Source organism: Saccopteryx bilineata, chromosome 5 (assembly GCF_036850765.1).
Source record: "Saccopteryx bilineata isolate mSacBil1 chromosome 5, mSacBil1_pri_phased_curated, whole genome shotgun sequence".
Lineage (NCBI taxonomy): Eukaryota > Metazoa > Chordata > Mammalia > Chiroptera > Emballonuridae > Saccopteryx > Saccopteryx bilineata.
The window spans coordinates 93,625,822-93,697,910 of NC_089494.1; the positions used below are offsets into that span (position 1 = coordinate 93,625,822).

Sequence of the window (72,089 nt, forward strand, 5' to 3'; positions counted from 1 at the left end):
ACTATACATGCATGGTGCTGCCCCAGTACAAGTGAGCAAACCTAAAACACACTTGTTACAAACTTGTTTGCACAACATTCCACTCCTTTAGGATTGCTCCCTTCATAATCTACACCACAGTTATCCCTGTGTGAGGAATGAGGTACATTATATTTATATAAACAAACAAATTATAGCAACAGCACAAGTTATACAATTGCAACAATTACAAAGTACCTTTCTCTGGAAGCCCATCTCTAGCCCCCTACTCCATGGGTAGGTGGAAGGCTGTGTCCAAGGAAACCATAAGTATCCTTGGTGCATCTCTGCAACTCGATGAGAGCAGCTTCCTGGTTCAGAATGGCCTCCACTAGAGTTCCCCCCCTCATCAGGTTCTCTCATGCAGTCCAAAGGCAGCATATTCATCCAACAAGGGAGCTCGTGCCCCCCTCTGGTTGCAGTCCAAGAGTCTATTACACCACTCAAAAATCAGTCCATGATAGACAGCCCAGCTGTTTGTGCAAATCACCAAGGTAAAGGTCCATTTCAGGCAACAAGGTTCACATAGAGCCTCAGGTTTCTTCCCCCATTCCTGCCATCATGGCAGCTCTGAAGACTCTTCCCCAAGGAGGAGAGTGTAACAATGGTGGCTAACCTCTTCATCTCTGCTTGAAGAGCATGAGGCCATTTACCCCCGTATGTCCCACAATCTCAGTAACCAGATTACCAGGGGCTCAATGAGTTTCTGCCTGAATTGTGTCTCCAACTCCATCAACTTTGCCTGGGTGTAGGGCCAGACCACAGAGTGCTCCATTACCCAGGGAAGAGGTTGTGGCTGCCCCTGAGGGACTCTTTGCTACTGGGTTTTTGCCTTCTGGGTGACCACTGGTTGGGCTTTGAGTCTGTAGACAACACCTTCAGTCAAAGCCTCCTCATCCTCAGAAGAGGAGCTGGAAACACCTGCTACCACTGATTCAGAGCTACTCTGCTGGCACAGCTCCACCTTTAGCTCCTGCAGCTGCTGGCTCTTGGCCTGAAGCTGAACCCTCAGTGTTCCTCCAACATCTGCCACTGCCAACATTCATGTTGTAGGCACTGCAACTTACAAACTTGTTCAGCTTCCTTCTCCAGAGATTGTTTCAGTTCCAGGTGCCACTGGTGCTCAGCCTGCATCTGCAGCTCTTTAACCTAGTCAGCCTCCTTCTCCAGTTCAAGCAGCTGCTGCCACTGGGTCTGCAGCTCATTCTAAAGCTTTTGACATCAGGCAGTCTCTCACAGGGCTGTAGAAAACAGCCATCCCACAGTCCCCAAAGGACAGCCACGGGGATCCATACAGTAGGGAGCAACAACCAGTCCCCTACCCCACTTCTCAAGGTTGTCTGCAGCTTCATACCAATCTGACTTGCATCCTGCTGGCTACATCAGATGTAGGGTCAGAGGCCATGGGCATGTAGGTTCTCATTGGATTTGGGCCAATGGTAAAGAAATTGTGGAGCCAGAAAATGGTGTGCCGTTTCATTTATTAGAGTCTTGTAACAGTGGATGAGCAAACAGGCAGGTTAAGATTACTTCTCCTTCCTTCAGGCTCCCAAGCCCCTCAGCACTCCAGACTCACCAGACTCACAGGCCTCTACCAGCCTCAGCACTTCCCAGCCAAACAGGCCAGGTGGAAACACCCCCTCTCTGGCAAACAATAGCAAACAATCACCCCTCCTTGTGGAGGAAGGCAATCTGCAACTTGCAGTCTGCCATCCTGAGAACAAGCACCCGCAGCCTTCCATAGACTATACGCACATGGTGCTGCCCCAGTACAAATGAGAAATTCTAAAAAATACTTGGTACAAACTAGTTTGACTAACAACTGGTATGTGAAAGTTCACAGCAGTGCTATTCACAAGAGCAAAAGCATAGAAACAGCCCAAATGTCCATCAGTGGCTGAAGGGATAAACAAACTATGGTGTAGCTATACAATGGAATATTACTCAGCTATAAAATGAAACAAATACTCATGTGTGCTACCACATGGATAAACCTCAAAAATAAGTGAAAAGAGCCTGACCTGTGGTGGCACAGTGGATAAAGCATCGACCTGGAAATGCTGAGGTCGCTGGTTCGAAACCCTGGGCTTGCCTGGTCAAGGCACGTATGGGAGTTGATGCTTCCAGCTCCTCCCCCTGTCTCTCTCTCTGTCTCTCCCTCTCTCTCTCCTCTCTAAAAATGAATAAAATAAAATATTTAAAAAAAAAATAAGTGAAAAGAAATCAGACACAAAATGTCACATATAATATTATTTAATTTATATAAAATCCCAGAACAGGTAAATCCATTAAGATTGACATCAGGTTAGTGGTTACCAGAGGTGAGGGGTGTGGAGGGTATAGAGTATATCTACTTAATGGGTACTAGGTTTCCTTTTGGGGTGGTGAAGTAATTTAGGAACTAGGTAGTTAAGAATGTTGTTACACAATTTGAATGTACTAAAAGCTACTGAATTGTATACTTAAAATGGCTAATGTTATGTTACACATATTTACCTTAATTAGAAAACAATTCACATTGTCAGCTTAGGCTTCACATTAGACAGAAAGCCATTACTGACCTTAATTTTATTTGAAAGGCCCCAATTAGTTCCAAGAAAACCATAGCCCTTTCTTTTAAGAGACATTTTGTATTACACTCTAATTCTTAATTTTCTTGTGTTTTATCCCAATTCCAGTCAAATTGAAAATTTAGTTCTTGTGTTCTTATCTTTGTTTTCTTAAAATTTATTTGGTTGAGTTTATACACTAAAAAGTAAATCATCTTCCTAACCTGAAATAACTTAATGATAGATCTGAATCTGTTTTATCAATGAATAATTTGTTTAATCATATTTAATTAATATGTTTGAAAATATGATACTTTTAAAGATCTGTAGTATAGTAGTAGGTGTTTATGTATTTATATATTTTGACTTTTGAGTACAGATGGTTGATATATTTGACATGGTAGTTCAAAAATAAAATGAATAGGTACTTCTGGTGTACTTATAGAGTACTCTGCATCAAGTTGATCAATTTACATATGTTCTCTACTGGCTAATTTACCTTGCCCCATTGATAGTAACTCTACATAATTAAAATCTCTGCTCAAATATCAACCTCAGAGAGGTCTTTCCAAAAAATCTTATGTGAAAGGGCCCCAACTGAATTGTTGGGAAAATTTGCTATTTGTCAATGACAATAAATTAAGCAGAATAGCTAGCTAACAAAGTCAAAGTGAAAGATATCACCTCACACCTGTAAGATGGCTGTCATCAACAAGACAAGGAATAACAAGTGTTGGAGATCTTGCAAAGAAAAGGGCACCCTCACTGACTGCGATGTAAACTGGTATAGTCACTAGAGTAAATAGTTTGGAGAGTCCTCAAAAAATTAAGAATAGAATTGCCATATTACCCAGCAATCCCTCTTCTGGATACATATCCCAAAATATGAAAAAAAAATGTTCTTAGAGACGTATGTACCCTCATGTCTATTATAGCATAATTAATGGAGGCCAAGACATGGAAAAAACTAAAGTGTCCTTCAGTAGATGTTTGGATAAAGTATGTGTGGTTCATACATACAATGGAATACTATTCAGCCACAAGAAAAAATGAAATACTGCCATTTTGTGACATGTTTGGATCTTGAGAACATTATGCTAAGTAAAATAAGTCAGACAGAAAAACTTAATTAAGCACCATATGATTTCATTCAAAGGTGAGATATATTATAAATTTGAAAGCAACAAATGAACACACAGGAGAAACAAACAAAAACTCATAGACACAGATGATACTGTGTTGGTTACCAGAGAAAAGAGTATGAGGACTAGTATAGGGGTCAAATACATGGTAATAGAAGAGATTTGACCTTGGATAGTAGGCATACAATGCAATATACAATGTATCACAGAATTGCACAGTTGAAACCCATATAATTCTATTAATCAATGTTATATCAATAAATTTAGATTAAAAAACCCTCCAAAGGGAAAAATAATAAAAATAATAATAAATCTAAGCTTGATTAATTCCTATATTCAAGGTAATACAATTAAGGTAAGGTATGGATATCCCCTCTACTCCCATTCCATCTAGTAACGACCATATTGTTGGTATCTATTACTTTTTGTTTGTTTGTTTTTACTGTTTGTTCATTTGTTGCTTTCAGTTTTATATCCCACATATGAGTGAAACCATATGGTTCTTAACTTCTTTTTGTCTGATTTATTTTGCTTAGCATGATGTACTCAAGGCCCATCCATTTTATTGCAAATAGTAGTATTTTATCTTTTCTGATGTCTGAGTAGTATTCCATTCCATATGTGTACCTCATTTCTTTATCCAATCATCTATTCAAGGACATGTTAGATGTTTATGTGACTTGGCCACTATGGATAATGCTTCAATGAACACAGAGGTGCATGTATTTCTGTCAAAAAAATGTTTTTAATTTTTTTTCTGTACCTATACAGAAGAGGGGTTGCTGGGTCACATGATAACCCTAATCTTAATTTTTTTGAGGAACCTTCATACTGTTTTCCATAGAGACTGTACCTATTCTTTTTAAGATAGTCAAACCTGGGTTGTATGCAGCTCATCATAGAGAAGTCAAACCATCAGGCAAGTTTCGATGTTCCTGAGTTCTTTAATTTCCATATTTCTCTTTTTTTTCAGCTTCTTGCTTGGAAAGCCTTTCAGTTAAACTCACTCAAGTTATTACAAGCAGAAGTATATCTGACTCACTAAGACTATAGTAAGAATGATGAAATAAGATTGATGTAAATACCTTAGAAATTCAAGGTTAATGATATTAAATTGAAGTTGTAAGGATTCAATTAGACACTTGGAAATACTTCCTGATTATTATAGTTTGAGATATCGGTAAGTGATTTAAAGAAAAGCAATTAAAATATAGACTACTTTATTAGTGGAATGACTTTAATGAAATATTGCCAAGATATATTGGCTACATCAGGTGAACATTTGTTCACCTGTAGTTTAAAGAAAGAAAAAAAATGCCACTTATAATATTTCTACCCTGAGTAGGAAGACTATTTTTAAAATAAATTATACTATAAAACAAAAAGTCTCTGTCATTATTCCTGATCAAATGAGAGATATGAATTGTCTTTAAGTTTAATTTCTGGATTGACATTTATTAATAGAGTCTCCTGCCACCTCTATAAAATTTCCTTAAAATATTTACCCCTAGTTTATCCAGGTGGAAAAATTTCAGCTAAAATGTAGATCAAACTTTCTTGGCTTATGTTAGCTGTTAGGTGAGGCTAAAACCTAAATCCCCAAACCTTTCTTATAACCTTACTTATTTACGTGGCAACCCAAGTTTCCTTTTCTTCTCTTTGTCCCTCATCTCATACCCTTTTCTCTTCTCTGTTGAGAATTGCAATGAACTCAAGTTACAAAAATAAATGTGAAACTAAAGGAATGCCATACCATAATCCACCGGCCCAAAATGAATGGCCAAGAAAACATGATTTCATTATTTTAAATAATTGAGAAGAGAATTACCTGTGAAATTTTTGTATTTCCTCCCTCTGAGAACATAAAGGTTTATGAAGGGTTAAAATAATATAAACTCAGCTTTTATTTTTAATGCTTTTTAAATGTAAAGTTAAGCAGATATAAGAGCAGTCACAATGTATCTATCACCTAGCTTTAACAATGAACTCAGAACCACTTTCTTTCTCCTGTAATAGTTTGAAGCAAATCACAGTCATCATAACATTTCATTTTTTTATTAGTATTGGCAAATGTTATTTATAATAAGGAGAAAATAAGCATTACTGTGCCAGACCCAATGGACTTCCCTTTGCCAGTTAAAATTCAAGGCTGAATTACTGCATTTTTTGGTACCTGCAAAGAACTCTGAATATAACATTCTGTCATTCTTTGAAATAGCAAATGGAAGTCATTTAAACCAGATGAGCGACAGGCTGGGGAACTGGCAAACCTACAGCGCAGGGTACACAGCTCCACGCACCTATTGCAAGGGAATGAAGAGTGGGTGGCCGGAAGAAAGAAACTCTTTTCCCCATTTAACCTGTAATTTGACAACATCTGTGAAGAATTATCCCCAGCATTGGCATCGTAATTGTTGTATCTAACATCAATCACCAGGGAGGGGAGATTGCTTGAAATAAATGTTAACGGCATTATAGTTTAACAACATGAAAGCCAAAAATGAGAGGAATGAGATCTTTTAAGATGGTACCCAGATTAATCAAGGGGCTAGGGAGAAACAAAATTGTTTAATATGAGTTCAGGTACTATATTTGCTTATATAAGAAGAGCTTAATCTAGAGACAATTATCTAGTCTGTATTCTAGATATTAAAATTTTGAGTATTTTTAAACTTTGTATAATGATGAACTTGTGGTTTAAAAGGTTTTTTTTGCATTATTGCTTCAGTATTAAGGGCAATATCAATATAAAAATTGTATATAGAAATTGAAAAGAGCAACGCACACACAGATCCTCTTCCAAATAAATATTATTGATAAAATAATGTATTCACAGTTTTCAAGGAAACTGAACTTTCAGTAAGCCTGAATACACAAGACTGTCTCAAATATGGTAGCTAACAAGTGGGTAGCATCAAAGTACCTCTACTTAATATATTGAGAAAATATTTGCTTATTGTTTTACTGCTTTATAGCCAAATAAATACTTATTCAAAATAGTAGGTTGCCAAATTTACAGTTTGAAAAATATTTTGTATGTTACTAACTTAAAAAAAAAGTTTCTCCTCAAAACATTTTTTTAACTGTCTTCTAAGACATAACTCTCTCTTTGTTTTTCTTTGAACTTTTAGCCTGTTCCTTTTTAGTTGTTTCTTTAAAAAAATTTTTTTATTGATTTTAGTGAGAGTGGAAGGGAGGTAGAGAGAGAGAGAGAGAGAGAGAGAGAGAGAGGAACATTGATCTGTTCCTGTATGTGCCCTTACCAGGGATTGAACTAACAACTCTTGTGCTTTGGGACAGTGCTCTAACCAACCAAGCTGCCCAGGCACAGCCAGAGTTGTTTCTTGTTTGTCTGCATCCTTCAACTCTTTCATGCAGTAATGGACAAATGTGTGTTTTCAGTTTGGACGTTTCTGTCTCCTGAACTCTAGATTTATGTATTCAGCTGCTAATGTCACCTTCACTTGGACATCCAAGAACAACCTCAAGCTTAGCCTGCCCAAACTTTGTTCCTTGCCTTTTATCAAAGCTCAACTTTCTCCTTTTGCAGTCTTCCCACTGTCAGAAATGGCATCACCACCTTTCCAATTACTCAATCCAAAAACACTGAAGTCATCCCTGATTCCTTTTTCACTCACACTCTCCAGGATATTCTGGCAGATCTACCTTCAGAATCCATCCGGAGTCTGAGTACTTTTCAGAAGTTCCATAGCTACCATCATATTCTCCCCCATAATCTCTTGTCTGAATTATTACACTAGCCTTCAAACTGATCTTCCCACTTCTGTCCTTGTATTTCTTAAGTCTCTTCTTAGAAGAGCAGCAATACATGTGATCCTTTTAAAACAAAATCAGATCCTGTTACCCCTCGGCTCCAAATTGCTTTTCATCTTATTATGAGTGAAAAACAAAAACCCTGATAATGACTTAAAATAATTTGCCATATACATACTATCTCTCTTCCCTCCACTGTACTATTTTTTGAACTCACAGGCATGTGCCCCCAACAAAGGTCTTTTCACTTATTTTTTTTTTCTGGGGCATTCTTCCTTTTGATATCTGCAAAGACTCCTGTCTTACTTTCTTTATGTCAGTACCAAAATGGCATATTCTTTGGGTAACCATCCTCACTACCTAAATTTCTACCATGCTAACAATTCCTCTATCTTTTCTCTATTTAATTTTCTTGTTGTAGAACTCATCATCAGCAATCATCACCACACAGTCACCATACAATCATCACTGTGCAATCATATTTATACTCATTTATTTTATTTACTCTGTTTCTCTTTATATTGTTATAACTTTAATTTTATAACTAGATGATTTACAAGGACTTAGAGAATTTGGTTAGAAAAGATTCAAGGTGAATTATCATGTGATTTCCCATAGTTAAAATAGTAAACACTATTCCTTTGTGTTTTAAAAGCATTATTTCAAAAAATGAATAAGAAGAAAAATTCCTAGGTCCTCAAGTGCATGCAACATAGAATCCTAAATTTATATGAAGTCTCTTAGATATGAATGGGATTTGATAAAAATGTATGAGGATAATCCCTTTTTTCGATTTCATATTTATCTCATTCTATTTACTTGTATGTGATTGCTTGACAATTTACATTGGTGAAGTAAGCAACATAGATTATTACCACAAGTTTTTTATCAATCTCATAGCCAACATTTTATTTTTTTAAATCAAATGATAGGCAGGGAGGCAAAGAGACAGATTCCTGCATGTGCCCTGAGCAGGATCCGACACCTCTCTTGGGCTAATGTTCTGCCCATCTGAGGCAACTGCTCTGTTGCTTGGCCACCAGCTCTTTTAGTGTCTGAGGCGAGGCTATGGAGCCATCCTTAGCGTGCAGAGCCAACTTACTTATTCGAGCCATGGCTACAAGAGGAGAAGATAGGATGGGGGAGAGGCAGATGGTCGCTTCTTCTGTGTGCCCTGACCAGGAATTGAACCCAGGACTTCCACATGCCATGCCAATGCTCTACCACTGAGCAAATTGGCCAGAATTGCCAACATTTTTTTTTTTTGTATTTTTCTGAAGCTGGAAACTGGGAGAGACAGTCAGACTCCCGCATGCGCCCGACCGGGATCCACCTGGCACGCCCACCAGGGGTGATGCTCTGCCCACCAGGGGTGATGCTCTGCCCACCAGGGAGCGATGCTCTGCCCCTCCTGGGCGTCGCTCTGCCGCAACCAGAGCCACTCTAGCGCCTGGGGCAGAGGCCAAGGAGTCATCCCCAGCACCCGGGCCATCTTTGCTCCAATGGAGCCTTGGCTGCGGGAGGGGAAGAGAGAGACAGAGAGGAAGGGGGGTTGGAAAAGCAAATGGGCGCTTCTCCTATGTGCCCTGACCGGGAATCGAACCTGGGTCCCCTGCATGCCAGGCCGACGCTCTACCGCTGAGCCAACCAGTCAGGGCCACCAACATTTCTTAACATAAGAACAATTACCCAAACTATTTTATAATAGTTGAATACAATTTAATTTATGTAGGGTATTTTTAGTAGATACACTGTTTTAGGCTAGTGAATTTTGAAGTTGACTACCAATATCTCCTTCTTACTTCAAAATAGAGTGTTTATTTCCTGAGCTGCCAGAAGTGTTGGCCAATGATGGCTCAAAGCTGAGCCTCTTCCTGGGAATTTTTCATAGTAGAGGAGGCTGCCCACCTACATTCATATTTCATCCCTACGTTCATATTCATTCGCAGCTTAAATCCAGTGATGCTACAATGGAGAAACTACAAAGATTCACAATTTTGCCCTTCTATTTCTGACAACTCTGCAGCAATATCCTAGCTCTAGGATGCCTCTTAAGATTGACTGAGGCTTTTATTGCAGGTGCACTACCATTCAACTTTTTCCTCTGTTTGCTGATCTTTTCTTCATCTTCCTGCTTTGTTAATTCTGAAGACACTTATAAATAAACATCCTGCACACAAATCTCCAATTTAGTCTGTTTCCTGGGAACCTGACCTAAGGCAGTTGGTGGCAGAAGTGGACCAAGAAACCAGAGTCTAAAGAGGGATTTGTATCTGCGATACCATTGTGGTATGGAGCCAAAGTTAAAACTTTCGCCAGGGCAACGCTGATACGGAATATCTGTGTCAAAGAATGACGATGGGTTCAGTAATTTTGGTGATTGCCAAGTTCAAAGAATGTAGTAATTATAAAAACCTGTAGGATCAGAAAATTATTGCTGGGGGTTATCAATGCATTGGAAGAATTGGAAGAAAAATAAGGGAATGAGGGTGATTAATCACAAGTTTAAGAGTAACTTTGAAAACCAGAAGACCTTTGAGTGTAAAGAGGTTCTAATTTGTTGGAGTCAGAATAACAACAAAAAAGCTAAAGATCACATGTTGGACTTGATTATCAGAACAGCAGAGCTTCAGAGAAAGTTGAATTCTCAATGCTGACATGTTTGACATATCAAACTCAGAGCTCTCATTGGCTAAGAGACTTAATATCAGAACATCTGGATGGATACAGTCAATAGTCTTGAATCCTCAGATTCCCTTTGGATGAGAACAAGTAGACGCTTTGTGTTTCTGTCCTGCAAGAAAACATATGACCACTTAGAATGTATCCATGTATCCCTGATTACAGGACCAATAGTTAGGGTTAAGTCATAAAATAATCCAACTAGGGACATGCTAGGCTGCTAAAAGATGTGTGAGACCTTAAAAGAGTTGCATGATCTATTCAATACAAACAAGCAAGAACAAGGAGAGTATGCCTGAGACTGGATTTTTAGGACACTGAATAAAGGATAGTAAAACATAGTTGAATAAGAAAGAGTTTGTCAGTATGGTAGCACTTCATGATCATAATACAGAGTTTACACCTTGACTGCTACACTGCCATAGTAAACCTTAGAAATTTGGAGAAGTAACATCCCAGAGTAAGTGTAATAGAAAATACCAGAACAGCTACAGAAGATAGGTGAAAGAGTCAAAAAGTTCAATGAAATAAGCATAATTGAGTGGACTGTGTCAGGTTAGAAAAACAGCATCAAATCACATTGCATGGGAGGGATTGAATCTATTTTAAAAAGCAATAAATAACGCACTGGTAGAAGCGGTACCAGCATCTCTAAGGAACTCGATGGTAGGTGTCCTTTCTAAACTAGAGATAATAATAGAAAATGCATTTATAGTATTTTGTTTCCTATAGCAATTAGGATGGTAGTATCCTGAAATAATAGAGGCAATTGGGTAATAACTGACAGAAAAGCAAGTATGTGCAATTTTAATATAAGCAGTAATGTCAAAATAATAACTAGGGGTCATAAGAGCTATGAACGTATTCAATGGTACCCTAGATGCAAGACAGATATACAGTCTACACAGGTTTTGTTTAATTTGTTCAATCAGTTGCCATCAAAGATGGAAGATTAAATTGAGAGTAACCATTCCAATATAATATTATTATGCTGCACTTGGTTTTCAGAGTTGAACCAATTTTTAGACATGGAAACTTTGACTACCCAAAAGATGGCTTCCCAGAAAGAACCCTACACTAGCACAATTAGATATGATAGTTATTTATCCAATATTTCATGAAAATAAACCTTGACTATTTATTTTAAAAACTATATACTGATAAAAGGAGACTACCTAGACTTTCCTGGATTGCTGGACAAAGGTCTGAGTTGATGTGGAAACCCAGAGACCTGTTTACATAAAGATATATATAAGGCAGATAATAAAAGGAGTCCTGGTCTAGATCCAGCTCACTCTTTGAGTGAAGAGATACACCTAGTCATCATATAATCAGACTCTGGAAGTATAATTAAAATAGATATAACTGGTAGTTGGCAGACCCTCCCCTTGTTTCCTTAGTGGGGCAGCAATTCATTAAGATTAAAATCAATACTTATCCTGAATATGGCTGAGGTTTTGGCCAGCACTGCTACTGAGGGCTTTCAGACTGGGAGACTCATATACAAAGGATCCCACACAGCACTACATCAGACCAAGGAAACCACTGTACTGCAAAGAAGTTACACTGTGAATCCATGGTCATGGAATTAGCTAATTCTGCCATATACTATACAACCCAGAAACTGTCTGCCTGTGAGAATAATGGAACAACCTTCAGATGGTGCAGCTAAAAATGTTGTTTGAGATAATGACCTGAAAGGATGTGGTACCATACTCTAGGATACACATATATCTTAAAACAATATTTATCATAGGATGATATATCCATAGTACATGAATGCATGGGGCCAGGCACCAGAGAGAAGTAGGTATGACTTTATTTGTTATCACTCCAGTAACCTACTTGGAGAATCTATGCTTCCTCTTTATATAACCCTTGGATTTGTAGGTTTAGAGCAGGGGTAGTCAACCTTTTTATACCTATCGCCCACTTCTGTATTTCTGTTAGTAGTAAAATTTTCTAACCCCTCACTGGTTCCACAGTAATGGTGATTTATAAAGTAGGGAAGTAACTTTACTTTATAAAATTTATAAAGCAGGGTTACAGCAAGTTAAAGCATATAATAATAATTACTTACCAAGTACTTTATGTCCAATTTTTGCTAAGTTTGGCGGAATAAATCTTTATAAAACAACTTACTATAGTTAAATCTATCTTTTCATTTATACTTTGGTTGCTCCACTACCGCCCACCATGAAAGCTGGAATGCGCACTAGTGGGTGGTAGGGACCAGGTTGACTACCACTGGTTTAGAGATACCGTTTCTCAGAAGAGGAATGCTTCCACTAAGGGACAAAGCAAATGTCCAATATACTTAATCTTTGTCCACTATCCAGTTACTTTGGGCTCCTCATTCCAACACACAAGGAATTAAGAAAAGAAATCACCATTTTAGCAAGGGTGACTAAATCACCTAATGACTAGAATCATTAGATGGAGATAGAGCAGGCATTGCTCCATGGAGTCAGGGAAATACTGTATCGATTTTTCACTTAGTGATCTACTGTGTCATTTATTTTGACCAAAAATAATGGAAGTGTAGTAGTCATGGTGTAATAATTGTGTAATTATCAGGGGTTCAGCCCTCTCAAGATGAGGGTCTCAATCACTCCAATATTTAGATCTTGGAGCCAGGTTGAGTGGGATCTAGAATAGATTGCTTAGCAGAATGATGGTGAATATCATTGCAAGTCTGAGGCCAGATGCATTAATGAGGATTGTATTTCATGCCACCAACCTTATATTTTTGTAAATTTTCACAGAAAAAAAATACAAGCTAGAATCCTGATAGAGCTAGTCTCAGGTAAGATGACTTTATTATAATAAGAAGCAAGGTGGTTTGAGTGATGCAAAAAGTAAACTGTAGTGGATACTATGGTGCAATGCCCAGATAAATCTTTGAAAATTGAAGTATTTATCCTCTCAATTCCGGCAGTATTGGTTTCTGGTGGCCCACAGTGGAGTTCCTCTCTGAGGATTACCCTAGGTTGAAAAAAACTGTCCCACCCAGGGTCAGCAGCCCTCCTTGGAAACAAGGTCACATTCAATGACTAAGGGATAATGGGACACAGAGGTCTAGTCTCTTCTTTAATTTGAAATAATGCTGCAAGGCTATTGAAACTCCGAGTGCCAAGCCCTTTGTTGTGGCAGCATCATAATTTATCTTCTCCTGCTCAGGTCTCTTTCTTTACTTCCTTACAAATATTTATCCATAGAATCTTCATGCAAGAAAAGTTTTGTCTCAAAGTCTGTTTCCTTGACAACCTGACCTAAGAAAGATGGCAATGAGGGGTATCAATTTTTGTTATAGACACTTATATTAATGCTCATTAGAAATTTTGACTATATATACCCTAAAATACATATATGTACATTTGTGTATTCATGCACATGCACATTTATTTGTATATAAGCTTTGGATATAGACTTTGTCAATATTGGCATAAATTTTTATAGTACTCTTGGAAATAGATGGCAGTCATCTTTTTCACCTTCATACAATCATCCCCATCTAAATCCTCCTGTCACAGTCAGAATGATTCTTATTTCAAAAAGTATGATATGATCACTACCTTACATAATATTAACTAATGTTTACTCTTTGATTTTTGCACATTCAGCAGTCCATTGATTGGTGGCACTTAGGAACTCAGGAAAATCCCTGCTCATACAGACCATTTTGAAAGAAAACATGGCTCTGACACTACAAATTACATTTATGTATAGCTCAGAAAACATACACATACCCTGGGGTCCTATTGCAATATAATAGTTGTAAAGTAAAACAAATTCAAATTTGATATTATTGATTTAGTATCAAAAATGTTTATTCTTGAAAAATATAGCAAATACAAAATTCAAGCTCCATTTACTTGTGAGTTAATCAATTGCATAAAGAAATGCAAAGTCTTAGAAACATGAAATCTAAAGCCAAAATATTATGTGATCAGGTAAAAATATTTTGATGTAAAGATACATATTCTCAGGAAGATCAATAGTCTGTTCTATAAGCCTAGAAAGGGAAGTGAAGGAAAAGGCTAAAGAGCCCCAAAATAAAGATCTGAGGAGTCCTCTGCTAGAACTCTAGAAGTGAGATTGGTTGTGTTGCATTGGTGGTCTCTACAACAAGTTTTAATTAAATTGAGTAATAAAAAAGTACTGCCCTTTACGGTGAGAAAGAACTTATAAAATTTTTGTACAAGTGCCAGGTAATGTTTTCATTAGTGTCCATAAGGGGTTTAGTTTTTGCTGTTTTCAACTCTATAAAAGTTCTACCAAAGAAAATAATGAAGATCCTAGTCTTTCTTAAATATTTTGTGAATCAAGACTACTTCACAATTCTGCTGATGGTAATTTTGGTAATCGAAGTCCATCACATATTAATAAGAAAACAAGAGGTTAGTTACAAAAACTCATACTATCTTGTTATTTATTCCCTGAGATAAACTACATTAAAAATTTAGTTGATTAGGGATATTCCAATCAAATTTCTGTTTCATAAATAATACAGTCTAAGAAAATTTACCCCCTAGAAATTTTTTTATCTGTCCCTTCAAAATATTTGTCATCTCTCCATTCAGACATGTCCTTCACCAGACATCCAAGTTATTTCTCTGGAAACCAAATTTGATCGTGGTGCTATCTTACATAAAAATAGTTCAGGGATTCCACAACCTTAGGCTGAAGTACAATCTGTGTTTTTATTTTTATCATCTACCTCTCCTCCATGTTTCTCACTATTTCAGTCAGAAAGAATTATTTAGTCCATCTGGCATCCTGTTTGTGTATTGTGTCAGAGAGTCAAGGGCACAAGCTTTGGATTTAAAAAGATGTCGCTTAAAGCCTCAATGTGCTAGAAATGTGACCTTGAAAAAAATTTAATCTTTTTTAGCCATTGTATTTTAATTTATAAAATGGTGATTAAAAACTACCTAATAGCTCTGTAATAATTGATAAAGTATTTAATACATGAAGACTTTCTGTTGTATCTTAAACATAATATGTGCTCAAAAACAGTAGCTATTACTGTTTTCATCATAAAAATGATAGCCCCTCTGCAAAAACTTTTCTGATTTACCCAGTATCCCACCATCATCTTGGAGTTTCATTAGAACTGTGTATAAACGTCTATCATAAAACTTAGAATGGCATGCAAAAATTATTATAATTTTTCTTTGTAGCAAGTTTCTTGAGTTTAGAATTTGTAGAAACCTTTAAATAAGTTTTTTCTCCTTGCTTTCAGTCTATGTTTGATATAATTATTTATTAAATAATCAAAGAATAATACAATCATGTTTTTACATTCTGTTTGTCCCAAATTGTTAAGGACTTTGGGATAAAACTTATAGAAGAGACCGGGAAGTGATTGCTAAATGCTTTTCCTCTTATACCTTTGACTGTATTTCCCAGTGTCATCTACTGTTAAGTATGGCTGTAGTATTGTGATTCCTGCTAAAACATTGTAAACTGAATTAATGTGTATCATATATCCAGGCCTAGTAAAAAAAATACATATATCCTCATATACTATACGCTATGCTGTTGTTCTTTCAGCATGTTGCAAATAAGCACATCAACTATGGGCCACCATTTAAGATGGCCCCTGAGACAAGAAATAGAGGAGTTGTGGGTTCCTGAGTCACTACTTTGAGGAGAGACACTTATGTAACAAGGACAACTACTTTATAAATAATAAAAATAAACTTATATTACATTAGGCCAGGGATCAGGGATCTGTTAGCGGCTAGATAGTAAATAGTTCAGCTTATGTTCACTCTTTGTGGCAACTACTCAAATCTGATTGTAGAGCAGAAACAACTAAAGACAATACATAAATGAATGGATGAGGTCTGTTTTAATAAAACTTTGTTTATGGCACTGAATCTTGAACTTCATATAATTTTCAGTTAGCATGAAATAGTACCCTTGTTTTAATTTTTTAAAAACCATTTAAAAGGGAAACAATCATTTTTAGCTCAATGGGCATAAAACCCAAGCAAGGACCCTTGAACTATTATGTACTCACACCTGTTGGGCAACTGAAATTTCAGAATTTATTATTTATAGAAATAATTGTTTGCTTACAAATATAAGAGTTGTAATTATTCATTCTGTGTATTCTCAGGGACATAGTAGGCAGTCAATAAACTGCACAATAAGTGAATAAATGAATGGATGACTCTACTTTTGTCTTAGAGAATCATTCAAAGCAGATAACATGGTTAAACTAAATGACAAAAATCTCATAGTTTCTTAATGCTGTGTCAAGTACTCTGAATATTTTAGATAAATAATTGAGAATAATAAAATCATATTTAAATTTCAACATATTTATGGAAAAATAAGATTCAAAAACATAAGGGCAAAAGTACTTCATGAGTCAATATGAAAACCATAGTGATAAAAATGACTTTCTTCTAATAACTATGTACTATCATCATAAAAATTCAACATCATAAATATTCTATCATCATAAAATTACATCATCAGTGCTGATTTAACATTATCTTAAAAATCAGAGACTTCACAGAAAGTAAGATAGATCCAGTGAAGAATTATTTGCTCTTGTGCTATCCTGGCCCTTTTTTCTAGCATTACCTTGATTGTAATACATTCGTTGTTACTTATTTCTGCATGCTTCCTAATTAGATTTTAAGCCATTTGGTGTCAGGACTGTGCCTATTTTAATTCTATATTCTCAGCTATAATCTAGTTGTTGGCACTTATAGACACTAAATATATATTTGTGAAGTGAATAGATGAACCATACATATGATTCTGTTTAATTTAACTAATTAATTAAAGAAGAATAGTTGGAAAAATATGTGCCATGAAACACTTGAAAGTTTTATAAAAGTCAAGTGTACTTTACTTGGCATGGTACCAAGTAGCTCCCAGAAGAAAATAGCCACTTTTTAAATTCAGAGATTATATATATACTCTTTTTTTCTCCAAAACAAAGAATGGTCCTCACCTCTTTTGTTTTGAATAGTAGTAATGGGATTCTTTGTGAGAAGCAACTGTGTCCTTTTTATTATATATAAGAGAAAGAAAAACAGCTGTTGTTGAAATAGGCTGAAGGAAGTCTGAAGCCTTATAACAAATGTAGTGGTCACATTAGTTTTCTCCGTGAGTTTAGTATGCCAGGTCGATAGAAGACATCAGAGGAACTTCAAAAGCTTGAATCACCTAATCAGGCTGGCAAAGAATGCCATTTTTAGTCACCTTGGGTCGATTTATGAGCCTGGAACTCGCTCAAACATCTAGCAATTCCCTGAGCTTAATTCAGGTACATAGAGTTCCAAGCTCATAAGATTTTAGTCTTGGTGCTGTAGAATCAGAACAGAAAATGAAAATACTGCCTTATAAACAAGGCGTAGTGTTTCAGCCACACATCTCCCTTTTAAGAGAGTATATGGGGACATAGAGAAGGAGAACAATTCTCAGATATATAGCCCACCTAGGTAAAGCACTTTCAAATGTACTTCATTTATTTATTTTAGGCCATTTTTGGCTCAAAATCATGCAAAATTACTGTCTCTAGTTTCATTCTGCTCTTTTGAAATAGTCCAGATTATGCGCTAAGAGTTTAAAGCCACAGCAAAGAGCCAGGCCAAGAGGGAAAGCTTTTGAAGAGTTCTCACAGCTGTGAAAACACAGGCCTCAGGCTGTGTGTAGAGTTACTTCAAACAGCTGCTTCAGGTGACTAAACACCTTGAGTCTCATTCATCAAGTGTTGTTTATACTGGCTGACAGAACAGACTTGGAGAATTAACTCAGAGAAAAAAGATGTACTACATACCAAGTATGGGAAAAGAACCTAGTTCTTTAAGTGTGCAGCAAATATATATATTCTGAGTAAATTTAAAATAAAGCAGAACAGAACTAATTTGGTTTTATGTTAATACTTCTTCTTACAATACCCTTTGCATCTTTACAATCAGATGTGAAACAATACTGATGGCTTGCTACTTTTTTGATCCTACAAATAAAAATGACTGACAATTTCTGCATGCATGGAAACACCTCAAATAAATGGTCACAAAACTTCTCATTAATTATCAGTGTTCCCAATATTGAAAGAGTTAGTATAAATAATACATTTTCATTATTTTTAAAAAAGGAAAATATGGCTTTTTTCATTTTTACTGCAAACATTGTCTCATCAAGGGTTGGCCATGGGGTTCATCACCCAGTATTTAAGAATTCTTTCATCTAATCTATTCAAAAAGGTGACATGATAATATATTTTAAACCATGTAACTATTTGCATGGATCAAAAGAAGACTGAAATAAAATGACATGAGTCAGTGTTAGGCGAAGTGTTTCTAGTTAAAAAAGCTTTAAATATTAAAAGCCAGTGTTAATATTTCCTTTTAATCTAGAAATATGTCACTTGGTAATTTTTTCTTTATAATATCAGGGTGGTTACGAACAACATTTTCCATGGCTTCATTCAGCACTAAGCAGAAAATTCTACCCTACCCTCTCCTTGTCATGGCAGACGATGTAGATGGTCACATTAGCATTAATTTATTATTTACATTATGGCATGTTTTAAAACTAATATCTCTTCTGAGTCCCCCATTCACAAGTTTATAAATGATGTTTAAAGATTGCCTCTATTTTTTTGTTCTTTTCTCCAGTTCAAAATGCCTTTCAATTCTTTTAATTAGTATGTTTTAAATCAGTTCTCAAGCTCTCCAGTGCAAAGAAATGACCTGGGGATCTTGTGGAAATGCCAATTCTGATTCTCCAGGTCTAGGTGAGGCCTGAGAGTCAGCACTTCTAACAAGTCCCCTTGTGAATACTCATGCTAATGATCCAGGGACCACAGTTTAAACAGAAGGGCACTAAAGAATATCAGTCTTGAAGAGCAAAGGGGGAAATATTTTATTTTTGTTTTACAGGCTAATTGTTTTCTTTCCCCACTACATGAGAACAGAGACAATCATTTGTTGTCCAATCATTAGGCAAAATAATGATAAAAAAACAAGGTTATGAAGTCAGTATGTTCTACTATTTAAAGTAGAAAATTGAAGATGAAAGATCTATATTTCAATACATTCAATGTCAACTCACCCAAAGAGGTCAGGAACATTAGTGTAAATAGAACCCAAATGTGAAAAATCACTTTTCATCTTCCGATATTGTCGTTCATGAGATAATGGTAGGCGAGACCCTCGGGGGTAAACGTCCGGGAGGGAGTGTGTGCCACAGCTGAGCAGTTACAATGCAGTTAAATAGAAGAAAACATAGTTTTCATTAGCAAAGAAATGAAAGACTCAAGCAAAAACCACAAGCAGGAACCAGCAAGGCAAAAGAAGTTAGGGAACGTATCAAGAAGGAGTATTTACTGAGTTTCTACTATTTTACAAATAAGAATTCTATAAGGCAACTTATCATATCCACTTTATAAAAGAAGGCAGCGAGTCCCCACGGAATTAATCAGCGTATTTAGGTAAACACAAGTAATAGGTAGAAAAGATTTCAACCCAATTCTATCTGACCTTAATGTCTGCCCCTCTGTCTACTACAATTCTGACTCTTAAAAATAGGACAGACAAAAGGACAACAATGTAGGAGTTAAAGAAGCATCTGATAGCAACAGTGCTCTAAGAAAAACTGAGTAATCAAGAAATGTAAGAGTTCTGAGAAGTGTTACAAAAAGCCCACTTCGGAAGTGTAGTAGGAAATTAAGTTGAACATGGAATGTACATGTAATGAGTATAGGAAAAGGGTGAAGAAGAATGACTAAGTGTTCTGGAAGAAAGGATAACACATCGGTTACTGAGAATTAATGATACAAGGTTAAGCACTGGCTTTTCAGATTTGGGCCATTAGGTATGTTCCCATTTAATCTCAGCTGCATTATATAAAATATCAGACCAGTCAATTCAAATTATTGAGTAATTACTATCTACTAGTTACTGTATCAGGAATTGAGTTAATGATATTTTATATGGTTCATCAAAATATATTTCTATGAAAAAAAAAGGTTGGCAAAGGGATTCTTGCTGATATTTAAATAGCTACAGAAAGAAGGCTTTGAAGATAAAGTAATTGAATTATTCTTTCAGATCAGTTTAAGTAGAGAGAGTGGTTCTGGATCACAAATAAATCAATATTATTCTTGCCCTGACTTGTGAGACAAAGGCATAAATTTTATGTACAATACAGAAATATGATTCAGGGAATTGAATTGTAGAAGGAAACCAATGCAAATTTAAGAATGACTAAGATATCCTACATGAAAATTTGTCTCCACGGACAAATCTCTTTCTGCCTAGTTACAGATATGAATAAAGCAATAAGGTGCTAAATAATCAGAGGTAATCAGTGTAATGTCAGTGGCCGAGGCCAGGCAGGTTCATGTTGGATTTGGGCAGACGGTAGAAAAACTGCGGAAGTGGAAGGGGTTGGGCCATTCCATTTAACAAAGTCTCACAACCACAACGGCGGACAAGCACACAGGCAGGGAAAACTGCTTCTCAGGCAAGCAAACAGCAAAATGGCCCCTCACAGTGGTGGGCAGGCAATTTATGCATCCACAACCCCCCTGAGCACAAGCACCCATAGCCTTACATAGGCCATACACACATGGCACAGCCACACGCTCACACACTAATTAGGCATAGGGCTTGCAGCCAGTAAACCAGCAAGCAAGCCTAACACAGCTGCCCCACATTCCATCCCTTTAGGGTTACTCACTTCACAATCTACATGACAGGAAACAGAGACTATAGCAACAAGTTATAGCAAAAGTTACACAATAATTACAAAGGAGCCCTTCACAATGTCTCCCTGAGACTTGCCCAGGGTGTCACCTGGAGGCCCACCTCTAACTTCCTACTCCATGGTAGGTGGGAGGGCCTGTATAGTCCAGGGCTGTGTCCATGAAACCAAAAAGTGCCCTTGGTGCATCTCTGCAACTGGGTGAGAGCAGCTTCCCTGTTCAGGAAGGCTTCCACAGGTGCCATGCTCCCCGCCCCCCATCAAAGTCCTTCATAGTCACAGTCTAAGATCAGTCCATGATAGTCAGCCAGCTATCTGTGCAAATTGCCAAGGCAAAGGTTCATTACAGGCAACTCGTTTCACATAGGGGCTCAGCTCTCCCACCTCATCCCTGACATCATGGCAGCTCTGAAGACGCTGACTCAAAGCAGAGTGCATGGCAACGTTGGCCAGCCTCTCCACCTCTGCTCCAGAGAGCATGATGCCATTCACCCCTGTGCTCCAAAGTCACAGCAAGCCTCCCAGGGGCACAGTGGGTACTTTGCTGCTGGGTTTTAACCTTCTGTATGACCTCTGGCCAAGCTCTGAGTGTGCGGATGGCAGCTTCAGCCGCCTGAGCCTCCACATCCTAAGAGGAGCTGGAAACGCCTGCTCCCACAGGCTCAAGGCCACTCCACGGGCACAGCTCCATCTTTGGCTCCTGAGGCTGCTGGCTCTCAGCCTAAAGCTGAACCCACAGTTGTTCCTCCAACTGCTGCTGTCAACATTCAACTTCCAGGGCAACTGCAACTCATGAACTTGCTTGGCCTCCTTCTCCAGTGCTTGCTCTAGTCCAAACCATTGCTGCTGTTGTGTTTGAAGCTCATTCTGGACTCTTGACCTTGGGTGGCTATTGTATGGCTGTAAAAACAGCCAGCCTATGGTCCCCAAGAGGACAGCCATAGGGAGCCATAACAATGACCAGTCCTCTACCCTACCCTTCAGGGGTCGTTGTGGCTCCATACCCATCAGCTCCGAATCCTGCCCCCTACACCAGATGTAATGCCAGTGGCTGAAGCCAGGCAGGTTCATATTGGATTCGAGCAGAAGGTAGAAAAACTTCAGCAGAAAGGGATTGGGCCATTCCATTTAACAAAGTCTCACAACCACAATGGCGGACAAGCACACAGGCAGGAAAACCGCCTCTCAGGCAAACAAACAGCAAAATGGCCCCTCACAGTGGTGGGCAGGCAATTCATGCATCCACAATCCCCCCTGAACACAAGCACCCATAGCCTTACATAGGCCATACACACATGGCACAGCCACACGCTCACACACTAATCAGGCATAGGGCTTGCAGCCAGTAAACCAGCAAGCAAGCCTAACACAGCTGCCCCACAATCAGCTATGATTATTTCACTGTATAAAGTTGAGGGGAGGGCACAACACCAAAACCGAACAACTAGGCAGCCAATCAAACTACTACTCAGTATGGCATCGCAGTAAGTGTGGAATAACACTGCTGAATGAAAAATGTTAGCAGAGGGTGCTGCTCACAGCCACCACCATGTGGGTCAGTGGTGTATACCTCCGGAAGCAGTCTCTGCATTTCTGTATTAGCAACATCACAGTAACTCATATATTTTGGTTCCTTTTGCCAGATGGCAGAAAAGGAAAATAAAAACCTGAGTTGTACTGTATCTAATTTATTTCTCTAAGCTTTGGGTTGATATATATGTGTGTGTATATATATATATATATACACACACACATATATATATGTATATATATACATATATATATATATATCTTTTACAATAATAAGATTTGTTTTACAAAGTAAAAATGTAACCTGGGAAAGGAGGGCTTTGCAAAATCCTCTAGGGTAGAGTCCCTAAAGATCAGACAGTGCTCAGTGTCACCCACTTTTATGTACTCCTCTTTCAGTTCATCAAAGGATTTTTCTTCTGCTCTCCTAACCTCTATATGTGTGTTAGGAGGCAAATTTGGAGCCTTATATTTTCCTCCTTTCCTATTTAAATTCTTGCCAAACGTTAATTTGCTTGGAGAACAAATACTCCATATGAGAGCTTGTCTCATGAGGAGCTATTACAATCATCTGTCACAGGAATTTTCAGGAATTTCAGAGTAAATAGGGACGGATATTTGTGAAAGCAAGAAAGATTTATTTCCATGAGTTACCCACCTAAAAATTAATTTACTTTATGAAATTGATGTAACTTTATGAAAAGTTGGGCTCTAATTTGCATGCAAAATTTATAGAACTTCTCTGTTTCTTTCTATTCTTTTTTCTGCCTATGTACCTAAGAATGCCCCCAGAGTACCACCAAGTAAAACCTCTACAGCTGCTGTGTGTATCCATAGTCACTGACTCACAAACAGACTGGCAGCCAGTAGCTTACATGTGCTTTTGATTATGTTAATGAATTAGAGGTCAGGCCCTTTGACTCTTCAGTTAAAGCAATCTGAATTCAGTTAAAGGTAAAATTAAACTAAAAAGAGTTTTTGGTTACCTCATAATGTCACCAAAAATAGCTCGTTTAATATACAACGAAATCTGGCATAAATGAAAGTCTTTTCTTTGATCTATGTACAACAAAGCTAGAAAACATAATTTCCTCGACTTTAAGAATGATAATAAAATATATATTTTACTCACTGAAGTGAATGCAATTACTCATATTTTCCACCTAACGCATAGCGGTAAATTCCATCACAACTTCACAAGGTGAAAATGGTCAAATATGAACAAACTTGGCTCCAAGTTTCAATCTGCTCCTTTGAAAGCCCAGAAAGACAGCTGCCTAGCATTCTGGCCACCTCAGTTTAGCACGTATGAATAAAGTGTGGGGTAGAGTACTACTCTCTAGAATGGGATTTTCTGGGACAAGCAGAGTTCACTCACACATCAAGAAATCAACACTTAGGAGCTATTGGTGGTTCCCAGATTCAATGGAAATATTTATATGTGAATATACTTGAGTTCAACATGGGGAAAAAGGAAAAGAAAATACAGTCTTAAAAAAAGAAAATATAGTCTTTAAAAGCTTTAAACAGTTATATATGCATGGGCCCCTCTAACATTTCTCAGGACCAGACTAATTTGTCCAAATTAAAGAGATAAAGAAAGAGAAGAGGATTATAAATACCTTAATTTTGGTCATGGACATGAAGGTTAAAGCAGCTGGCAAGGCCAGGTTCTTTAATAAAATTGGTTCAGGAAAAATAATTCTCATATGAAAAGAAATGATAAGGTGTGGTATCAAAATAAATATTCATATCCAATGTAGCATTTTCCTTTGAAGATCAGAATATCTTTAAAAAGATAGCACAGATTAATTTTCCTAATCATGAGGACTTTGCTGAAATATTGTACAACTACTTATTATTCAAGTGATTATAGCAAAATCATACCAATTTTGTGGTATGTTAGTCAAGAATTCTTAGTCCTGGCCAAGTAGCTCAGGTGGTTAGAGCATCATTCCAATATCCGAAGGTTGTGGGTTCAATCCCTGATCAAGGCACATAGAAGAATCAACCAATAAATGTGTAAATACGTGAAATAACAAATTGATGTTTCTCTCTCTCTCTCTCTTTTCTCCCTCTCTAAAATAAATAAATAAATTTAAAAAATGAGTAAGCACAGCATTTATCTATATACTTTATATTTTTTAAATACTGCCCACATCTAATAAGGCAGTTATTATTGTCCCCATTTCACAGAAGAGAAAGCTGAAGCAGGAAGGTTTGTTAACTTCTCCCACGGAGTATAACTGGTAGGAAGAAGAGCCATAGTTTAACCCTAGGCTAATTCCTGAGTCATCGTACTGAATCATTAAACACATTCTGGCTTTTGAACATTATACTGACCTGCATAATTTCTTCACAATTTGGGTTAATATATTACTACATGTGTAAGGAAGAATGGGATCTTTAAATTAGAAGAAATTAGATCTTGAAATTAGTTGGTGACCTTGTCCTGACACTGCTAAATTTGGGCAGCAGGTAAGTCTTAAACAATGAGCAGGTCACCAAGATTAGGCACAAAAGACTCCATTATAGCAGAGCCTCCATAGTCAGGAGAATAAGAGCACTTACAGAAATAAAACTTAAGCACTTCCCAAGTTAACGTTTAGCCATAAGAAACTTATTGAAACCATTTCTAGTTTTTTTTATTCAGTATTAGCTTAGCTTAGCTAGACTTAATTTCCAAGAATTCCTTTTTCTATAGGGGCCTGGCTGGCTACAGGATAAATTGATATGAAACTTGGAAGGTAGAAGTGAAGGAGCAGGCATTTTTTATGGTCTAAGTTTTGTAGGTGTAATGCTGGTGTCCAAGGCTGGGCAGGTTCACACTGGATTCAGAGAGACAGTGGAGAGGAATGGTGGAGCCAGAGAGTGGTTGGCCATTCCCATTTACTAGAGTCTCCCAATGGCAGAAAAGCAAACGGTCAGGAAAACTGCTTCTCAGGGCAGCAGGCACACCAACAGGAAAACCGCCCCTCTCCTGGCAGGCCAGTGATCTGCCAAACACCACCCCGAAGGAAAGCACCCCATATCCTTACATAGGCTATATACACATGGCTCTACCACGTGCTCATACACTAACCATGCAAAGTACAAGTGAGCAAGCCTAAAACAGCTGTTTTCCCAACAGTAGGGAAGGTTTTGTTCCCACTCATATGATTGCTGATGTTCTTTCTCGTCTTGTCAGTGTAGGCAGCAGCCAGGCTATGGTATCTTCCCAGAACCCTGGGCTAGTCACGTGTGCAGAAGGGGTGCCAGGTTACCCTGTGGATCAGCTGCATTATTGTTTCTAGATGCAGTAGAAAACAGGTGTGGGTCCAATTTGCCCTCACAAGTTTTGTTATTCCTCGGTCCCCCAACTTTATGTGCATCTGCCCTTCCCAGATGAGGCACCTGCTAATGTTAAACCCATCACCACATATAGGGATGGCAGGCTTATATAGATTGCTCACCAGAATTATGTCAAGTTTAATCACTTACTAAATTCCATATTCTACATCACTCCTAGTAGATCTGCTCCTGTGATTGAACCCTAACCAGAACATCATTTGTTTCTTGAGAACTGTACTTAACAATTTTGTGCCACAGATGCTATCTAAGGTATCCTATCATGGCAGAAAAAGCAAAAGTGAGAGAAATTTAGCATTGCTATAAAATCAGAATAAGAAAAAAAACTTATTTGGAACAAAGAGGATAAAATATACAAACAATTAAATTAAATATATGATACAGCACTTATCAAGTGAGTTTTATTTCTCCCATTCTCTCTATCACACATGTCATATGGTTTAAGCATTCATAGTTTTGTCATAGCAACATGGAATTCCTGAGGCTGAAATTGTCTTGCTTATAAAAAAATAGAGATAACTATAAATATCATTTATTTGGTTATTTGAATCTGGCAACAGACCCAGCCTCCATGTGGGTATACCTACATATTGAATAATAGAAGCAAGAAATTAAATTTGATGTCATAAAACTAGCAAAATTCCATCTGCAAGGACCCTCAGGAAAAAGAAAATTCTCTCTAACACCACCTACCACAGAAATGAATAGAGTCTGCCTAAGGCAGTTATGTCCATTTTAGCTGCCAGAATCGAACTATATGTGATGTCTAACTAGTTGTGAAGAAAAAAAAGAACTTGAAAAAATTAAGAAACTTAATATAATAAGCATTTTCAACTTTAAAAGTAAATTCATATTAAATTTCAGTACAGCTAGATTAGAAATATAGCCTGGTTTGCCCAGTCACTGATCTATACTTGTTTTACCAGAATAAACTTTCACAGACCTCTTTTTCATTCTCAAATATGTCCCAGTTTTGACAAAATTATCTTGTTACCCCAGCAATAATCCAATCACATGGATATTGAAGATAAGACAAAATGATAAAATAGCTAACTTGTATGGACTACTAGTATATACCAGACATTGGCCTTTGAATGTAATGTACTATTTTCTCTTCTCATAGGAAACCCCCTCCCACCACGAGGAAAGTATCATTAGCAGCACTTTCTTTAGTAAGGAGCCTGAGCCATGTAGGAAGTAGTAAATGGTCAAAGCCCACATGATTGCTAAATGGCAGAGCAAAGTAGTTGAAAAGCAGAGGCCTTAATCGCTATGACAATCTATCTTAAGAGTCTAAGGACAGTGGATCAAGGCCCCCTGGGCTTTTGCCTAAAGAGTATTATCTATAGTTTCTTCCACTCCAAGGTGCTTCAGATTCCATACACTTTAAGTAGTGTTCTACACCAAAACAGGTAATGGTTAGTTTTACATGTCTACTTGGCCCATCTACGGTATGCAGTTGTTGGGTTAAGCATTACTGTTTATGTTGCTGTTGTGGACAAAAAAGGAGCCACATGCTGAACCTGACAAACTCAGGGAAGGCCTGCATGGTGGCCTTGCAAACTCAGAGACCTAAGAAAACCACGCAGGATGGACTGAAATTGAAACTTTCTAACTAAAAGCAGTTCATGATGGGTAGTCATGTCCTAGGAAGTTATTTTTCTCTAACACAGGTTAATGCTTACCTTAGGACTGTCTGTTGTCTTTTGCATCTACACTAATGTACCTGATAACATGCCTTCCACACAGTAGGGTAATCTTTTCTTGCCCTCTCAGGGCAAGCATTCCACCAGAGCAGGAACCAACAAACTCCTTATTGTTGTTTTGTTATTATCATATTAATTAAATATTAACTATCTTATTCCTGCCTATGTAAAAGAAGTTTCAGTATATATATTTTTATTTTTTATCCAATCCCAGAGATTCCCCTGCCCCCACTTTGCTGTCTCCCGCCTCCCTAATCTATTACTAATTAATTTCATGTAACTCCCTTGTCTTTCCCTTTGAGTCTAATGTGCAAAATAAGTAGTAAAACTGCCATTTTCAGGAGCATTTTCTCAATTCATCGAGACTCTGCTTCCCAGCAATTGCTGACAGTTTGGCTCAAATAAACTCACAAAAAATTCTTACATGTTTGGCAGTTTCTTATATTGACACTGTGAAGGTATTCTGTAGATGTAATTAACATTCATAATAAACTGGCTTTAAGTAAATGAGATTACCCTTCATAATATGGGTGGGCCTTATTTTATTGTTGAATAAAATAAGTTTTGCTTATTTTAGGAAAATAAAATAAGAGCAAAAACTGAGATATCCCAGATAGAAAGGAATTCTGCCTCAAGGTTATACCATAAACATTCAGTCTGAGTTTCGCGTTCTCTGGACTGCCCTATAGTGTTGGTACTCAACACTGTGACTCCATTTCTTTGTCGAGTTTCCAGTCAATGAGTGTCTTAGATATTTTGGACTTACCAGCCTGCACAATAATTTCTCGCCCTCATATATACTATTACTTTCTCCACTTTACAGATAAGAAAACTGGTATGTTGGCAATATTGAGTAACTTTCCCAATCAGTGTTCGAGAACTAGAAAGTGGGAGAAATGAAATATTAATTCAAATCTATCTAATCACAGAGACTTCATGCTTAGTCACTAAACTATATTGCAACTCAAGCCCCAAAGTCAACAAAATAGGGTGAGAAAAGTCATGGCCTTGACATCAAGACTTCTAAACTTTAAATGAAGTTTTAAAAGCTACCAACAAAATACCCTTAAGCAAGTCACTTCTCCCTTTTAACTACATATTCTCTATCTATGAATAGAAAAAAGAACTATAAATAATCTTGATACACACATAAATATATATCAACATATGAACATTAAAGCATCATTTTTATTTAGTTATTTTTCAGTAAAGAATTTCTATTATGGGCTTCCTTCCACTGACCCTAAAATGTCCTGGGATAGTAAGTTAAAACAACAATTATCAGGAGACCTTAGATAAAATACTCAATGCTAACACAATCCCTTTACATTTTCTGATATTAACACAAAGACCCCAGAACATTTTATCGGCATAGCAGCTTTGGGATAACACTAACACTGTTCATTTAGATTATTTTATATATATAAAGATATTGTGTATCTTTATTTTATATATATTATATCTATATCTATATCATCTATATCTATATCTATATAGCATGTCTGTGTGGATGCATATTCATTTAATATGTTAAAAATTAGGGATCTGAAAGTGTAAAAAAGATATGAAAAGGAAAAATAAGGGTATAAATGGGTAAAGCAATTAAATGCAAAACAAAACTTGAAAAAGCAATACATTTTATGAACTGATAAAAGTGTTAGTATTTAGTAAAAGAAAGAACCAATCAGCAAACAAACAAATTACAGTATTATGTCAGTCACAGTAGTAGAGTTCAGAAATCTTACCAAATTAGGCAATATCCAGGCCGCTTTAAGAGAAAATTTGCCAAGTGACGTTTCCACAACAAAACCCTTCACAATGCACTTATTGTGTTCATAAAAATTTTAGCACATATACAAGTATATGATTATGATACTGCATTTCCATTATTTCTTAAAATAAAAATGCAATAGCATTGTTAGCTTTGCTTTTATTTCTTTCTTTAATTGAGCAGCAGTACAGCCTTACACTGTGCTTCCACTCAGCGAGAAGAAAGGTAAGAATCCAGAAGCAAGAAGGAGGATAAGAGAAAGAAATAGACAAGTCAAAGGAAAATGCAGGGGAAGGCAAAAGAAAGGAGAGAAGACAATTTATGTTAGCAATATAGTTAACTGTGGGGGGGGGGGGAATGACTCTCTAATATGGCAACTTACGGAGACCAATCCAAGTGAGCTTACTGAGTGATTTTATGTGAAAGTTAAAACATAACTTTAATAAATTTAAAGTACTTATGTCCAGTTGACATATCAGTTCTGTGCGGCAAATAAAATTGTCCATTTTGTTTCCACAGGGTCAAGATACTTAGGAGAAGCTTAGGTAAATGGCCCCATAGACCAAAGGGGTTGTTAATGCTTTTATTGGTACATTGAGCCATTGCAGTTAATTATGTAGATTCAGACTATAGACTCCTTCTATATACCCTTATATCATTGATGTTAATAAGAAAAGGGTATGTAAAAGAGATAGATGGGAGTTAAGCTGGGAAAGAAATTCAACTTTGTGTCTTTGTTCTCAGGACAGGATAGGATGATATACTAACTAGTTTCCTCAGCTCATTCTGCAGTAATGTTTTTCAGACCTCAGCTCTTTCCTCCCTTTTCTACTACAAAGAGAGCATATGGTGCCACAGCCTTGCACAAAGAAAGGAAAACATGGTAGTAAATTATCTTAAATACACCTGAACTTATGATATCCAGAGTCAAGCTTTTCCTAGATTTTTTTTCACATGATTCTAGATTTATTTTGCCATTTAAAAGTTTATTTTGGCTAGGGTTGAAATTTAATTTGTTCTTCAAAGAAATCTAACAATGGAAATACAAAAGGGAAGCCTTGGTTCACTTGCTGGGAGTTCTGAAAAGTAATAATTTTTAAATGATAAGGTTCTAAATGAAAATGCCACTTGGAAAGTTTGAAGTTGACAGTCACACAGACCTATGAGGAGTGAAAAAAGTCACATTATGTTCATGAACATAAATATAGCCAGATGATGTAATTTTATATCTTTTGAGTATTTATTATATAAATGTTTCAGAAATTTGAAATACAGCTCTTTCTAAAAATAAATTATCTTTAGAAGCTTTCAAAAATGATACCTTTTTAAAGGTATCATAACTTACTATCATAAGACACCATTATTATTATCAGAGAATTAATAGTAAATGGATAAGATAACGTAAACTAAAAAAATTGAGACACACAGATACACACACATTGAATCTGAGAATAAAACATTAATCATTTCAGATATTTTCACTTATTTAAAGTCATGCCATGCAGTTGGTACTGCACAGGTTGATTTGATCTCAGCCACTGCACCATGATTCCACAGGTCCCTTGGGAATACATACAGAAACACACACATACCTCTACTCACACAACCCATACCATACAAGTATGTACAACAACCACCATATAAACACAAGATTAGCATTTGAACAAATAATTTTATAATTATGCAGGTTGATTAGGGATTAGGAGCCAAATTTTGCCAAAGACTATATGTCCAGAGTGTCTTTACAATGATACTTTCTGTGTGATGAAATTAAGCAAGGTTCAGGACAATGTCTAACTTATACAGATATTTTTCAACTTTATTTTTCTAGCTTTCTAAAACATGTGTCTCTTGAAATTTATATGTTAGAAGAATGAATGGTCCAATCACCTACCACATATGCATGCTTATATGCATAAACAGACATATATACACAAAGATGCGTGTCTTAGAAACTAACTGTCCCATCTGCCTACACTTATGACTGCCACCAAAATTCCTCTGAAGAAGTTTTGTAAATTTCATGGTGTTAATTTTATATGGAAGCAGCAGGAAGCCTGGCTTCCTAATTCTATCACTGTCTTTAAAGTTGTCATTTAATATATCTGTATTTCATAACTAACACAGGGATGTTTCTCCTGTCTGAGGTTACCTAATAGATTCCTTTATATCACAAACAGACTCACGTTTCTATATATACAAATCTCTATGGTTTCTTTTATATGGATATATAGCCTTTGACAAATACCTATGTCAACTGCTCCAATTTGTGACCCTAAGCATTTGTTAGTTGCTCTTTAAGATGAGAAATCTAGTTAACATTAATTGAAATTAACTACAGACTTTGAGAAGCATTGAGAGGAAATGTCTTGAGGGCAAAGTTCTTCATGATCTTTGAAAGAAAAGACCAGTTAAGGTAACATGAAGAAAGTGTTCCATTGTGGTTGCATGAAAACCCCTAAAATTTAGGACTTAAACAAGAGAATTTTTTATTCTGAATGATGTCTGCAGAAATTACACACTATTGTTTTAAGAAGAAATAAAATTCTTTAACCCTGTGGACAATTAACTGAATTTTTCATATTATATAATTTTAAATTTTAAGCAAAGATCTGTGATCACATATAGAATCCAGTGAAAGTAGAGAAGTATAAGCAGAAATAGCACATGATTTTTATCATATATTTTCAATATATTTTGATATTGACTCTAGATTTACCCCCAAATCAATTGTTCTGATCTCTTTTTATGTCAATGTACCAAATAACCAACATCCATTGGTTCAATTATAGTCAATATTTTGCTTTGTCATGTATTACATCTTTTATATAGATTTGTTTGAGAAAAATTTTTTAAGCTCATATATAATGTATTTTATTTTTTTTAAAAATATAAGTTTTCTTTTTTTTAGATAATTTAGCATCTTAGATATTTAATACTGAGAGGCGCCTCAGCAGTCATCTCATAGTACTGCCCCTGTTCATCCATGGAAAAACTGATGACAGAAAATTTGAAGTGATTTCTTTATCTTTACAGCTAACTAATGACAAGACAGACCCAGAAGCTTGGTTTCTGTTTCCTAATTCAAAGTTCTTTACATTGGCCAATACTTCCTGAGTTATTTTATTTTTGCACCCAGTACAAATTAGAAACATTCAGGATGTGAGAAAACAGTGGATAAATAAGTTGTCTTTAATTTTTTTTCTTTTTTTTAATTTGGTGAGAGGAGGGGAAGCAGAGACAGACTTCCTCACACACCTGGAACCAGGATCTATCCAGCAAACCCACTAGGGGGCAATGCTCTGCCCATCTAGGGCCATTGCTCTATTGCAACCGGAAACATTTTTTAGTGCCTGAGGCAGAGGCCATGGAGCCATCCTCAGCACCTTGGGCCAACACACTCCAATCGAGCTATGGCTGAAGGAGGGAGAAGGGAGAGAGGGAGGGGTGGAAGAGCAGATGGATGCTTCTTCTGTATTCCCTGACTGGAAATTGAAACTGGGACATCCACACATCAGGCTGACGTTCTACCACTGAGCCAACCAGCCAGGGACAATTTTTTTCTTAATGTCTGGTTTCCACTCAGCTCTCTATGCATGCTGTTTAAGTGATATTGGGCTATTAATTTATGTCTCTGTTTCTTTTTTGTTCATCTCTAGAATGATTATAATAAGCATTCATAGGTTTTATACAAGAATCAAATCATATGGTGCATTTAGACCAATTAACTTAGTGCCTGGCAAATGTAGGCCATTAGTACAACCCAGGTTTAAAAAACTTGTTTTTGTGAAAGGCATGGTTGTAGATATTTTAAACTATTTAGTCATTGTAGGGTGAAAGCATCCAGGGACAATATGCAAATGATTGGCTCTGTTCTAATAAGACCATAGTTATAGAAAACAACAACACTGATTTAGCCCTGACTGGTTGGCTCGTGGTAGAGTGTTGGCCTGGCATGTAAAAGTCCTGGGTTCAATTCTCAGCCAAGGCACAAAGAAGAAGCAACCATCTGCTTCTCTACCCTTCCCCCTCTCTTTTCTTTCTATCTCTCTCTTCCCCTCCTGCAGCCAAGGCTCCATTGGAGTAAAGTTGGCCTGGTAGCTGAGGGTGGCTCTATGACCTCTGCCTCAGGTGCTAGAATGGCTTCAGTTGCAACAGAACAATGCCACAGATGGGCAGAGCATCACCCCCGAGTGGGCATGCCACATGGATCCCAGTTGGGCTCATGCAGGAGTCTGTCTCTGCATCCCCACTTCTCACTCCAGAAAAATACAAATAATAATAATAATAATAATAATAATAATAAATAAACTGATTTGATCCATGAGCCATAGTTGTCAATATCTTGTATAATCCATAACTATCATATCAGGCTTTGTTGGTCACAGAGATAGCATAGATAGATGCAAAACTGGCACATGTTCTGAGGACTGGTTGGTGTTGTCTCTGTTTCTCTTGTGTCTATGTGTCTATCATGGTATGAAAGAAAAATGAAAGGAAGGATGGTCAAAAATTTCACCCTGCAACTGTAAGCCACTTGTAACAATCAACTCCCCAATCTTTATACCAAAGCACTTAGATAAAATACTTAAAGAACTCTAAGAAAAATTTATTGAACTGTCCAGTATACATCTGTAAGGCTGGTGGCCATGGCTATGCAGGTTTCCATTGGATTCAGGCAGATGGTAAAGGAACTGTGGAGCCAAAAACTGGTGGGCCATTCCATTTCTTAGAATCTCACAATGACAGATGAGCAAACAGGCAGGGAAAAAGTGCTTCTTTCTCTCTCTCCGGACTCTCCAGTCAAAAACAGGCAGTGAGAGGACCCCTTCCCTGGCAAATAATAGCCAACAATGGCCTCTCCCAATGGCAGCTGGCAATCTGCTACTTGCAATCTGCCACCCTGAGGGCAAGCACCCACATGCAGCCTTCCACAGACCACACACACATGGCGCTGCCCCGTGCTCAGGCACCAATTAGGCAAAGTGCAAATAAGCAAACGAAACACACTTGTAACACTCTGGTTTGCTCAACAACATCCAACCTTCTTTTGGCAGAAGACATCACTAAATATCCTTTAGGAAGCTGATTCTTGACTACTCTTACTCATACAGTATGTGTAGAATTAGAACCTTGATTGGCTTAATCTAATTACTAAGATACATTCCTCTAGCCACAGGCATTGGTTCAGATATGTGTAGGCTGCAGTTCAAGAGATTTAGACCCAGTGAGAAGTTCCCTGAGATGCTTAGGAGGGAAGCAGGTGTCTTTCTTCCTAAACAGATATAGGGGATGAAACTGCTGCCACTATCGTCCCTTAGTATAATGTGGAAATCATGAAAGTCAGTGGTTGTCACCCTGGGTTCAAGCAGTCAGATATGTAATGTATGCACAGATTTAAATTAATATTGATATTTACTTTTAAAAGTGACTTTTATAATCACAATTTACTGTCAGTTCTAAACAATGTCAGTGATAGTCTCCCTGGCCTGGCCGGTTGGTTCAGTGGTAGAGTATTGACCCGGCATGTGGAAATCCTGAATTTGATTCTCTGTCAGGGCACACAAGAGAAGCAACTATCTGCTTCCCTCCTCACCCCTCCTATTCTCTCTCTCTCTCTCTCTCTCTCTCTCTCTCTCTCTCTTCTCCTCCCACCGCCATGGCTTGATTGATTTGAGTGTGATAGCCCTGGCGCTAAGGATGGCTCCATGGAGTATCTGTTTCAGGCATTAAAAAATAGCTGGGTTGAGAGAATCAGCCCCAGATAGGCAGAACATTGGCCACAGATGGGGTTTGCCAAGTGGATTCCAGTCGGGACACATACAAAAATCTGTCTATTTCTCCTCCTCTTACTTAAAAAAATATTTTAAAAAGAAAAAAATAGTCTTCCAATTGAGGGTAGACTACTCTACTTGCCCTCCCCACCTCCAACATATACACAGATACACTTTCTTTGTACCCACTGTTACACATAGCTTGAGATTTCCAGACAGAGGCAGTGAGTAAACCAACTCTGTTCATGACAACCAAGCCCTGTCTCTGGACATTGGATTGCATGAGAATGAAAATTTCCTTTCTGCTTAAGCCAGTTGGGGTACTTGTTTTTAAATACCTGAATCCAGAGGGTTTTCTTTTTGTTTGTTTCTTATTTTAAATAAAAACTTTGAGGTGTTACACTTATTGATATATTATACATTTTAATAATTGTTGACACTTATAACCTCATTTTAGATTGTTTATGTATAGCAGTTACTGAAAAAATTACATTCCAAACATAGAACACACATTTATGCCTTTTTTAAAAAATGTCTTTATCAGCTATTATTTGAAACATAGTTCTTATATTTCAGGGTTCCTTTAGTCTTAAAAAAATAAATAAATAAATAGTTATTTTAACCCACTTATCCTATTGAACAACAAATTGTTCTGAAACAAATAAGGACTCATACATTCAACTAATCATATTATACACACACACAAATACATGCTTCTGACTTTTGATCAGAGTCCATATACTTTTATAAAACCACTATAGACTTTCCTCTAAGATAGACACGATTAATAGTACCCTTCACACATAATTTTGTTATGTTCTTGTTTTGTCTAGGCATCAAGTATAAAAGTATGCTCCATTCTGATTGTTGGCTTAAATTTTGTGGATATCATTGGGGAAAAATATGTAACAATTCTCTGCAACCTCTAAAGTGTACTCTTAGTGACCTACCCTGAGTAGAAGAGGAAGAGTGAGAGATGGTCTGTTCTTCCCACCCCACTGATAGCATCAGTCCTCTGATTGTTATCTGCATCCTAAGCAAGCTTGGTTTTAAGTTTCCCTTTGAATCCTGGCTGATGAATGACTTTCAGCCTATACCCTTTGCCCAATATTTTACTTTCTTAGAAATATATACACCAACAATTAATAACCTTCTCAAAATGCTATGGAATTATCTTTCTGATTACATGATTTAATTGCTACAATGGTCAGACCAGGTCATGAGTACTGCATCTTCACAGGACAATCTGATATAATGTGTTGAAGGAAATAGTGAGGATAAATGGGAAAGTGGCAATCTCAACTAGAAAGAGGTAATCTTCATTTTTACAAAGCCTGAAATGAACACAGTGATTTCACATATATTCTAATATTTTGTGGCTTGATAGGTATTTGCCAGATTGTACAATAAAGATGGTAAGTCAGAAACGACATTTTTATTCAGAATTATAAAAACAAACCTTATATAATACTCCTTATGTGCCAACAACTATTCTAAGCACTTTTATATATAAACTAAGAAACTCGCTGACAGAAAGATACTAGTTTTATCATTGTTACCTTTTAAAAAATTAGAAGAACCCATGCCTATATAGTCAATTAATAGTTGATGAAGGAGGCAATAACCTACAATGGGCTAAAGACAGTCTATTCAATATATGGTGTTGAGAAAATTGGAGAGATGTGCAAAAAAAAAAAGATGAAACTAGACCACCTTCTCACACCATACACAGAGATACACTTAAAATGAACTAAAGACTTAACTATTAGACTGGAAGCTATAAAAATCTTAAAGGAAAACATAGACAATATAATTTCAGATATTTCTCATAGCAAGGGGGAAAAAAAGCAAATGAGACTACATAACTAAAAAAAATTTGCACGGAAAGAAAACCATAAAAAAATTGAAAAGACAACCCACTGAATGGGAGAACACAGTTGCTGCTACATCGATAAGGAATTAATATACAACATTTGTAAAGAAATTATACAACTCAATACCAAAACAAACAAACACCCAGAATCTAATTTAGAAATGGGCAAATAAAAAAAGTGTACCTGAATATACACTTTTCTAAAGAAGACAAACAGCCAATAGACATATGAAAAAATGCTTGTCACTAATCATCAGAGAAATGCAAATTAAAACTACAGTGAGATATCATCTCACAGGTGCCAGAATGGATATTGCCAATAAATCTAGAAATGACAAGTGTTGGTGAGAATGTGAAGAAATAGAAACCCCTGTGCACTGTCGGTGGGAATGAAGATTGGTATAGTCAATGTGGAAAGCAGTATGGAGTTACCTCAAAAAATTTAAAATGGAACTGCCTTATGACTCAGCAATTCCATTTCTGGAAATTTATCTGAAGAAACACAAAATATTATTTCAAAAGAATATATGCATCCCTATGCTCATTGTAGCATTATTTACAATAGCCAAAATTTGGAAGCAGTCCAAGTACCTATGGATAAAATGCTATGGTACATTTATACAATGAAATGGTGTGCATCCAGAATAAAGAAGGAAATCTTACCTTTTGCAACAGCATGGATGAACCTGGAGAGCATTATGCTAAGAGAATTAAGCCAGTCAGAGAAAATCAAGTAGAATATGAGTTTATTCATATGTAAAATCTAATGAACTAATAAGCAAAATAGAAACAGAGTCATACATAGAGAATAGGCTGACAGCTGGCATTGGCAGGTTGGGTGAGGTGGGGAGGGCTTGAAAAACAGACAAAAGAAATTCATGGACATGGACAACAGAAGGGTGATTGCTAGAGGTTAGGGGTAGTGGAGGAGGGATAGATGTTGATGGATGAAACCTAGACTTGAGAATGGGGTGAATACTCAGTATGGTGTACAGCAATGTGTTGTAGAACTGGACACCTGTGTAATTATGTTCACCAGTATTATACCAATAAAATAAATTTTAACAAAAAATGAGAAGAAAATCATAGAGTTCAAATATTCTGTATGTGGTCTACAGCTAATAAGTAATAGAGTTAACATTTGAACTAAGGCAGTCTGCCTTAGAAACTAATGTACGTGAAATTCATTCTGCTGTCCCAGGAAATATTTAAAGAATGTACTGTGACAAAATTGGATTAAAGAAGAGTCTATTGGGGTTATTTTTCCAGGTAATGTAGTGTAAGCAACTCTCCATGACAGAGAATAGAACTATAAAGCCTGCATACATGTATAGAACTACTATTTGATAACTCTAAAAAGTTATCAAGGCAGATGGGGAGGGGGTGGATAAAACATCAATGATCTGATGGTGAGCTTACAATTTCCATTTTCTTCTGGCATTTTCTTATCCAATCTTAATTTAACCCAAAGTCAGAGGTGAGCACTAGATTCTAGACAGAACTTTAGGAGGAGGTTTCTAGTTCTGATTTGAAGAGTAGGAAATAAAATGCCTAGCACTTGTGCCACTATTTCTTATTATTTTTGTTTTATTTTGTTTTGCCTTTCTTCCACTAAAAAAAATTAGCAAACTATTGTAACTAGCTGTCAAGCAATCCAGTGACAGCAGTAACTGTTGTAACAATGGAAGCCCAGTGGGGTCACAACTAAAGAGAGAATCTTCCTCTGATTAAGGGAGTTTTGATTCCCAGGAAGTAACAAACCTCTGATACTTTCAACCTCTTTCACTGTCTCTCTGGGCCCAGAGGTAGGCCCATCCCCAAAGGGCACAGCAGAGTAGGGCAACCAAATTCCCAGATTATTGATCAGAAAACCAAAGAGGGGAACACCAGAGGCCTACAAAGTACTGGGGAGAGGATGAGGGAGGAGCTCAGGAAAGCAAATTTATAAAGTTGTTTATAATCTTCTGAGCTCACTTCTAAACTGTGCACAAATGGATCTGATTCTAGTCAGCATAACAAAATATGTGAGAAGTCAGCTAACAGACCATACCCAGGCCACAGATTGACCACTGGCTGAGAGAAGCAATTCAATACCTACATGCAACCCTTTTAACTCAGTAAGAAGATATAACAATTCTAAATGTGCTTATACATAATTACAGACTTTTGAAACAACTGAGAGAAGATATATAAAAATCTACAATTATAGTTAGAAATATTAGTATTTATATAATATTTTTCTAGGGCTACCATAGCAAAGTAACATAAAATGTATGACTGAAACAATAGAAATTTACTGTCTAACACTTCTAGAGTCTAGAAGTCTGATATTGGCAGGTTGGTTCTTCCCATTGGCTATGAAAGAAAACCTGTTGGATGTTTCTCCCCTAACTTCTGGCCATTTGCTGGCAGACATTGGAATTCCTTGGCATCAGTCTCTTAATATGGGATTCTCCCTTTGTGTGTCTCTGATCAAATTTCCTTTTTCATAAACATACCAGTCACATTGGGTTAGGGGCCCATCCCATCCAGTATTACCTCACCCTAATAATTACATCTGCAATGGTCCTATTTCTGAATAACATCACATTCTGTGGCACCAGGAGTTAGGACTTTAACATATCATTTTGGAGGGACACATTTAAACTCATATCATATGAGATATCTTAAACAATCTCAGTTTCAGAAATAGATAGAAATAATAAAATAGAAACTCAGCAAAAGATATATAAAAATGGAATTCACCAACTGGTCCTAATTAATATTCATAAAATATTCTCTCCACCAACTGAAAAATATGTAACTATTTTTACAAATATATAAAAATAGACTTTATCTTGGGTCATTAAGAAAGTTTTAAATAATTCATGGTGTCAAGAGAAATCTAAAGAAAATTAAAACTATTTTAAACTAAAAAAATATGAAAATAAAACAAAGAAAAATTTTATGATGCTGGTAAAGCAGAGTTTAGAGGAAAATTTATAGTAGTAAATATTTTCTTTAAAAAGAACACTAATCTCATGTCAATAATCTGAGTCAAAAATCATACTCAGATTTTTTACTGCATGGGGATTTGCAGTCATAACCCCAGAGCTGCTCAAGAGTCAACTGTACTGTTTCCAGCAGCCCAGGGATTGTGGCTGCTTGGGTAGATCTTCAGCTTGCACAGTGCCAGGCTTAAGCAGCAAAGGATAAATGAAACTCTGGGAGATGTGCTGTGTTTGAGAAACAATATCATCTTTAATCAAGCCTCTCCCCTCTTAAGGTTCAAAACTTCAGGAGAAAATCCCATCTGTTTTGCTGGTGTGATTTTGCTGAGTACCTGTAATCACTATAGGATTAACCCCACACATGACTTTGGGCCAAACATCTAATTAAATCACAAGAACCCAAGAAGAAGGGAAAAGTAGTAGTGATACCAATTAACTTGGGGACAGATTACGAATATGGGGCATACAACATGACCCTGGCAGAAAGTTATGTTCAATATGTTCACTATCTCTGTAACCATCTCTCCATTAAAGTTGAGGAAAATTATATGATTCCTACCAAAACCACGAAAGTGCTGTGGTTGCAGGACCAGGGCAGCAAAATGTCCCTGGACTCAGTTCTTACCCCTGATGAGGCCATGTTTCAGATCAGTAACTTGAGTGATACACGTAAAGAGATTTTCTTGGGAATAATCCAAAGCAATCTTCCAGAAGGGGTCAAATTGTCAGTGAAAGAGCATACTGAAGAATACTTCAGGAAAGATTCAGAGCTCTGCCAGAACCAGAAAAACTGTTAGCCAAGTTGGCTAGCTCATTGCAGACTCTCCTGCCAGCACTGGTGATGCTAAATGCCAAGGGAAAGAGCCTCCTGGGTGCTAAAAGTTAAGCAGGAGACCCTGACCCTTAGATGGATATACCCCACCCCACAACAAGGAACACCTCTTCTCTGTGGAGGAGTGCTTGCTACTTGTCAGTACTCTCCTCTGAGCCAACCCTAGGTATCATCCAACAAATAAAAATCTGCTGATGAATAATAAAAAAAGTCAACTGTATATAATTCCACTTATGAAAAGATCAAACTATAATGTTACAGAGAGAATAGTTACCATGGAGTAGGGGCAGGGAAGGACAGAGTGTGACTATGAAAGAAATAATGAGGGAGTTGAGGGGGCTGGTAGAACTGCTGTCTCCAGATTGTGTTGGTGGTTACATAAATCTATTCACTTATTAAAACTTATAAAAGTATATACCAATATAAATCAATTTTTTTGTATGATAATAAAATATATTAAATAATTAAAGAAGCTATGAGTTTTTTTAAGTATTATCTCAATTTGGTACCAGATTACACTCTGAGTTTAGTTCTATGTAATTAAACAGTTATTAATTACATATGATTCCGAATGTTGACTTTCTCATCTACACTAATTGAAAGAGCCATAAAAATATCATTTGATTATATTATGCATAAACCTTACCATCTGTTCCACATACCTGTCAGCTGAATTTCTTCACTCTGCTTTCATTGTCAATAACTTTATTCAAATCATTTGGTGGGAGAATAAAACATCTCTCACTTTAAAAACTTTTTAAAATATAAAATTCAGAGTTATCAACATAATTTTAAAGGTATTGAGAAGGTTTCAAGCATAGTTTCTTCATATGTCCAGTTAGGGTGGCCAGATTTAGCAAACAGAAATCCTGGGTTTTATGTGGGATTCTTAAATCCAGTGGCTAATTTAATGTGTCAGTTTGAGTGGGCTATGGATGCCCAGATTAAACATTGTGTCTGTCAGGATGTTTCTGGATAAGGTTGTCATTTGAAGTGGTGAACTCAATAAAGTAGATTGCCCTTTCTAATATGGTTGATTTAAACTGCTGTAGGCCTGAATAGAATAATAGGTGAAGTAAGGAGGAATTCCTCCTTTTTCTTCTTATCTCATTGGACAAGGACATCTCATCCCATCTTCTCTTGCCCTTGGTCTAGGATTTATATCATCTGTTCCCCAGGTTCTCAAGCCTTTGAACTCAAGCTGAATTATATCACCAGCTTTCCTGAGTCTCCACCTAACGGATGACAGATCATGTTATTTCTCAGCCTCCATAATCACGAGTCAATTTATTATAATGAATTCCCATATGTATACACCTTCTATTGTTTTTGTTTCTTTGGAAAAGCTTAATACAAATAATATACATTTTATATATTTATTTATTTATCTTACCTTTATTCCAATATAAATCTTGTATTAATATCATATATATATTATTTTTAAAATTTTAATTTATTTACTATAGGTTTTTTTAAAGTGTTTTAATCCTAAGGAATAGAACAATTATGTTTAGTTATTAGTAATAGTAAATTTTGCCCTGGCTGGTTGGCTCAGTGAATAGAGCATTAGCCAGGTATGTGGATGTATCCCTGGCCAGGGCACACATAGAAGTAAACATCTGCTTCTCTTCCCCTCCTTCCCCCCTTTCTCTCTCACTCCCCCTACCTTAGCCAGTGGCTCTGTTAGTCTGAGCGTCTGCCTCAGGCACTGAGGATAGCTCAGTTGATTCAAGTATTGGCTCCAGATAGGAGTGACCAGGTGGATCCTGGTCAAGGTGATGTGAAAGTCTATCTCTTTATCTCTCCCTCCTCTACTTAAAAAATAATACTAATAGTAGTAGTAAATTCTTATACTTGCATTTATTTGATTACTTGCAATAGTTAACCTTTACCACTTCGAGCAATTAAAATTCCAATACATATTAAAATTGTCTTTTTCATTTAATATATAAGGAAAATTGATATAGCCATTTTAAAAAATGGTATGGATGAAGAATCCTCAAAAAATTAAAAATAGAACCACCACATGATCAAGGAATTCCATTTCTGAGAATACAGTAAATCCAAAGGAAACAAAAACACTGACTCGAAAGGATATCTGTATCCAATATTTATAGCGCCATTTAAAATAGCTGAGAAATGGAAGCAACCTACGTGTTCATTGGATCGGTAGATAAATGCTAGTGAAATAAATCAGAGAAAGACAAATACTGTATGATCTCACGTATATGTAAAATCTAAAACAAACAAACAAAAATACACACAAAAAAACTGGTATAAAAAAAGATTAGGCTTGTGATTACACCAGAGGTGGGTGGTATGAGGACAAGAAATTGGAGAAAGGTGGTCAAAAAGCACAAGCTTCCACTTATAACATAAAGAAATACTAGGAATATAGTGTAGAATATAATGACTATAGCTAAACCCGCTGTGATGCATAAGAAAGTTGTTAAAGAGTAAATCCTAAGAGTTCTCCTTACAAAGGAAAACCTTTTCCTCCTTTTTTCTTTTTTCGTTCTTTTATTATATATATCAGAAAATGGAAATTAGCTGAACCTGTTTTGGTAATTATTTTACAATACATGTAAATCAAACCATTACAAATTAAACTTTTACATAGATATATGTCAATTATCTTTCAATAAAATTGGAAAATAGAGTCCAGAAATATTTTTTATTTTTATTTTATTTTTATTAATTTTAATGGGGTGACATTAATAAATCAGGGTACATATGTTCAAAGAAAACATCTCCAGGTTATCTTGTCATTCAATTATGTTTCATACCCATCACCCAAAGTCAAATTGTCCTCCATCACCTTCTATCTGGTTTTCCTTGTGCTCTTCCCTCTCCCCTCTCCTTCCCTCTCCTCCCTTCCTCCCCCCCACCCCCACTGTAACTACCACACTCTTGTTCATGTCTCTTAGTCTTGTTTTTACGTACCACCTATGTATGAAATAATGCAGTTCTTAGTTTTTTTTTCTGATTAACTTATTTCACTCCGTATAATGTTATCAAGATCCCACCATTTTGTTGTAAATGATCCGATGTCATCATTTCTATGGCTGAGTAGTATTCCACTGTATATATGTACCACATCTTCTTTATCCAGTCTTCTATTGAAGAGCTTTTTGGTTGTTTCCATGTCTTGGCCACTGTGAACAATGCTGCAATGAACAGGGGCTGCATGTGTCTTTACGAATCAATGTTTCTGAGTTTTGGGGGTATATACCCAGCAGAGGGATTTCTGGGTAATATGGTAGTTCTATTTTTAGTTTTTTGAGGAACAACCACACTTTCTTCCATAATGATTGTATTACTTTACATTCCCACCAACAGTGGATAAGGGTTCCTTTTTCTCCACTGCCTCTCCAACACTTGCTATTACCTGTCTTGTTGATAATAGCTAATCTAACAGGTGTGAGGTAGTATCTCATTGTAGTTTTGATTTGCATTTATCTAATAGTTAATGAATATAAGCATCTTTTCATATATCTGTTGGCTGTTTGTATTTCTTCCTGTGAGAAATGTCTGTTCATGTCCTCTTCCCATTTTTTATTGGATTGTTTGTTTGTTTGTTGTTTAGTTTTATAAGTTCTTTGTATATTTTGGATATTAGGCCCTTTTCTGAGCTGTTTTTTGAAAATGTCATCTCCTATTTAGTTGGCTGTCTGTTTATTTTGTTGCCAGTTTCTCTTGCTGTGCAAAAAATTCTTAGTTTGATGTAGTCCCATTCATTTATCTTTGCCTTCCCTTCCCTTGCCTTTGGAGTCAAATTCATAAAATGCTCTTTAAAACCAAGGTTCATGAGTTTAGTACCTATGTTTTCTTCTATGTACTTTATTGTTTCAGGTCTTATGTTTAGGTCTTTGATCCATTTTGAATTAATTTTAATACAAGAGGACAAACTGTAGTCGAGTTTCATTCTTTTGCATGTGGCTTTCCAGTTTTCCCAGCACCATTTGTTGAAGAGGCTTTCTTTTCTCCATTGTATGTTGTTGGCCCCTTTATTGAAAATTATTTGACCATATATATGTGGTTTTAATTTTGGACTTTCTATTCTATTCCATTGGTCTGAGTGTCTATTTTTCTGCCAATACCATGCTGTTTTGATTGTCGTTGTTCTATAATATATTTTGAAGTCAGGTATTGTAATGCTCCCAGCTTTGTTCGTTTTTCTTAGGATTGCTTTGGCTATTCAGGGGTTTTTTTTAGAGTTCCATATAAATCTGTTGGTTTTTTTGTTCCATTTCTTTAAAAAATGTCATTGGAATTAAATGGGAATTGCATTAAATTTGTATATTGCTTTGAGTAATATGGTCATTTTGATTATATTTATTCTTCCTATCCAAGAACAAGGAATATTTTTCCATTTCATTGTATCTTTTTTCGATTTCTCTTAACAATGCTTTGTAGTTTTCATTATATAGGTCCTTTACATTCTTTGTTATGTTTATTCCTAGGTATTTTTTTTGTTGTTGCAACCGTAAAAGGAATTATATTTTTTGAGTTCATTTTCTGACTTGGGCCGGTTCACCCCTCCTTAGGCAACCTGGTGGTCCCCCGCTCCCAGGAGGTCACCATATTGATGCCGAACTTAGTGAGGACACCTGATCGGCATAGCGCACTACAGCCCAGAACTCCTGGGCTCAAGCGATCCTCCTGCCTCATTCTCCCGAGTAGCTGAGACTACAGGTGCGCGCCACCATGCCCGGCGCTTGAGTTCATTTTCTAATGTTTTATTTTTGGCATATAGAAAGGCTATGGACTTTTGTATATTAACTTAGTGTCCTGCAACCTTACTGTATTGGTTTATTGTTTCTAGTAATCTTTTTGTGGAGTCTTTGGGGTTTTCGATGTATTGGAGCAAATCATCTGCAAAAAGTGAAACCTTTACTTCTTCTTTTCCAATATGAATGCCTTTTATTTCTTTATCTTGTCTGATTGCTCTGGCTAGAACTTCTAGCACCATGTTGAATAAGAGTGGAGAGAATGGACAACCCTGTCTTGTTCCTGATTTAAGAGGGAAAGTCCTCAGTTTATGCCATTTAATATGGTGTTAGCTGATGGTTTATCATAAATGGACTTTATCATGTTGAGATATTTTCCTTCTATACCCATTTTGTTGAGTATTTTGAACATAAAATTGTGTTGTATTTTTTCAAATGCCTTTTCTGCAACTATTGATAAGATCATATGCTTTTTGTTCTTTGTTTTGTTGATATGGTGTATTACATTAACTGTTTAACATATGTTGAACTATGCTTGATATTCTGGGATAATGATCATGATGTATTATTTTTTTAATATGTTGTTGTATTTAATTTGCTAGTATTTTGTTTAGTATTTTAGCATCTGCATTCATTAAAGATATTGGTCTATAGTTTTCTTTTTTTGTGCCATCCTTGCCAGGTTTTGGTAAGAGGGTTATGTTGGCCTCATAAAATGTGTTTGAAAGTATTGCCTCTTCTTCAGCTTTTTGGAAGACTCTGAGTAGAATAGGAACCAAGTCTTCTTTGAATGTTTGATAGAATTCACTAGTATAGCTGTCTGGGCCTGGACTTTTATTTTTGGTGTGGTTTTTAATAGTTTGTTCTATTTCCTCCTTGCTTATAGGTCTGTCTAGGCTTTCTGCTTCTTCATGACTAAAGTCTAGGAAGATTATATTGTTCTAGGAATTTATCTATTTCTTCTAGATTGTTGAATTTGGTGGCATATAGTTTTTCATAGTATTCTACAATAATTCTTCATATATCTGTGATATCTGTGCTAATTTCTCCTCTTTCATTTTGGATTTTGTTTATATGAGTCCTTTCACTTTTTTTCCTTAGTGAGTCTTGCCCAGGGTTTGTCAATTTTGTTGATCTTTTCAAAGAACCAGCTCCTTGTTTTATTAATTTTTTTATAGTTTTTCTGTTCTCTATTTCATTTATTTCTGCTCTGATTTTTATTATTTCCTTTCTTTGGCTGGTATTGGGTTGTCTTTGTTCTTCTTTTTAGCTTAAGATTGAAGTTAAAAAAAAATGTGAAGTTAAGTGATTTACTTGGGCTCTCTCTTGTTTGTTCATATAGGCCTATAGTGATATGAACTTCCCACTTATTACTGCTTTTGCTGCACCCAAGAGATTCTGTTATGTTGTATTGTTATTTTCATTTGCCTGTATGTATCTTTTGATCTATGCACTTATTTCTTCTTTGACCTACTCATTTTTTAAAAGTATGTTGTTTAGTTTCCACATTTTTGTGGGGTTTTTTTTACCTCTATTTGCAGTTGAATTCTAGTTTCAAGGCTTTTTAATCAGAAAATATGCTTGGTACAATTTCAATTTTTCTGAATTTGCTGATGTTATTTTTGTGGCCCAACATATGGTCAATTCTTGAAATTGTTCCATGTACACTAGAGAAAAATGTGTACTCTGTCACTTTGGGATGAAATGTCCTGTAGATGTCTCTCATAACCAATTGCTCTACTGTTTCGTTTAAGGCCAATATTTCTTTATTGATTTTCTGTTTGGATGAATGATATAGAACCATCAGCGGTATATTGAGGTCTTCAAGTATGATTGTATTTTCATCAGTTTTTGTTTTTAGGTCAGTCAGTAGCTGTCTTATATATTATGGTGCTCCTTGGTTTGGTGCATATATATTAAGAAGTGTTATGTCTTCTTGATTCAGTGTCCCCTTAATCATTATGAAATGACCATTTTTGTCTCTGATTACTTTTGCTGTCTTGTAATCAGCATGTTAGATATAAGTATTGCTACACCTGCTTTTTTTTTGGATATTATTTGCTTGGAGTATTGTTTTCCAGACTTTCACTTTGAATTTGTTTTTATCCTTGTTGTTTAGATGTGTTTCTTGTAGGCAGCATACAGTTGGATTTTCTTTTTTAATCCATTCTGCTACTCTGTGTCTTTTTATTGGTGAGTTCAATCCATTTACATAATGTAATTATTGACACTTGAGGGTTTTCTATTGGCACTTTATATATTGCTTTCTGTTAGTTTTGTATCTTGTTTGATTCTTCTCTTTTGTTTTTCTATTATTTGTTTTTGTTTGGTTGTAATCCATACTTCTTTCCTCTGTTACTTTCTTTTTTAAGTCATGTGCTTCTGTGGTGGTTTTTTCAGGGGTGGTTACCATTAAGTAATAAAAAGGGTACCTACCATGTTCATTGTAGTACAGTATCTTATGAGTACTTCTGCACTCCATTGTCCTTTGCTACTGTTAATCTTCATCCTCTTCCCTTTTTTGCTTTTGTTGTCACAGTTTAAATTTGGTTTTATTGTGTTCTTGGTGGAGCTTTAACTTGTGGTTTTGTTTTGTTTTGTTCTTTGTATCTGTTTGGAAAACCCCCTTTAGTATTTCCTGAAGTGGGGATTTTCTGATGATAAATTTCCTCATCTTTTCTGTATCTGTGAATGTTTTTATTTCTCCTTTGTATTTGAAGGATAGCTTTGATGGGTATAGTATTCTTGGCTGGAGGTTCCTCTTTTTCAGAACTTTAAATATTGGGGTCCACTCTCTTCTAGCTTATAGAGTTTCTGCTGAGAAATCTGATGATAATCTAATAGGCCTTCCTTTATATGATGTATTCTTCTTTTCCCTGGCTGCCTTGAGAATTTTTTCTTTGTTGTTTTGTGCCAATTTCAATATGATGTGCCTTGGAGTAGGTTTTTTTGGGTTAAGATAACTCGATGTTCTGTTCACTTCTTGAATTTGAGGCTTTAGTTCTTTCCCCAGGCTTGGGATGTTCTCCTCTATTATTTCTTTGAATATGTTCTCCATTCAATTTTCTCTCTCTTCTCCTTCTGATATACCTATTATTCTTTTGTTAATCTTTTTGATAAAGACAGACAATTTCTGTAGGGCTTTCTCATTTTTTTTTAATTCATAAATCTCTCTCTTTTTCTCCCTGTTGTGCCTCAAGTTGCCTGTCTTCTATGTCACTAATCCTCTATTCTATCTGGCCTGTTCTATTAGCTAAGCTTGTTACCTCATTTTTCAGTTCATGAATTGAATTTTTCATCTATGTTTGATTTGTTTTTATGTTTCAGTTTCTTTGGTAATATATTCTTTGTGTTCATTGAGTTGTTTTTTGAGCTCCCTAAATTGCCTTTCTGTGTTTTCTTGTATATCTCTGAGTATTTGTAGGATTTCTATTTTAAATTCTCTATCATTTAACTCCAAGGTTTCAATCTATTAAAATTTTTCTATAGATTTTTTCTCATCTATCTCTGCTACATCTTTGCCTTTTGTATCCATGATATTCCATTTCCCTTTCCTTAATGGCATCTGAGAGTGGTTTTGTTAATAACACTAATGAGAATTAACAAAGAATAAAAGTAAAAAAAGACTAAAAAATAATTTAAAAATTATTATTTATTTTATAAAATACTGTGAAAAACTGAGAATTATATTGTGCTAAATGAAACAAAAACTACCTATAACAGAAGGCCTGAGTTTGGGAGAGGTGACAGAGGGGCAAAAAACAAGATAGGGACCCACAAAATGCAAAAAAGGAAAAAATTTGAATCAAGAATAAAATAATTTGCTTGTAAATGATGGTCGAATGTGAGATATAGTGAAAGAGATAAGAAGAAAACAAGAAAAAGAAAAAAATCGTATTATATTATGTGGAACAAAACTAGATAGAATGGAGAGCCGGGGTTGGGGGGAATGCTAATGAGTTAAAAAGCGAAGTAAAAAGCACACAAAATGCCATGAAGAAAAAATTTGAATCCAAAATAAAATAATTTATTTGTGAGTGAAGATTGAATGAGAGGAAAAGTGAAAAATAAAAAAGAAACTAAGAGAGAGGGAGAAAACAGAAAGAGAAAAAAAGAAGAAAAGAAAAAAAAGGAGAGAGTTAAGGGTTTTGGAGTGTAACCCTCATAGAGAGAAAGAAAACAGAAAAGAAAAAAATGCAAAATGTAACACCTATGGATAATGTAGTTCAAGATGAAGAGGAAAGAATAAGATGAGCAGATGATAAAAGAATGAAGGTTGAAGAAAAAATAAAGATAAGAAAATGGAAGAAACCAAAAAATGTGGAAAAAGTTATAAAGACTGAATTATTCTTGATTTTGAGAGGTTATCTTCTTCCTTTTTTTTTTTTTTTTCTTCTCCCTCTTCCTGGTCAGTGGCACTGTACTCCAGGCTCTACCTCTGTGTCATGCTTAGGTAGGGATTTGCAGTTGATGTGTCGCTCTGGTGATGTCATACACTAGGCTTTAGTCTCGTTGGCAGTTGGGGCTTGTTAGCATTTGCAGGCTCCAACAATGGGAGAGTTTGTTTTCCCAGAGCCTCTCTCCTAATCTCTCTTTCCTGAATTAGCAGCCTGGTGATCCAGCTGTGAATTTGCCCCTGCCACTTACTGGAGAGTAAGAGGCTCAAAGATCTGGCAAATCCCCACTCTATCCCCAATCAGTACAGGGCTCTGGGTAAGGCTCTGTCAGTCAAAGCTGCCAGCATAATCAGGCAGGGCTGGAAGCCAATTTCTCTCAAGGTGTCTTTCTATGAGCCTCCAGGTGTGTATAGTATGTCTCAGCACTCTGTGGGACCACTCTCCCCAGGCTTTTTGCACTTTGTAACCTGTGTTGGCTGGCAAGAAGATGCCCTAGTTGTTGCCTGCAGAACAGGAGGTCTTAAAAGCTACCAAGTCCCTCTTTTTAGCGCACAGCCCTGAGAATGAAAGCTCTGCCAATCAGAGCCACCAGCTTAAGCAGGTAGGGGGGCATGTTGACTTCTGTTCAGGCTCCTTTCTAAGGTTCCCCAGGTATATCCAGTTATATTTGCCTTAGCATTCCATGGGACTGCTCTCTGCAGGCTTCTCCCTTGTTAAAAAGCCTACAGCCTAAGCCTGTCCAACTTCTGCAGTGTTCTCTGAGGTTTGTTCCATAGGAATGTGTTTTTCACCCTTATCGGCTGGCAGGAAGTTGCACCTGCCACTACGTGCAGAGCAAGAGGCACTAATAAATATCATGTCTCTTGTCTTGGATCGCTGATCTGAGAAAAAAGACCTTGTAGGCCAGAGCTGCTGCCAGCATAGGCCAGTGGGGCAGTGAGCAGACTGTGGCTTACACTAATTTAAGCGATTGGATCCGCAGATCTGCTCTAGAGACTGTCTGCAAGCTGCCTGTGCACCCCACCCCCAGCGCTTCCCTATTTTTTCTTCCCCAGGAATGTGCTTTGTTTTGTTAGCCTTGGTGAAGGTGCCTCGCCCACCCGGAGAGGTCCAGAGGCATAGGGAAGTTCATTTTTGCACACTCCCCATGCACTGTTGTTCAGAGCAAGGATTACACGGAGACTCTGGTCGCAGCCCACGCAGAAGTCTCTGACCCTGCCCCTCTGTCCGGAAAGCGGGTGCCCACTCCCGGGGTGCTAGAAGGAACCACTTGCACACTCTCTGCACTCGCCAAGCAGGATATCGGCAGTAATGAAGGCCACCACTCGCCCGCCTTTGCTGGTGTCTGGTGCAGGCGTTAGCTCCGTGTGGGCTGAGCTGCTGCAGGCATACTTTTTCCTTGGCTTGAACGTCTGTGCCCCAGCCCAGCTCTTTCCAAACCCCCAGCCCTCACTCTCAGTTCCAAGTGAAAGCAGCCCTTGCTCAGGTCAGTGAGGAAGGCAGAGTGTTCCATTCTTTGTCTTATTTACTTCAGGTTGATTATATATTTAGTCACGTTTTCTCCCAATTATATCTTCAGTGTGTGGGACTTACAGATGCTCCTGGGATCGTTTTTCTGTGTCTCTAGTTGTAGAACTTGTTGAAATTTTGGGGAGAGGTATCAGAAGTGCTCCTCACGGCACCATTTCTCTGGCATCACTCCCCAGAAATATTAAAAAAGAAAAACTTTTTTCAAATTAGGCCATGAATTCAGATATTTTTCTCAAATTTGAATATGCTGACCCTGAACCAAAAATTTCCAGTGGCCTTTTTTCCTCCTTCCCTCTATTCTATAATTCATCCCAAGCTATTTATATTTATTATTAAAAATCACTATTCTTTCTTCCTAAAATATTTCACATACCTGATCCTCAGAGTCCAATGAGCACATATGTTTATTATTTGTTTGATATTTGTCTTTCTTGAATTCAAAAATCTGTTATATTTAAAATAATATATCTTTGGAATATCAGGATAATTTTATTTTTCCAGAACCCTCAGGGAAGAGATCACAAAACCCCTCATTGTTATTGCCATCAACTTGTTAATTGTTAACTATCCTATACCCTTCAATGTAAAAGAAGGAAATGTCTATTCCTTTTACTTTTTATTCAGTCCTAAATATGTCCCTCCTCACTCCATCCCCATTTTGCTTCCTCCCCCTCCCTATATATCACCAGTGGATTTTATGTAATCCTTATACCTCCTCCTTTGATTGTAGTGTTTGAAATAAGATGCAAAACTGTCATTCTCTAGATCAAATAAATAAATAAATAAATATAAAAAATAAAAATAAATAAAAATCTGTTACTGAATTTTTTGATACTAAATATACCCCAACTTTTTTCTTGGGTGCATAATATTTTCAAAAGAGATGATAAGTTCTTTGAAGACAGTAATTAAAATGTATTTGGTTTGGTTAACCTTCTGTATAAAACATATTGCCTTGTAGATATCGTATATCTGAAACACTCAACAATGCTTGCAGATTTTAATCTTTCTTCTGTGATGGTGAAATTTGTTCTTTTTTAATATTAAAGATATATTAAAGAGAAAGGCATTTAAAAAATACATATGTGAAAATAAACCATATTGTTACTTTTGTCTTAAAATAAGTCTTAGACATTCTATCATACATTTCTCACCATTATTTCCATCTGTAATAATAAAACATATTTTCTGATTACAGCTATTTCTGTTATCTCAAGCCTGAATCTAATTTATTTGCTTTTCAACCTACTTTCCCTCTGTTACAGGATTTGTTTTTCCTGTAATGCAATCCAAGTTTTTGATTTAAAAGGTAGAAAACATTCCCCCCCCCCAAAGACTCGCTATTTGAAACTGAAAAGATAAATAAATTAAAAGTAGTTGGGGAATATTTCACAACAAGAAACATGAAACAAATTTTAATTTGTATCCAATAATTTTTATTAAATGTGTTTTGGAATAGATGTGTCCTTTGGGGAAACAACGACAGTATGTATTCTGCCAACAAATAGAAATCTCAAAAATGCTTTCCTAATAGAAATTTGGAAATACTTATTTACAGAGAGCAAAAGATTTCTTAGAAAGCATGTGGTATTTCTAAAGTTTCATTGTATTTCCAAAGCTGTGAAATATGATGTTCCTTCTATGACACTATCATTGAAATTTAAAAAGCTAATTTAGAAACCACAAAACTATCAGGTAGATTTTCTTAAAGATCTGTTCACTGGACACTGTCATTTGCTGGTTCACTTATTAGCAGAAACATAGTTTAATTTGTTTTACCGACATAGATGCTAATACCACATACATGGCAATAAATCATGCCGTTTCCCCACTTACATTTTATCTAGAAGCCAATTTCTCAACTTCTACTTTTCCCCCAATAGTTATGTTGCTATTTATTCTCAACATACAATACAACCTTGATGTTGGCTTAAATCCCTAGTGAAATAATCATACTTTAGGACAGAAAACACTACATTCTGGAATTTGAACACTGATGACTTTCTTGGATCTCTGTAATTTTCATCTTTACAAGAAAATAGTTTAATCTCTGAAAAGTTAAATGATGCGTTATTGTGAGCATTTAAAAACACAAGTCAGTATCCTAAATTAAAGGTTTAGGGATTAAATGCATGGCAAAGAGGTTATTTTTTAATCCTCATGAGAACAATGAATTTGATTCCCAGCCATACACTGGGCATCCAAGTAGGTGATACATTCAGTTTCTATTTTGAGAGAAAAATTGAAATTGACTCATTTTCCTTCTGCTTTCAAAAAAGTACATAAATCAAAAACAACATAATATTAAGAATACTTTTTTAAAAAATAGAATTATTTTTATGAAACTTTTACCACTTGAAAAGTCTTTTAATTTCTTTGTTATCATGGTTCTTTGGCATGTTAAGGTTTTTTTTTGTTTGATTGTTTGTTTTTAGAGAAATGTTGAATTGCATTTGTTTAACCTAATAAATTTTAAACCTGCAGAAGGAATAAAATTTAAAAAATAGCAAGAAAAGAGATCTTTCTCTCTTGAATTACCATGATTTATCTAAAATGTTTTCCCTAGAGATCGTCAGGTTGAACTTTTACCTTAAATAACTGGTCTCAACTTCAATACTCTTACTTAAAATAACTCTGAATTAGGAAAATAGCCAAAAGCACAAGAAAGTACTTTACAGATTTAGAGAATTGATCTCTTTTAGCAAAAAGAAAGCAAATTGAAAAACAAAGAAGGACTAAAGTGTACACATGTGAGCTGCACTCTCACCAGAGTTCTCCCTTTTTTGTGTTACATAAATTTGGAAAACAACCAACAGTACATTCTCACAGTTTTCTTCTCTCTTTCCCCATTTTCTTCTGATTTATTTGGCTCAAAACAAAGTTCTCTTTTCTATCACTATTCACTTCTCACCATTTTGAATTTAAGTATTTCTCTATGCTATTCTTATTCCATACCCTCTGAGACAAGATAGCTCCGTTCTATCCTTAAACTTACCATAAATCCTTTCTCCAGAGAGTTTTCTGCTAAAATGGAATTGAGATAAACTGCTACAAAATCCCTTTGGAATATAGGAGTCTATTTACTACCTCCTTGCAAGCATGTGTTTTTGTGTCCAGATGTCTTTTCTGGGGATGGGAATTCAATATTTACATACTAATCTAAGTATCTCAAAGAAATAATTTAAAATTCCTGATTCATTTACTCCAATATTATCTTTTTAAATGTCAACGAATAATAACCCTCTCAGTAAGGTTAACTATCCCCCTACATCTAGCCTTTTGGTAGAGATAAAGACTTCCAGGGCAAGATACTAACTGTTCAAAACAGGACATGTTCCCTTGTTAGATCTTAAGTCAGTAACCATATCTGGGAATTTTAAAGGTGGCAGAGTTTGAAAAAACAAACAAAAGTATTATTTCCTATCTACAAGGTAGCTACCTTTGAACAGAACATCAACTGTTAATTAACCTCACCTGAAGGAGTTATTAAAAAAAATATATAACATCATTATAGGAAAGAGGCTAGATGTCAACCAATCCTACTAGGGAATTCATGTAAATATCCATGAAAATCTTTATATCTCTATCTTTCTCTTTAAGTATAAATATAGAAATTGATAGACAATCAGAGTCCAGAAAAAATAACATCAGTTATTTTAAGAGATGTTTTTATATATAAAGTCTTGATAATTAGCTATAAAATTGTTAACCAGGTAACTGAAAAGCCAAAAAGAGAACGTGAAGATGACAGACACATTGATAACAGCTGCAGAAAGAAGCTAACACTTTGCTTTACCTTAAATCTTGTGCAGGCAAAAAACAACAACAACAAAAAAAAACCCAAAAATTCAACAATGCCTTGTTTCCCTGACTTTAATATCCCCTAGGTATGGGTTCATTTATCATGGTACCTTTGAATGTATTTTTATCTTAAATCCTAGTTACAACTTCTGTTACATTAAAAATATGAAAATATTAAATGCATTCACTTTTATAATGTTTCCATATGAAGGGCAACCACATATCACATGCATTAGATGAGGACCAGAAGTAGAAGTGACTTGTATATGTGAAAATAGTGTTTTATAGCACATTATTTAAAGAAGTATACAAATTATGTTATACAATTATACAATAGGATCAGTTTAGAGTTGTAAAGTCATATTTTTGAGTCAATCTATCCTTCCAGAGTTAATGCCTTCTTTGATAGAAAAGCCAAAATAAGGCTTTATTAAAATTTAATGCTTATTAGTCAATTAAATTTGTGAGAAGGATTCTCTTTTACTTTCTTAACTCATATATAAAAGTAAGAGTCATAATAAAAGTATAAGCTTCTTCATAATGTATTCTGAGCTAAAAAACCAAGAATTGCATTTTTAAATCAGTTATCTGAAAGTTAGCCAGTATCAAATTTACTAATAATTTCAAATATTCCAACCATTAAGTATATTTGAGCAAAGTAAGAGAGGTCTGGAAAAACCTTTGTAGGTCTTCAAGGATTTTTCTTTCCACATTGGACATCTATTCTGTCTCAGAATAATATATGAGGCCTCTGTATATATATAACACTTATATAATACATAAGCTTTGTAAAATGTACTTATCTCACATACTAGGGTACATTTAAGTTAGGAGATATCTTCATTTTATCTCCACTGGATATGTTAGTGTTGAACAGCTTGTAAAAAATTCTCCAAGAAATCATATTTCATAAGTACATAGGATTTGTAGGGTTGATGTTGTTGCCATAACAATAATTAACCAGGGACATCTTACTCAAAGCATTCCATACACAAGGACTCTGTTCCAAGCAAATACCCTTGGTCTATTTTCTCATGGTCCAGGTCACTTGTCTTCATTTTTCTTTTCCACTGTAAGTATCTCTCCCTTGTCCGTAAGTGGGAATACAATGAATGACACGGGTCAGCGGCTTAATTTTTTCTTCATATTTAGACAACAATGGTTTACAAAAGAAAAAAAAATAAAGGTCAATCTATACTTATATTAAATAAAAATATTTATAGTCCTATTAAAAAATAAAGGGCAGAGTTAGCACAAGTTGGTTAACACAACCATACAAGTTTCTTAGAAATCAGGCACGTTTTCACCTTCCATAGTGGAAACAGTACTGCTGTGAAAGCATGGAAATATTCATTGGGAAAAGTAGTTTTACTTTTATGAACAGCTTCTCAAAAATCTACATTTAAGGCTGTAAGAGAGAAAATATTTTTCAAAAATGTGGAGAAAAAGTCACTTTGAAAAAGCTTTTAAAATTAAGACTAGCTATTTAATTTTAATAAAAAATAGATGAAAATAAAATATATTGGTCACTACTTTAAAGATGTCAAATACATTAATCTTATAAAGATCATTTTTATTAGTTAACTTCACTTTATTTTAAATTTAAAGACCCAAGATCTCCATATTCAATTTTTTAATGTTTTGTGTCATTACAAATGCAATAATTGACTTTGAATATTTAAAGTAAAAAGAACTCAGATAATCAATTTGCATAGCTACCTATACTTAAGACAATTGTATTTTTACACCTGCTTTATACCTGAATTAACTATATCTGAAATGAATTAATAGATAAGCCTACCAACATAAAGCTAGTTATTATAGAAAGGGTAGGCAGAGTTCAGTTTTTCTCTTTTTCAGTGCAAGAAGAAAAATAAATAAATTTGCCTAGAATTTTCTATGAACTAGGGACTATGCTACTATGCTAAGTACATTTTTCATAATCTTAAGCCTCCAATATTACTATTATTATTTATTTACTCATTTAAAATCTCTGAACCTCAATAATTTAAATTAAAGACACATGGTCACATAGTTATTAAGTTGTAGTGTATATTCAGACTGAGATTGGACTCCAAAATAATATTCTTCTCATTCAAGACAGAATTTTTTTTTGGGGGGGCAATGCATATTATATTGGCCAAACTGAAATCCTACCCAATAAACTTCTAATAAAACACTATCTAATAGAAATCTGATGAAAGCCCAAATACTAGCCAATATGTAATTTAAAATTTTCTTATAGTTGTGTTTAAAAATAAACACAAATATTTGAGCTTCATTTTAAAATTATATTTTGTTTATATAAAATTATTTATGTTCATCATTTTCCATTTAATTAATATAAAATCATTAATGAGATACTGTACATTATATTTTGTATGTACTCTTCTAAATCACATTTGTATTTTACACTGACAGAACATCTTCATTCATCTTAGGCATATTTCAAGTATTCCAATAGTTATAGCTAGAATAAATAAACCTGTGAATAGTGGCTGCTCTTTTGGACAGTTCAGTTTTAATGCATGTAGAAACACTTGCTTTCAATTTATTTATTTTTTCTTTTTTTCTAAGCAAGAGAAGGGGAGATAGAGAGATGGACTCCCGCAGACAACCCTACTGGGATCTACCCAGCAACCCCCATCAGGGGCAGATGCTCTGCCCATCTGGGGACCATGCTCACAACCGAGCTACTTTAGCACCTGAGGCGTACCTCCATAGAGCCATTTCAGAGCCCGGGCCAATGCACTTGAACCAATCAAGGTATGGCTGCAGGAGATGAAGAGAGAGAAAAGGGGGAGGGAGAGAGGGAGAGAAGCAAATGGTCATTTCTCCTGTGTGCCCTGACCAGGAATTGAACCCAGGACCTCACTTACACTGGCAGACCCTCTACCACTGAACCAACTGGCAGGGCTGCTGCTTTCAATTTAGAACTATTCTTTTTCTCCTAATTACTTTGTGGGGCTCCACCTTCATGTGTGTTTGATAAAGCTCCCTGGCCAGGGCCACAAGATTGACATAGGCAGGTGTTGTGCCAGGTTGGCCATGCATTTCTGCCAAAGTAGTTAGAGTTTAACATGCCACCAGCCTTAATCCCATTTCTTGTCCTTTCCCAAGAAGACTGCCAAAAAAAGATATGGTGCCAAATCTGATAACCAAAGTTTCAATGAAGATGCTTTGGAAACAGCAAACTCTATATGGTAGGTAAGATAATGACCAGAATTTAAATTGGAGTTTTCAAAAGTTATCCAAAATGTCTCTTTATGTTATTTATAATTTTAATTTGCCTAAGATAGGTGTTTATATGTCATTTAATGGTAAATTTGCCAAGTTTACTTTTCTGTGATTTTTCATGGACATATATGTAGTGTATATCTAGAATCTATTTTTAAAATATCTTAGACTTTCCTACTCAACTTGCTTTCATACATTCTCTGACTAACTGTGATTAGGTAGTTTCATATCTTGCTTATTCAATAAGCAAGTGTTTGATTTTTCATATTCATTGGGCTTTTCCAATAGAATATATTTGCTCAGATCAATTTTTATATTGTTCCCTCATGGTTGAGAGGACCTCTGCATAACACAGTACTGTAAAACAGATATAAAAATAAACCCCAATTCCTCCACTAACTTCAGACTTTAAATATTTTGTTCCCCCACATACATCATGCTGTTCTCCATCTGTATGTTGAAGGGACAGTAATGACAAAAGTTGACCTCTGAATATTTCTTCTTTAATGAGGAGCATGTGTGACTACCCGTGTTTGTGGCCACACATGATAGTGGAGAATAAGGCAACTGACATTTCTAGAAATGATGCCGACCTTATGTTGAAAAGATACATAAATTCACTCTTCTGAAAAATGGAATGGCCATCTCTATATACTGTATCTTGAGAATGCAGATATTGTTCAAAGTAGTTGAGAGTCAGGACCTAACCTCTTCTACTCCCCATAATACCTGCTACCTAAAGGTACCCAGGATTCTCACGCAGCAAACAGACACAGAGCATCCCACACCAGCCACCCCCTTATTTCATTTTCTGCCCAATATGCATCTACACAGTGATATAGCCTTTGACTTCAGTTTACAACCCATTCACCAACTAAATACATCTTTTTCAATCTCATTGGTCCAAGACAAATCAACTCATGTTACTGTAGGAACAAACTCTGACCATGGACTCCTAACCCTAGTATTTTCTGACTTCTAGGTACGTCTTAATTGTATTTCCTTCCATTTTTTAAAATTTCCATTCTTATTTTCAGCCACATAGTTCTTGCTTCTTGCTCAACCAAGTGTACTCTGTCCCCAAAAACCTTTCCCTTTATCTGCAATGCCCTTCCACCAGCCATCAGGTTATGCACTCCTTCACTTCCTTTAGATCTTTGTTCAATGTCTTCTGTACAGAAAATTCTTCTCTGTTTACCATAATCAAAATGGGACCTCCTACTCTTCTACCACTCTCCTGCTTCTCCTTCAGAGAAGAACTCTTTATCAGATATATTATATACTATATAAACACTTGTTTGTATCTTACCATTTATATGACACAAAAGCTCACTAAGATGAAGGCAAAATGTATAGTAGGTACTTGTATATACATGATTTTTAGTAATTCATGATTCTTACTTTCAGTAATGAGGATGAAGTACTACCATGTATTGAATGCTTATTTGAATAACACTTTTGCTTTATTTCAGATATTGGAATTTCTTAAAAATGCATCCTTCTGATAATTCTATAATTAGATATGATATAATTCTTATTTTATAGATGAGGATATTGAGGCTAGATTTGAACTTTCTATCTTCTCTATTTCAGCATAATTAAGGCCTGATAAAATCATTTATCTTTATTCATAGTCACAAAGTTATTAAAGGCCTTTCAGTAATGTAGCTGAGTAGTGGAGATTTTAGCCACTATGATAAAAACACAGAGTACATATTTTTAGATTAAAGTACATTTCATTGTTCAGCAAATAGCATCATTTAGATGACCACTTTCCTAGTCTGACCACCTGTATTGGTGTCTCCTGAGAATAGGTTTACTTTAATTGCATCCTTTTGGTTTCAAGGGGTTGTGTTTGAATCTATGTCCTTTCATTCCTGCCTCTGAATCTTTATTCTAAAATTAGTTTTTCTTTGTTTTATGGTAATAGTCACATCTACCTTATTGTTTTGAATGACTTCAATTGTTCAGGCTGATACCCATATTAATTCTGCCACCAGATTAGCCATGTTAAAGTATGTTCTTGGCTCACTTATGATATCATTTGTTTTCACCCTAGAAATAGCCCTTTGACAGCAGAACTCATCTACAAGTGTATTTAGAAAATAGTTAGGATGTCAAATATTTATTCCTTTAAAAATTTTTTATATGTTCTCCAGGAGCCTGATTACAGAATACTTTAATGCTCACAGATTTCTTTAATGGCACAGTACTAGTTTGTTTCCTAGGAAACAAATGCACTTAAACAATACTGCACACATTCTTAATCACTAAGTTCTATTGTCTCTTTGTGAATAGGTAACTTCTAAAAATTGTTTGTTTTTAAAGGAGTTACCAGCTACAACATCACTGCAGGTAAATTTCCAAATATGTTATTGATGAAAAATTATTTCAACTGACTCTAAAGTGTGAGAGGCTTTATGAAGTAATCTTAAGATGAAAATACATATTCTTTTATGGCTGAGTTACATGCATAAATATGAAGCAAATTTGAGAGATGTATATACTTGCTGCTATTGTCACCCCAGTCTCATTTTCTTTTTCACAGAAAATATAGGTTAACTATTTCTTCATTCAAGACAGTGGTTTGAATCTGAATGTCTTTCTTTTCTAACTAAATATTAACTGAAAATTATTAGGATCCCGCAGAAGAGACAATACATTTTTAAAGTGACATTTTAGCATTCAAGCCATTCATATTCCTCAATATGAATATAATTTTTATCTAAATGATTTCAGAGGAAAATGGATTCATTTGACTACAGTGCTTCTAAGACCAGTGGGAAGCTCATCATCTTAATATTGAATCTGTAAATCCTTTCCACTAGGGATGATTAACAGCTTTGTCAAGTGTTTATTTTACTTTAAGAAGAATATGTAATTCCCTGGTATAATGCAGACAGAATTCAGTCTGTTTTTCCTTCACATGTCACATTCATACCATGGGCTCACATGATCTAGCTTACCTCTATTAGACTACTGTTTTGCATATTAAGAAGATAGCTTAATAAGTTTTTATAGTTTAATGAACATACATCAGCCTGTTCTATGATTCATTTATGCTTGATAAAAAAAAAGTCCTCAGCAGTCCTGATAAGAAGCAATAACAGTGAATTACTTCCAGATGACACTTTTACTATACTACACGTGTGGTCTGAGTTACCCATGGGACAGAAACTCCTATTAGTGCCGTGATAGGCTGGTCATAGTACTTTTTGTATCCAAAGCCTCAATAGCTGTACTCAGGACAGCTCCAAGCATTAGGTACATGGGAAGTAGGCAGCTGTACAAAGACATATACATAATTGGTTTACACATTAAAGCATGAAATTATTTACAGATTCAGAATCAGATCGAGTCCCCTAATAAAAGCTTTTTAAATTTATTTATTTATTGTGTTTACATAGATTCTAGTGTCTCCCCAAACGCATCGCCTCTCCCTCATATTCTCCTCAACATCTCCCTTACCCCTCTCCCACCAACTCCCTCCCCCCTTCCCTTCAGGTTTAATTCCATTCCTCAGTTCACATTGTTCCTTGGATTCCTCAAATGAGTGAGGCCATATGATATTTTTCTTTCTCTGCCTGGCTTATTTCACTCAACGTAATAGTTTCCAGGTCCATCCATGTTGTTGCAAAAGGTAATATTTCCTTCTTTTTCATGCCCCCATAGTATTTCACTTTATATATGTACCACAGCTTTTTTTATTTACTTTTTTTTAGATTTTATTTATTCATTTTTATTAGAGAGAGAGGGAGAGATAGAGAGAGAACAAGGGGAGGAGCAGGAAGCATCAACTTCCATATGTGCCTTGACCAGGCAAGCTCAGGGTTTTGAACCGGCGACCTCAGCATTCCAGGTCAACGCTTTATCCACTGCACCACCACAGGTCAGGCTGTACCACAGCTTTTTAATCCACTCCTCCACTGACGGACACTTCTCCAAAGAGGACATACAGATTGCCAATAAAGAGATGAAAAAATGTTCAACATCATTAATCATTAGAGAAATGCAAATTAAAACCACAATGAGATACCACCTCACACCAGCCAGAATGGTGCTTATTAACTAAACAACACAGAATAAGTGCTGGCGAGGATGTAGAGAAAGGGGAACCCTCCTGCACTGCTGGTGGGAATGCAGACTGGTGCAGCCACTGTGGAAAACAGTATGGAGATTCCCCAAAAAATTTAAAATGGAACTACATTTTGACCCAGCCATCTCACTTATAGGAATATATCCCAAGAACACAGTATCACTGACTCAAAAAAGAAATGCACCCCCATGTTTATGGCAGCATTGTTCACAATAGCAAAGATCTGGAAACAGCTCAATAAAAGTTTTTAGAAAATACTAGTGCCCAAATGTTCTCTTTTCTTAGTAATAGTGAAACAAAAAACATCTCTTGCATTTTAAAAAATTAAGTTGAGAATTCAGATCATTGCTTTTGTTTATTATACATAAGGTATCTGATTTTTATCACTTTAGTCATTTTTCTTAATTAAATTTTGATTAAATGAATTCCAACCAATCACAATTCTTAGATAATAAATATTATCTAAGAAAAATTTTTCTATACAATTTATAGGAGGAAGCCATTAATCAGAAAAAATAAGCTGATTCAGGAGTTTTTTAATACTATAGCTTCTCAGTATCAAGTCATTGTACTTATAACCTAATCTTTCTCATGATGATCCTAAGTTACAATAAAAAATAAAAAACATGAATTAGAGAAAAATATATTGCATTAAGCTCAATATATAAAGGTAGAAAAATATATTTTATAATTTACAATGAAGATTCAATCTTATCTTCACTCTAATTTGATCAGAATTTTGCTAACCAGTATACAATCCAGAAACTAAGAATTTTGTTTATTAATATTTTAATTAATGTCTAAACCTCAGACTGAAGAAGACTATAAATATATGTTTAAATGAAATTGTTCTCTGTATGAAACATGAGAGAAGATAGAAGTAAAAAACATTGTCAAGGAGCTTATTTTGTTCACATTAATATGATCATATTAAAAGAGTTATGCATATGTCCTCATATCACCTGGTTTCAAAATCTAAATTTTTTTATACAAATCTATATATAAAGATTGCTCTAATATTTGGTAATGACAAACATTTACTGAATCACAACTTTCAAAATACCTTTTAATTAGTGAGGTCATGTTGAATTCTCGTGCCTTTTAAATAAATGATATGGACACAAATGTCTTAGTAATCCAAGTACTTTGTACTCTACTTTGAAATAGTATCAAGTATTTTCAGACAATTGTACATATTATTTCTTTTTAATGTCTTGGTTTAAGTCTAAAATATGAATTGCAAATTAGCATATCATTTGAGAATAGAGTTTAGCAAGGGAACTGTTTCAAGTTAAGTTTTATATTAGTTTCACTCATTTTAATAAGTTTTGTTAGAAACCAAGCAAGTAAATACTCTAGACTGAAGGGTTACATGCAAGTAATAGTTTAAAGAAACCATCATAAATCAGAAGCTCAATCTTCTTATATTATCACATTGATACAAGAACAACATAGACTGGTAGCTAAATGATATGGCTTTTATTAAGAAAGAAAATGAACTTGACTTGGGGTGGTAAACATCCAATATAATATACAGAGTATATACTATAGAATTGTACAGCTGAGACTTGTATAGTTTTATTAACTTATGTCACCCAAATAAGTTCAATAAAAATTGAAATAAATAAATAAATATAATAAACCCTCCAAAAAGAAAAGAAAATGAAACTTCAAATATGAGTATCAATAAATACTGGGTTTGAAATAAACTAGAGATATCCCATTTGACAATATATTTCTATTTAAATTAAAAATTGGCATGGTTCTTCAATATATGATATAGAAAATGGATTGAAAAAAGTTAATATTTTAAATATGTACATAAGTTTATAAGAAAGCATGAATGCACACACACACACATACACAGGACAATAATGGAAAAAAATATCACATTAATCAGAGAGAATTAGTTGAGTTACTTTAATCCCTAGGAAGCTGGTGGTTAAAAAAAATCTTGGGTTCAAGGGACTTCTTTTTCTCAGTACTTGCTAACCTTGGGCTCTCTGCTTATAACTACAAATTGTCATTAGCTTGAAAAGAGCCTTTTAATATTTAAAATTATTAGTCTATGGTATCCATGTAATTTCTTCAGCCAAAGGGCTTCATTTCCTTTGATGTGTATCAAGGTTCCAACTGATATTACTACTACTCCTGCTGTCTCTTAGCCCTGAGAAAGGTTTCTTTCTCTCCAAAACTGATACCAATGATTGCTCTTCAGCTCTGAGAGGGGATTTTATCCATTTGTATATTAGTGAGACTCAGATGAATATGCTACTCTTCTAAGTAAAAGACTCCACATTTAAAATGGATCATTCTTTTATCACTCAATTTTTTATTTCTTCAAGAATTCAAGGTATCACAGCAACAAGTGCCTCTATAAATAAATAAAATCACATTGTTTCTCATCTTTTGGGCTAAGATTAGGTATAAATAAAATCACGTTAAGTTCAGAAAAAAACTTAGACAGTTTCAGAGTTTCCTATATGAATATACAGTTCACATATATACATTCAAGATCAAATGTCAGAACACACACAGAATTTTATTCTCCGTTACTCAAATATTTCTCCTCCAGTAAAACAAACAAGAAAACCTTCAGCTTAACCAGAAAAAAACAACATGTGCAAAAATGTAGTAATTGATAATGTCACAGGAACTTACTTCCTACTATGTTTTAAATGGGACAATAAAAATGTTAAATTTTAATAGATCTCAAATGATTCTGATACTTAAGATTAAAGCAGCTACACTATCACTTTTATTTTTTAGAAAATATAAAATATTTTCAAGTTTTCATATCTTGAAACTGCATAAAAATGCAAAAGTTTATTTTGTTTTTTTGTAAAATCATGTTTTTCTGATTGGTGGCTGGAAGTTGCTAGCATGCAATAAAAGTATTTATTTTATAGAGCACATTTATATAGACATTTTCCAATACATCAGATATTCATCATGATTTTTGAATTAGTATAGTATAAAGAAGATTAAAATAATTCTAAAAAATTTTGAATGTAATATTAAAAATAAAAGCAGATTTATCAATGAATTTCTAATTTAGAACTTTAAAAAAAGCACTTTCATTGCACACGATCATCAGGTGAACTTTGACAACTCTAGTAATGTTCTGCCCAAGAATGAAGAATTGGTGGTAATTACTTTCATCAAATACAAAGAAACAAAGCCTTCAATCTCATAATCCAAATAAAACCCTGAAGAACTCAAAGATGCCTTGAAGTCAATCCTTCAGCTGACGAGAAATCAATCAATGGATAAGATTGCTGTGATAACTCCGGTGTCAGTTCATTTTGAGTTAGAAAAGGACTGGAATGTTTTTTCACCAGCTAGTGAGATGATTGTTAGCAGAGACAGCAGTCAAGACTGAAATAATAAGTGTTTTAAGAAACAAAATGAATAGCTTAATCTGTGTATCAAGTTACAATAATATATTATGAATAACATTGAAATTTGTATACTACTACTTTTCTAATAATGGAAATGAGAAAAAAGAGGAAGTTGTACATACTATAATATATACAGATAGAATCAATTATATTCATTAAACCTGTTATTTCTTAATAAATATATTTAATATTAACATCTTGTAAATAAAAATAAAATATCCTAGCAATCAAAAACCTTTTTTAAAGGTCTTTTAGTAAATTACAGTCCTTTGGTAATTAGCCAATAAAATTTCAATTTGTCAACTACTCTTTTAAAAAAAAATCTTAAATATTATTTCTTTACTCTTCATTGTAAAAGTTAATATCTGTAGTATGCTAATAAATATTTGGCAACCAGTTTTTTTGGGAAAGGAAGAGCCTTGATATGTAATATTTCTGAATTTTCACTGTGTAAATACTCCCATCATTGCTAAATTTAAATTACCAATGGTTTAACAAATGATATGCAAAATTCTGAAAATGTAAAAATCAATCTTTGAACAGGTAGCCTGAATACTTGATATATATAAAAATTATAAATTTAATGTGAATATTAATATATTAGTTAATATTTAATATACACAATTTGGTAAGTTTGGACACATCCATACAATTGTGAAGGCATCACCACTTACTGTATCGAGGTAATAACATCCATTCCTTCTAAAAATGTCCTTATTCTCCTTTGTTTTGATATTTTTTTGTATGTGGTAAGAACACTTAATGTGAGACCTACCTTCTTAAATTTGTAATGTACACAATATAGTACTTTTTACTATTGATTAGGTTGTATGGCAGATGAGGAAAATTCATTTATCTTATTTAGTGAAAACTTTATATACCCATTGAACAACCCACTATTTAAGTCACCCACCAACCCCTGGCAATTCCCATTCTATTTCTCCCTTCCATGAATTTGAATATCTTTTTATTGCAGTAAAGTTGGGGGTATTGAAGTTTCTAACTTTTATTTTATATTGTTGATTGCTCTCTTCTTTTGTTAGTTTTTGTTTTTTCTATTTGAAACATCTTTCTAAACCATAGATCCTTTCATTGTTATAAATATTCTTCTTTATACCTAGTAACATTTTTTCTTTGATAGTCCAATTTGATATTAGCACTTCACTCTTTTGTGCATGGCATATCTATTTCCATACTTTTATTTTCAATCTGTTTTATCAGATGATGTCTCTTACTCACTTTGTTATCTGTCTTTTCCTGGAGTATTTAATAGACTTATATTTATATAAATACTGATAAAAATGTGATTTACTTTTGCTATTTGGCTATTTTTCTATGTCATATGCTAAGTGGTTTTTCTATAGTACCATTTTAATTTCCTTGTTTATTTTGTTTTATTTTCCTAGTGGTTTCTCTGTGTTTTATAATATATATCTTAACCTGACACAATTTAGTTCTCATTAAAACTAATTAATTTCTGTACAATAATTTGGCTTCAATAGAATTATGTGCTTCTAGTGTAATACATATCAAATTTAATTTAATATAATCACATCCAAATAATTTTATAACTACGCTTTATGAAACTGTCTTTTACATCAAAAAGGAAAGCTATTATAAACAAAGTTATGCTTTACTATTTTTTATATTTATGTAATTATCTTTATCATTATTCTTATTTCTTCATATCAACTTAAATTATGGTTTAGTGTTCTATATATAATCTAAAAGTGTCTTAACTTTTTTATTTCTTTGGAGGATGTTTTTGCTGGATATAGAATTCTTGGTTAAATTCTTTCACTACTGTGAATATATTATCTTTAGCCTACTAGCCCCAACACTCTTACTGAGACATCAGCTGTTAATATTTGTAGAGCCTTTGCATGTCATTATTTGCTCTTCTCTTGGTGCTTCTGTGTCTTCAGATTTGGACAATTTGGTGGAGTTCTTGTTTTTGTGTAGAATTTTAAGCTTATTTTACATAGAGTTTTTGAGCTTTTTGAATGATACATAATTTTTAAAAACTTATACTTGGGAAGTTTTAGCTATTATTTAAAAAAATATTCTTTGTTCCATTTCTTAAAACAATGTCATTGGAATTTTGATGGGAATTGCATTGAATTTATATATTGGTTTGGGTAATATGATCATTTTGATTATATTTATTCTTCCTATCCAAGAACAAGGAATATTTTTCCATTTCATTGTATCTTTTTTGATCTCCCTTAAAAATGCTTTGTAGTTTTTATTATATAGGTCCTTCACATTCTTTGTTATCTTTATTCCTAGGTATTTTATTTGTTTTGTTGCAACCGTGAAGGGGATTATTTTTATTGAGTTTGTTTTCTGATATTCTGATGTTGGCATATAGGAAGGCAATGGACTTTTGTATATTAATTTTGTATCCTTGACCTTACTGTATTGGTTTATTGTTTCTAGTAATATTTTTGTTGAGTCTTTGGGGTTTTTGATGTATAAGATTATATCATCTGTAAAAAATGAAACCTTTATTTCTTCTTTTCTAATGTGAATGCCTTTTATTTCTTTATCTTCTCTGATTACTTTTGCTAGAACTTCTAGCACCACGTTAAATAAGAGTGGAGAGGGAGAGACAAGATGGCGCTGGAGTAGGCAGACGTACCAACATCTATCTCCCAGAACCAAAGTGGTTTACAAACTAATTTTATAAACTATCATTTGGAAAAACCAACTTTGGACTAAACTAAGATGACTCTTCAACCAAGGAACACTGAAGACGCCACACTGAGACTGGTAAGAAAAGCGGAAACGCAGAGAGGGCTGCCCAGCTCCCAGGAGCAAACAGCAGCAGGGAGAGACTCGCATGGCGGGAAGTGAGATTAGCAGAGGGGAAAGGGTCCTGAGCTCCAGGAACAAAGCCCCAGCCTGCAGCCCCAGAGCCCAGGAGAGGTGTAAGAACAGTATTTAGCTGGAAACAAGTCAGGATACTGTTTTTGAGAAAGAGTCTGATTTCTCAGACCCAGGATCCTTCTTAAAGGAACTGCACAGAACATCTCTCTCACAACCACTCACCCGGGGCTCCTGGGGACAGGGGAAGAGAGGAGAGGACCAGAATAACAGGAAGAGATTGTAATCTAGGAGGCACAGGGAGAAACATTTTGGGAGATAGCTACCCTAACCCCTGGGATGAGTCACTCCCCAAAGCTGAAGTGAATACTTCCCCCAGAAATAGCAATACCAGCAAAGGGAACCAGGAGAGCAGCCAAACAAGCTCCCCCATGGCCTTCAGAGCAGAGTCACATAGAAGGAGGGAGCTTTTGGGTCTACAGTAGTGAGTCTTAGGGTCCAAGCTGCAACACCCCCACCCACGCAGCTGAGGGCGCGCAGGAGGGTGGGTGGCAGCGGGAGACAAAAGTGCGGTTCTGCTGGCAGGGGCAGAAGCCAGCTGGCCACCACTGGGCTCAGGCGTGAGCTCAATCTTGCCTGGCTGGGGAGAAGGGGGCGTGCAAAAGCACTCAAGCTCAGCTGCCGGCAGCCTGTAATCCAGCTTGTGGGAGAAGGGTGGGAACCCTGGAAAGGGTGGAGACCAGCCCCTGAGCAATGGCAGAGGAGCACAGCCTTGCCCCGCCCGTGCAACCCAGGTTTGTGGTCTGACTTGGTAGCCGGCTTCTCCTGTGGGGGTAGAGCCAAAAGCCCAGAAAAGTCGGAGTTCTGCTACTGAGCTGAGCTTCGGCATGCAGTCCTGCCCGGCAGTAGGGCCAAGGCTAGCAGCCGTTCCTCGAGTGGGCTCCTCCTGCAAGGGCAGGGCAAAAGCCCAGAAATAGGTGGAGACCTGCAGCTGAGCAAAGGTGCTCTCCAGTGCACTCAGGACCGAGCATAACATCACACATGGGGGCGGGGCAAAGGCCAAGGCCATTAACACTTGTGCACCCGAGCACGTAATCATAGCCATTCCCGTGAACAGAAAATGCGGAGGCAGAGAAATACAACACAAATAAACCAAGAGAAATCCCCAGAAAAGGGCCTAAGTGAATCAGATATAACCAAATTACCAGATGCAGAGTTTAAAATAATGATTGTTAGGATGCTCAAAGATATTAGAACAACAATAGATGGCCATTACAAAAATCTAAATAAAGAGATAACAAATATAAAAAAAGGACATTGAAATAATAAAAAAGAATCAGTCAGAAATGACAAATACAATATCTGAAATAATACAATGGAAGGAATTAAAAGCAGGATGGATGAAGCAGAGAATCGAATCAGAGAGTTAGAGGACACGATAAATAAAGGCATGGAAGCGAGCAGAAAAAAGAAATGAGACTCAAAAAGTCTGAGGAAACTCTAAGAGAGCTCTGTGACAACATGAAGAGAAATAACATCCGCATCATAGGGGTTCCTGAAGAAGAAGAGAAAGAACAAGGGATAGAGAATTTGTTCAAACATATTATAGCGGAAAACTTCCACCAATTAAGGCAGGAAAACATTTCACATATTCAGGAAGCACAGAGAACTCCATTAAGGAGAAACCCAAAGAAACCAACACCAAGACACATCATAATTAAAATACCAAAGCTAAATGATAAAGAGAAAATATTAAAAGATGCTAGAGAAAAAAAGACTATCACCTACAAAGGAGCCCCCATAAGGATGACTTCTGACTTCTCAACAGAAACACTTGAGGCCAAAAGGGAATGGCAAGAAATATTCAAAGTAATGGAGAACAAGAACCTACAACCAAGACTACTTTATCCAGCAAGGCTATCATTTAAAATAGAAGGAGAAATAAAAAGCTTTACAGACAAAAAATAATTCAAGGAATTCACTGCAACCAAACCAAGGCTGCAAGAAATGCTAAGGGACCTGTTGTAAGCAGATCAAAGGAAAAAAAGAATATAGCAAAAGAAAAATACAGTTTTAAAGAAAACAAATGGCAATAAACAATTACATATCAGTAATAACCTTAAATGTTAATGGATTAAATGATCTGATCAAGAGACATAGGGTAGCTGCGTGGATAAGAAAACAGGACCCATACATATGCTGTCTACAAGAGACACACCTTAAATCAAAAGATGCACACAGACTGAAGATAAAAGGATGGAAAAAAATATTTCACGCAAATGGAAATGAAAAAAAAAGCTGGGGTAGCAATATTTATATCAGACAAAATGGACTTTAAAACAAAGACTATAGTTAGAGATAAAGAAGGTCACTACATAATGATAAAGGGAGCAATCCAAAAGGAAGATATAACCATTATAAATATCAACGCACCTAATATAGGAGCACCTAAATATATAAAGCAGACTTTGATGGACTTAAAGGGCGAGATCAACAGCAATATTATAATAGTAGGGGATTTCAATACCCCATTAACATCATTAGATAGACCCTCAAGAAAGAAAATTAACAAAGAAATAGCAGACTTAAAGAACATATTAGATCAACTCGATTTAATAGATATCTTCAGAACCTTTCACCCTAAAACAGCAGAGTATACATTATTTTCAAGCGCTCATGGTACATTCTCTAGAATAGACCACATCTTAGGGCACAAAAATGGTCTCAACCAATTTAAGAAGATTGAAATCATATCGAGCACTTTCTCTGATCACAATTGCATTAAACTAGAAATCAACCACAATAGAAAAATTGAAAAACATTCAAAACTTGGAAACTAAATAGCATGTTATTAAATAACGAATGGGTTAACATTGAGATCAAAGAAGAAATTAAAAAATTCCTAGAAACAAACAATAATGAGCATACATCAACTCAAAATTTATGGGACACAGCAAAAGCAGTCCTGAGAGGGAAGTTTATAGCATTACAGGCATATCTCAAGAAGCTAGAAAAAGCTCAAATAAACAACTTAACCCTGCATCTAAAAGAACTAGAAAAAGAACAGCAAGTAAAGCCCAGAGCTAGTAGAAGGAAGGAAATAATAAAGATCAGAGCAGAAATAAATGACATAGAGGCTAAAGAAACAATACAGAGGATCAACAAAACCAGGTGCTGGTTCTTTGAAAAGATAAACAAGATCGATAAACCTTTAATGAGACTCATCAAGAAAAAAAGAGAGAGGACTCAAATAAATAAAATGAGAAACAAGAGTGGAGAAATAACAACTGACACAACAGAAATACAAAATATTGTAAGAAAATACTATGAAGAACTGTACGCAAA

At 35.6% G+C, this 72,089-nt stretch overlaps 1 pseudogene; it reads left to right on the forward strand.

The window, feature by feature from the left end:
- Positions 1-22,052: 22,052 nt before the first annotated feature.
- Positions 22,053-51,214, forward strand: LOC136306512 (large ribosomal subunit protein mL48 pseudogene; annotated as a pseudogene).
- Positions 51,215-72,089: the final 20,875 nt, after the last annotated feature.